This window comes from Protomyctophum bolini, assembly GCF_963924005.1.
Source record: "Protomyctophum bolini genome assembly, chromosome: 12".
In the NCBI taxonomy this organism is placed as follows: Eukaryota; Metazoa; Chordata; class Actinopteri; order Myctophiformes; family Myctophidae; genus Protomyctophum; species Protomyctophum bolini.
The window spans coordinates 1,242,603-1,314,200 of NC_137873.1; the positions used below are offsets into that span (position 1 = coordinate 1,242,603).

At 44.7% G+C, this 71,598-nt stretch overlaps 9 protein-coding genes across 9 annotated transcripts in view; 2 read left to right on the plus strand and 7 right to left on the minus strand.

The window, feature by feature from the left end:
- Positions 1–34,280: 34,280 nt before the first annotated feature.
- Positions 34,281–34,975, plus strand: LOC308325394 (histone H2A-like; the record flags this gene model as incomplete). Its single annotated transcript, XM_080777881.1, has 2 exons — positions 34,281–34,366; positions 34,603–34,975. The coding sequence occupies 2 exons, from the start codon at positions 34,281–34,283 to the stop codon at positions 34,973–34,975; spliced, it is 459 nt and encodes a 152-aa protein (XP_080634007.1).
- Positions 34,976–35,909: 934 nt separating this feature from the next.
- LOC308324930 (histone H2B 1/2-like) lies at positions 35,910–36,296 on the minus strand (the record flags this gene model as incomplete). The annotated part of the gene is made up of 1 exon (XM_080777275.1): positions 35,910–36,296. The coding sequence occupies one exon, from the start codon at positions 36,294–36,296 to the stop codon at positions 35,919–35,921; it is 378 nt and encodes a 125-aa protein (XP_080633401.1). The 3' UTR covers positions 35,910–35,918.
- Positions 36,297–37,728: 1,432 nt separating this feature from the next.
- Positions 37,729–38,040, minus strand: LOC308324935 (histone H4; the record flags this gene model as incomplete). The annotated part of the gene is made up of 1 exon (XM_080777280.1): positions 37,729–38,040. One exon carries the CDS (start codon positions 38,038–38,040, stop codon positions 37,729–37,731), a length of 312 nt encoding a protein of 103 aa, XP_080633406.1.
- An 804-nt stretch (positions 38,041–38,844) lies between these two features.
- Positions 38,845–39,505, minus strand: LOC308324914 (histone H1-like; the record flags this gene model as incomplete). The annotated part of the gene is made up of 1 exon (XM_080777260.1): positions 38,845–39,505. One exon carries the CDS (start codon positions 39,503–39,505, stop codon positions 38,894–38,896), a length of 612 nt encoding a protein of 203 aa, XP_080633386.1. The 3' UTR covers positions 38,845–38,893.
- A 3,231-nt stretch (positions 39,506–42,736) lies between these two features.
- LOC308324918 (histone H3.2) lies at positions 42,737–43,147 on the minus strand (the record flags this gene model as incomplete). Its single annotated transcript, XM_080777264.1, has 1 exon — positions 42,737–43,147. The coding sequence occupies one exon, from the start codon at positions 43,145–43,147 to the stop codon at positions 42,737–42,739; it is 411 nt and encodes a 136-aa protein (XP_080633390.1).
- Positions 43,148–44,648: 1,501 nt separating this feature from the next.
- Positions 44,649–45,032, plus strand: LOC308324919 (histone H2A-like; the record flags this gene model as incomplete). Its single annotated transcript, XM_080777265.1, has 1 exon — positions 44,649–45,032. The coding sequence occupies one exon, from the start codon at positions 44,649–44,651 to the stop codon at positions 45,030–45,032; it is 384 nt and encodes a 127-aa protein (XP_080633391.1).
- A 1,093-nt stretch (positions 45,033–46,125) lies between these two features.
- LOC308324924 (histone H2B 1/2-like) lies at positions 46,126–46,555 on the minus strand (the record flags this gene model as incomplete). The annotated part of the gene is made up of 1 exon (XM_080777269.1): positions 46,126–46,555. One exon carries the CDS (start codon positions 46,553–46,555, stop codon positions 46,178–46,180), a length of 378 nt encoding a protein of 125 aa, XP_080633395.1. The 3' UTR covers positions 46,126–46,177.
- A 4,541-nt stretch (positions 46,556–51,096) lies between these two features.
- cyb561 (cytochrome b561) lies at positions 51,097–60,648 on the minus strand. Its single transcript, XM_080777252.1, has 6 exons — positions 60,625–60,648; positions 59,079–59,286; positions 53,999–54,097; positions 53,172–53,275; positions 52,467–52,624; positions 51,097–51,640 (listed from the first exon to the last, which is right to left on the minus strand). Exons 2-6 carry the CDS (start codon positions 59,278–59,280, stop codon positions 51,433–51,435), a joined length of 771 nt encoding a protein of 256 aa, XP_080633378.1. The 5' UTR covers positions 59,281–59,286; positions 60,625–60,648; the 3' UTR covers positions 51,097–51,432.
- A 3,658-nt stretch (positions 60,649–64,306) lies between these two features.
- The window catches only part of LOC308324936 (integrin alpha-3-like), a 26,570-nt gene continuing 19,278 nt past the window's right edge, over positions 64,307–71,598 (minus strand). The window contains exons 21-27 of the mRNA XM_080777281.1: positions 71,239–71,341; positions 70,147–70,323; positions 69,037–69,210; positions 68,363–68,476; positions 67,893–67,991; positions 66,568–66,693; positions 64,307–64,875 (exon numbers count right to left, since the gene is read on the minus strand). Of these exons, the coding sequence (XP_080633407.1) occupies positions 64,714–64,875; positions 66,568–66,693; positions 67,893–67,991; positions 68,363–68,476; positions 69,037–69,210; positions 70,147–70,323; positions 71,239–71,341 (955 nt within the window). The 3' untranslated portion in view covers positions 64,307–64,713. The remainder of the gene's footprint in view (positions 64,876–66,567; positions 66,694–67,892; positions 67,992–68,362; positions 68,477–69,036; positions 69,211–70,146; positions 70,324–71,238; positions 71,342–71,598) is intronic.

Genomic DNA, 71,598 nt, shown 5'->3' on the forward strand with positions numbered 1-71,598 from the left:
CGCCACTCTCTCACTAGATCACTCTGAGACGCACGTCACACGGACATGATACTTGTATAGAGGGTATGCGTTTGACATCATCATCGTCCCCGAAAGTTATGCGGGAATGCCTACTGAGGGACTATACTGTACTTTCTGGCCTTGGCAGCCCATTCATCCAAACAGAAAAGTCCTGTCTGATCGCATTAAACGAGGTTAACCCATTCTGACCTGAGATCAGATTCATACGAGGTTTCCACTAGGACACACACTGGTCTGATTAACCCATTCTGACCCGAGATCAGATTCTAAAAAATGTCAGTCGTTCTTCGATTTTTCAAAAATAGCAGACCTACAAGCTCGTAGCGCGCCACTCGGTGGCGCGCTATGAGCTTGTAGATCTGCTATTTTTCAATAGCTAAAGCATAACATGATGCTAACACCAAAACGGGTTCCCGGTCAGAATGCATTAAACGAGGTTAAACAACGTTAAACTCACTTTGCCACTCAATTTCTGCATGCTTGTACCCTCTATTGATAATGATAATACTGTATATGTAGGGCTGATTTTACACTTGACTGTGTTTCGTTTTCATAGTAATATATTTCAAGTGTCTTTAAAATAATGTTAAAGGGACACTTCACCCTTTTTGCAACAAAATATATGTTAATGACGTTTAGAAGCTTTAGAACACTTTCCTGGGGGTCTTTATGTGTGTAATATGTGGTTTTAGATATTTTAGATTGTAGCAGTGAGCCTGTTGTCTCTGATGTCATGGACACTGGGCTCACTACCTTCCTGGACTACAATTCCCATAATTCTTTGGTGCACTGCTCCTCCTTGTGGATAGGGAGGAGAGCTGTCTTACTGAGACAACATGTAGTCCAGGAAGGAAGTGAGCCCAGTGTCCATGACATCAGAGACAACAGGCTCACTGCTACAATCTAAAATATCTAATAACACATATTACACACATAAAGACCCCCAGGAAAGTGTTCTAAAGCTTCTAAACGTCATTAACATATATTTTTTGGCAAAAAGGGTGAAGTGTCCCTTTAAGATATGTCCAGTTTGCGGCGCACCCACACCCTATAGGCATAGGGCCTAGTTAGTAATGTGTGAAGAATGAAGCATGAAATATATATGCCCATATAGTGACATCATTCATTCTGCTCAATTCCGCACATTGAGAAGGGCTGTATTTGTTGTTCTCCTATTGGCTGATTCTCTCCCGCTAGGTGGACCAATCAGGGCTTTTCCTACCGTCCAGGGACTACTACCTCAACAAGACAGCCAATGAGAAGGTCAGCCTGACAATTATGTACCGTATGATGTGTAAAACCAGGAAAATACTTTTTAATAGTCAATTAAATACAAAATAATTATGCTGCCCAGTGATAACAGCAGAAGACTGTGTACTGGTCAGCTCCCAGTGACGAGCAGTAGCATACATATTGATTAGAACCTAATCATTAGATCAAATAATCTCACAACAGAATAATATGGATGAATAATATTGATTATACCACAGGTCGTTTCGAGGAAGCAATCTGATTGGTTGAAACAGCCTTCTAGCCGTGGATTAAACCAGCACCATTCACCACCTAATCAAAACAAAGAATTCAGCTGCTCTGTTTTCCCAGAGCGCTAGCAAACTCGGTGGCTGGGCTAGCTAGTTTCTTGGGACATTTGTGGTCATTCGTCTCGTTTCTTATTGTCGTGGCAATAATCACGTTAAACCACACCTTCTCGTGTAATATTGCTTAATTTTATAACATAGGATTGCTGTTGGGTGGAAACCAAGTACTGTATGTCCAAAACCGTTACCTTTATAGACATGGTTGCCACATGACAAGAATTTTGTAAAGCCATGCATTGGAGAGGTTAGCGCCACTCAAAAAAGTTGAGATAAATAGATCTATGCAAGGTCTCTGCCACACATGAAGTGAACAACGTAACGGTTCCAACGCTGTCCGTTGGGGGAGTGTGTAGGTGCTGTCAGCCTACCTGGACTACATGGTGGAGCTGGGCCTGCTGCTGGGCGGGGACCGGAACGCCACCCGGCCGCTGATGGAGCAGATCCTGGAGTTCGAGACGGAGCTGGCGTCCATCCAGGTCCCTCAGGAGGAGCGGAGGGACGAGGAGAAGATCTACCACAAGATGGCCGTCTCTGAGCTGCAGGTATATATACACCGTACCTACCGTCTCATCCCCTCTGCCCGTCTCTGTCTCTGCCTGTCTCTGGGTCTCACCCTGTACCTGTCTCTGGGTCTCACCCTGTACCTGTCTCTGGGTCTACCTGTCTCTGGGTCTCACCCTGTACCTGTCTCTGGGTCTCACCCTGTACCTGTCTCTGGGTCTACCTGTCTCTGGGTCTCACCCTGTACCTGTCTCTGGGTCTCACCCTGTACCTGTCTCTGGGTCTACCTGTCTCTGGGTCTCACCCTGTACCTGTCTCTGGGTCTCACCCTGTACCTGTCTCTGGGTCTACCTGTCTCTGGGTCTCACCCTGTACCTGTCTCTGGGTCTACTTGTCTCTGGGTCTCACCCTGTACCTGTCTCTGGGTCTCACCCTGTACCTGTCTCTGGGTCTACCTGTCTCTGGGTCTCACCCTGTACCTGTCTCTGGGTCTCACCCTGTACCTGTCTCTGGGTCTACCTGTCTCTGGGTCTCACCCTGTACCTGTCTCTGGGTCTCACCCTGTACCTGTCTCTGGGTCTCACCCTGTACCTGTCTCTGGGTCTACCTGTCTCTGGGTCTCACCCTGTACCTGTCTCTGGGTCTCACCCTGTACCTGTCTCTGGGTCTCACCCTGTACCTGTCTCTGGGTCTCACCCTGTACCTGTCTCTGGGTCTCACCCTGTACCTGTCTCTGGGTCTCACCCTGTACCTGTCTCTGGGTCTCACCCTGTACCTGTCTCTGGGTCTCACCCTGTACCTGTCTCTCCGTCTCACCCTGTACCTGTCTCTGGGTCTCACCCTGTACCTGTCTCTGGGTCTCACCCTGTACCTGTCTCTGGGTCTCACCCTGTACCTGTCTCTCCGTCTCACCCTCATGTCTCTCCGTCTCACCCTGTACCTGTCTCTCCGTCTCACCCTGTACCTGTCTCTGGGTCTCACCCTGTACCTGTCTCTGGGTCTCACCCTGTACCTGTCTCTGGGTCTCACCCTGTACCAGTCTCTCCGTCTCACCCTGTACCTGTCTCTGGGTCTCACCCTGTACCTGTCTCTGGGTCTCACCCTGTACCTGTCTCTCCGTCTCACCCTGTACCTGTCTCTGGGTCTCACCCTGTACCTGTCTCTGGGTCTCACCCTGTACCTGTCTCTGGGTCTCACCCTGTACCTGTCTCTGGGTCTCACCCTGTACCTGTCTCTGGGTCTCACCCTGTACCTGTCTCTGGGTCTCACCCTGTACCTGTCTCTGGGTCTCACCCTGTACCTGTCTCTGGGTCTCACCCTGTACCTGTCTCTGGGTCTACCTGTCTCTGGGTCTCACCCTGTACCTGTCTCTGGGTCTCACCCTGTACCTGTCTCTGGGTCTCACCCTGTACCTGTCTCTCCGTCTCACCCTGTACCTGTCTCTGGGTCTCACCCTGTACCTGTCTCTGGGTCTCACCCTGTACCTGTCTCTGGGTCTCACCCTGTACCTGTCTCTGGGTCTCACCCTGTACCTGTCTCTCCGTCTCACCCTGTACCTGTCTCTGGGTCTCACCCTGTACCTGTCTCTGGGTCTCACCCTGTACCTGTCTCTGGGTCTCACCCTGTACCTGTCTCTCCGTCTCACCCTGTACCTGTCTCTGGGTCTCACCCTGTACCTGTCTCTGGGTCACACCCTGTACCTGTCTCTGGGTCTCACCCTGTACCTGTCTCTCCGTCTCACCCTGTACCTGTCTCTGGGTCTCACCCTGTACCTGTCTCTGGGTCTCACCCTGTACCTGTCTCTGGGTCTCACCCTGTACCTGTCTCTGGGTCTCACCCTGTACCTGTCTCTGGGTCTCACCCTGTACCTGTCTCTGGGTCTCACCCTGTACCTGTCTCTGGGTCTCACCCTGTACCTGTCTCTCCGTCTCACCCTGTACCTGTCTCTGGGTCTCACCCTGTACCTGTCTCTCCGTCTCACCCTCTTCGGTCTCTCTGGGGGGGGGTCCCGAATTGTCAAATAATGACACGCGACGCCTCGCAATGTGAGGTGTTGTGAGCATGTTGTACATCAGCTGTTTTCACTGTGGAACCGAGTCAAAGTAAATATAATGCCTCAACTCATATACAATTCCAAGTGCTTATCAGGATGGGGCGTCCCCCCCCCCGTCCCCCCCCCCGTCCCCCCCCCCAGTACACATATGATTATTTTGGGGGGTTGCGGCCTAAAAAGGTTGAGAACCACTGCACTACCTGTCTTTCTCTATCATCTTAACGTGTAAGAGCATTATATTTAATGTAATCATATTAATATAGGCAGCATAATATGACATGTTTGTGCGCATTGCTATAGTATGCAGTAATGAGTTATTTTTTTAACCCATTCTGAACGGGAACCCGTTTTGGTGTTAGCATCATGTTATGCTTTAGCTATTGAAAAATAGCAGATCTACAAGCTCATATCGCGCCACCGAGTGGCGCGATACGAGCTTGTAGGTCTGCTATTTTTGAAAAATTAGAATCTGATCTCAGGTCAGAATGGGTTCATCAGACCAGCGTGTGTCCAGTGGAAACCTCGTATGAATCTGATCTCAGGTCAGAATGGGTTAATATTATGTGTGTATATATCCAGATGTGTTATTATTATTTTAGTGTGTATGACTTATTACAGTCGATATGACACGTGTGCATTTCCAGACGTTGTGTCCGGCAGTGGAGTGGCTGGACTTCCTGTCTGCGTCTCTCTCCGCTGGAGCTCAACGAATCAGAGCCTCTGGTCCTTTACGCCAAGGAGTACCTGGTCCAGCTGTCAGAGCTCGTTAACAAGACTGACCACAGGTTTATACACACACACACACACACACACACACACACACACACTAAGGCTGTACCCTAGCCCTTATTTTAGGACTCGAACTTGGCCAGGAATTTGAGTGAACATTCGGACCAATCATGACAAACAAAAATTTTCGGGCCAAACAAAGAATTAGAAAGTAGATAAAACGGCAGGTTACAAGTACAACACGTTGTGTTCTTTGTAATTATTTGGTCCAAAATATTGTGTGCGTTGTCATGATTTGTCACGACAGGAGTTGGCTTCGTATACGACGCTTAAAGGTCTTTAAATAAATAAGTTTTGAAATGCCTATGGAGAAAATGAAATGGAGAAAAATTTCCTGGGCCACTCGTCGTTCTGAAAGGGGGAGGGACTGCGACGCTCCATTGTGCAAAAGGATGCCTGTTTAACAGATTAAATGTAATGTAAAGCAGGGCGCAGCAGGGAATCGAACCCCATCCCAGTAAACCAGGAGCTCCATGCCTGTGCCAAAGTGCTTTGTCGCATCGCAACGCAAAAACCTACTCTAGTAGGAGCCCTACCCTACCAGCCCTACCCTACCAGCAGCAAAGAATACAAAAACAGATACTTACCCAGTTACCATGAACCATCACGTTCTTCTGCAGATGACAGGCAGTGTCCACAAGTTAGGTGAAATGAGGTGAAATGACAGAACCGGCCGAAATTGTGGCAGTCGACGCAAAAGATGCAACGCAAACGAGTGCAACAGCAGGCAGCCCGACACGACGCAACCGCAGGAAGCCGGAACGCAAACGCAAACGAGAGCAACACCATCAGTAGGCTACCCTGCAGAACCACAGCAGCGACAGCAAAGGACAATAAACAAGATTTGTACTCACTGCGCAGCTCTTCCCAGCAGCAGCTATAGCGTACAGTTCCTACCTCAATGTCTTGTGCAGGGAGGGGGGGGCATCGTTCTGGGACACTTCACATGGGCTCCAGGGTAGGGTGGGGGTCCTCGGAAGCCTAAATTGGTGGGGCTGTGGGGCCCACGGACATGGCTCGTCTCAGGGTCCAGGGCTTGGTGCTGCCTCCTACACCACTGATGCAGTGACTCTTCATATTCTGGAATTACATGAAGAGAAAAGATAAGTGTCATGTAGGCCTACATCACATTAGAAACACATGTGGCTTTATAGCCTTGTCAGCCCCCACAACCCATATTTTATAATATATATAATTATATATTATAATAGAATACATCAATATTAATTATTAAACCAAAAGTTCAAACATAAATCATAAATCAAATGCTTTCAAAATAAACAAACAGTTAACCAGTTGATCCAAGTTAAGACACCAAGCCTATATGACTCACCGAAGAGTAACCAAAGGTTGTCACAGTGAACAGGAACATGCTGCTGTCAAACATTTCGGCCATCTTGCATAGGTGGGAGTGGGGAGTGTAGGAACTGATGTCACCTTTATACTGCCTTGATTGACAGTTGACATGGGTTGCCATTTGCGGGTTGCCATGTTGGCTGGGTTACATTTACATTGCCAAGACAAAAAGCAACAATACAATCAAAACTAAATGTATGAACTATGAACTGTGTGTGTGTGTGTGTGTGTGTGTGTGTGTGTGTGTGTGTGTGTGTGTGTGCGTGTGTGTGTGTGTGTGTGTGTGTGTGTGTGTGTGTGTGTGTGTTTGTTGCTGATTGGCTGATTGGCTGCAGGCCCATCACCAAATTAATGTGCACAGGGGATTTTGGAGAGAGACACCTGGGACAGCACAACAAGGAGATAGACATAACTTCTGACAGGAATGCACGAGAAACTTACTTTTTAACATATATCACATTCTCGCCGAGATATATTTTCGAGTTAATAAAAAAGGGGGAAAAAAAAACGAATGGTTCAAATGCATTAATTAAGATTCGAGTGCCAACCCTAACGAGCGAACATTCAAACCTTGAATGTTTGGGGACAGCCTTAACACACACACACACACACACACACACACACACACACACACACACACACACACACACACACACATGCACACTAGGCCTGTCAAAAAAATTGATTCGAGTTAGAATCGCGATTCTAATGCTGTCCGATTCAGAATCGATTCTCATTTTCCAAAAATTTTCTTTTTTCACAAATGTACCTGTGCATGCAATGCATTATGGCCTGGGTTTCTGCATAGTGCATTTACTACCAGCTAAGCTAAGCCTGCCAATTGTATTTATTTTACACCTGTTTTAATACTAATGTATTGTTCTGGTATTGAGTGAGAAGAGATTTTGTAACTTTTGTACTGGTTCAAATTTGTGCAAGCTAAATACATGAGACATGTTCTTACTCTTGGATTTAACCTTTGTGTGTTTAAATCATTCAGTTGATAAAACCTTTACAATTTTACAAGCTTTTTACTAAATGTACTCTGCTTTCATGCCAGAAGACTGGAGTAGATCATGCTAAAATTCTATTTAATTGTTTTTAATAAAATAAAATAAACTGCTTTAGAATCGAAAAAAATCTTTTTTGAATCGAGAATCGGAAAAATCGAAAAGATCGTTTTTGAATCGAATCGTCACCCCAAGAATCGGAATCGAATCGAATCGTGGGACACCTAAAGATTCGCAGCCCTAATGCACACGCACACACACAAACAAACTACACAAAATACACAACTTTAGTTTGTACAAATAATATATTTGTCTTTTTTGTCTGTCTGTCTGTCTGTCTGTCTGTCTGTCTGTCTGTCTGTCTGTCTGTCTGTCTGTCTGTCTCTGTCTCTGTCTCTGTCTCTGTCTCTGTCTCTGTCTGTCTGTAGCTTGCTGAATAACTACATGATCTGGACGCTGGTCCAGAAAGGTGTGTCCAGTTTGGACCAACGCTTTGAAAACGCACAAGACAAACTACTGGAGAGTCTGTATGGAACCAAAAAGGTGATGCTGCTACTAGTATTATTGTTACTAGTATGTCTGGTCATATATCAGCCAGCAGTTCTACTGTTACTATACTACTGAACACTGCTACTTCTACTACGGATATATACGACCACCAAGCTACTACTTTTATTTCTACTACTGATGCTACAACTACTACTACAGATACTGTTATCACCAGCAATACAATAGACCAGCGGTCCCCAAACTGTTTTGGCTTTGTCTTCTACATCCTGACAGTTTTCTGAAAAAGCTATATTTCTATGTCAGTCGTTCTTCGATTTAAAAAAAATAGCAGACCTACAAGCTATGAGCTAGTAGAGCTTGTAGATCTGCTATTTTTCAATAGCTAAAGCATAACATAATGCTAACACCAAAAGGGCTTCCCGCCCAAAATGGGTTAATCTCATTGAATTTGGCCGAAAAATATATATTTTTTTTAAATATGATTATGGCAAATAATCATGGAATGTCACTCACTGCACTGCACTGCTGTATACTCCCACAGCTGCTCTATATACACCTCCTTACAGCTGTGTTTACCGGATTTTGCCGTTTGCGCTATAAATAAGACCATATAAAACCGCCATTATACCCTTTTCAAGTCACGCACCCCCTTGAGGGCGTTTGCGCACCACAAGGGGGTGCACGGCACGCACCGCAGTTTGGGAGCCGCTGCAGAACGGACCATATTCACACGACGGCCATGTTGGCACTTTGCATTGAAAAAGCAGCTCGGGTGGACCCAAGGACTGTCTAAAGAGGACGAGACGGGGACGCGAAGGCCGTACGGGCGACGCCATGTTTGCTCCATGGAAGGAAAGAAAGTTGAGACCAGGAAGTTATACATGCACAAATTTGGGCGTGTATAGTGTACAACTTCCTGGTCTCAACTGCACATGTTTCTTTCCTTCCATGGAGAAACATGGCGTCGCCCGTAGCGTTCTTCGCGTCTCGTCCTCTATTAGACAGTCCTTGGGTGGACTGGACCCTGCCATTGACTTGACGGCAAGATGGCCGCCATGTGAATACGGTCTATTGCTTATAGTGTCAGTAATGTTTGCTGTTTATGGTTCCAGTCGTGCACTCCTCGCTGGCAGACGTGCATCGGGAACACAGACGACACCATGGGCTTTGCTCTGGGAGCGCTCTTCGTCAAACACACCTTTGACAAACACAGTAAAGAGATAGTAAGTATCAGTCGCTGGTCGTCACTATTAAGGACAACGTTCATATCATGGCGTCGCATTGCATTTCATTACATTAGATAACGACTCCATTAGATTAGACTAAATACGCTTGGCATTAGATTCGATTAGACTACAATTAGATTACATTTAGATTAGATTGTATTTCGAGACATTTAGATACAAATTACATGATTAGACCTTGCAGGTCTGTTTCAATCTCTCCTTTTGTTTGTCTCTCTCTCTCTCTCTCTCCCTGTCTTTACCTCTGTGTCTCTCTCTTTGTCCCTCTGTCCCTGCCTCTCTCTCTCCCTGTCTGTCAGGCTGAAGAGATGATCAATGGGATTCGATCAGCGTTTAAAGAATCGCTGGACAAACTAACTTGGATGGACGGACAGACAAGACAGGCTGCGAAAGACAAGGTGAGGGGGGTTGGGGGGTTGTAATTGTGTGTTATATTGATTATATCAAAGCCAGCTTTTGTTTAATTGAAAAGGTTACACAGTATACTTTAAGTAATTAAACCCTATTTATTAACTACCTAAAACTCAACTGGAACAAATCAGAAATAATCATCATCGGCCCCCCGACTCCCTCTTACAGGGACAAACCTACTTTACATTATTATTATTATTGTCTCCACCAGGCAGAAGGCATGGGGAGAGTATGTTTTGCACTCAGTTCGTCCATGTGTTTGTGTGTGTGTGTGAGTGTGAGTGTGAGTGCACACTAAACGAAGTGGAAACCGAGCTACACTTCCTAACCATCTGTCCATTGTATCAAGACATCAGAGACACATACTTCCCACAGATTACAACCACACACGGAGATTTTGAAAACATGACCAATGACAAAAAACTCCCATATCTGCTGGGCGAAGTACAACAATGTGCTAACACAGCAGCAAGATTTGTGAGTTGCTGTGATAGGATATCAAATGGAACACAACCACCCTAAAGACTAATCATTGTGTATATCCCTGCACTATACCTGCATCAAGTGATCTTGGTACACAGAAGTTGATCTATTGAAGATTCTGACCTTCAAAGTACATAATTTTTGTTCTGATTGTATTGCTGTATCGTTGTATTGTTCTTTCTGCTTTGGCAATGTAAACGTATGTTTTCTCATGCCAATAAAGCCCTTTGAATTGAATTTAATTGAATTTGAGTGTGAGTGTGAGTGTGAGTGTGAGTGTGAGTGTGAGTGTGAGTGTGAGTGTGAGTGTGCGTGTGCGTGTGTGTGTGTGTGTGTGTTTGTGTGTGTGTGGCCTCTTATAGCGCCACCACCAGGCCGCTTTGTGCGAAACTCTTTTTTTGGACAGTACACCTACAGATGTCCAAACAGTATGAAAATGTGTGCACAGTCTCTAGAGCCATTCAATGAAATATGTCTTTCAGATTTGAGATTTTTAGGACTCCATCCTGATTGGCTTCCAAAGTTCACAGGAGTGCTCTGTTTCAATTACAAAATGCCACAAATCATGATCTTGTGATTTCAGTGAAATTGTGCATGCACATTCCCACTAGGCCAAGGAAGAAATGCCACTGGAACATTTTCAACTCAGCCTCATGGTGGCGCTATAACTGGCCGATTAGTGTTTTCACCTGTATGGATCTGTGTAAAACTTTGTATGCACACTCCCTAGAGGCCAAGGGAGAACCTTTGCCTGGAAATGTACAAATAAACAATAAACATCTGCCCTTTATAGCTGCACCAGTAGGTCGGAAAATCACCACAACTCCTCAACAGCTTCAGCAGTGTTGGATTGCAGTGAAACTGTACGCGCACGCGCACGCGCACGCACACACACACACGAAGGGCATTTCTTCATCTCCATGGACACCTTTCCTTTTGTTACTAAACACAAGGATGTATGTGTGTAAAATACGTGGTTATCTCTTGTCTTAATGCATAATTAACCCTCATTCACGTACAAAATATTAATGTGGTCAATCTTACATGTAGGCCTATGTGCTTTTGGCACAGAAGTGATGATTGTGGACTAGAACTAAAACGTGTCTTGTACTTGAATATTATATGCAGGCACTGAAATCCATGCTGTGACACTAAATGTATTATGTCAGCTGGGGTTTCTTAATCTTATTTACATGTGGTCTGTTTTTATGGTTCTTAACATTTCTCTCTGGAAAGCAGTTGTACTGACATGTAACTTGTCGCAAAAAGGGAGCAAACTGCTGCATTTTATCTCACTAGCTCTGAGAGGCAGCAGTGCAGCACACACACTTTCAGTGTTGTTGAAGATGTGTGGTCAGGAACCTCCCTATTTGGGAGGAGTCAGAGTTTACACTGGGAGGAACCGATCACTCCACTAGCAGTGATTGGTGGGAAACTCATACACACTCAGCTCGCGCTGTCATCCGTCTCTATGATTGGTGTGGCGCAAAACTCCTGGACGAGTTTGGCCTGTGGTATGGGGTCCGACGCTACAGGGTCAAGCTGCATAAACCAGGCAGTGACGGGCGACCAGTAGACCTCCCTAACTCCATTTCCCTGGGGCCATACAATGGGAAAATCACCTATGCAGGCCAGATACAGAGATGCTATATCTGCCAGTCCAGATTTCATCAGGTGAAGGAATGTGACATTGTGAAGTGCTGGAAATGTGGTATGACTGGACACAAGGGGAAGGAGTGTACTAGTGCCGGAGTCTGTAGCCTGTGCAGTGAAGTGGGGCACACTTTCTTCACCTGCCCACAGTCATACAGCAACAGAGCAAAGCGGCGGCAGCAGCAAGCTGCGGATACAACCCCGGAGCCCGTAGCAGCAGCAGCAGCAGGAGAGACGCCAACAGACAGCCACGTCAGCCAGCAGACACAGGACATCCCGTCAGCTGACAGCCAGCTGACGTCACCTGACAGCCAACCGACGGCAGCTCCAGCACCACCCGAGGGGAGGCGGAGACCAGAAGAGGAGACTCCGCCCGCGGACAGCAGCCAGCAGATCTCAGTTCCAGCACCAGCAGCACCCGAGGAGGAGAGGAAGAGACCAGCGGACAAAGAACCGGCACCTGAAAGGCAGCAACAGCGCACGAAGGCCACCACCAGCGGGCAGAAAAAGCCAGCGAGCAAGCCCTCAGCAACGCCGAGGAAAAAGCCACCGAGCGCAGCCCCAGCGGAGGAAGCATCGACATCGCAGACGGACGCAGCGGCTGCTGTGCCAACAACATCAGCTCCAGTGCAGCTTCCCCCTGCCGACGCGCAGCCATCAGATCAGGACATGGAGAGTGCTACGCAGGTCAGTCTTCCCAGCTATCAAGTGCCGAATTATGCAGACACAGAGGACAGAATAAGTGACATTTTGCGGGATTTAGAGACTAACGAAGGTCAAACAGCTCTCGAAGATGCGATTGACATTTTGTGCGGATCACAGTCCGAGGAGCGGGGTCCTGTATCCACCTTTTTGGTGTCCACAGAGAACTTCCCTCCCTTACAAGGCAAGAGAGACAGACAGTCTCCTGAATCACATATTAAGAATGGGAAAAAATCCAAAAGCCAGGGATCGAAAAAGCCCTTTAAAACCTGATGATGAAATATGTAGGCCCACTACTCGCCATAATGATGTTTAATATTGCCACAATCAATGTAAGGGGAATACAGCAAGAAAGTACTAGACAGGAGAAACTTAATATAATTAAAAATATTAGAGCTGATATTATTTTTGCACAAGAATTGCGGCTAAAAACACTGGCTGATGTAAATACTGTTAGAGAGTACTGGTCCCACGGGTGGTCGGAATTTTCAATTGGTGGTGACCACATCGATGGAGTCGGTATTTTGTTTAACACAAAAAATATAACTATTCAAAGGAAACGAGAAATAATACCAGGCCGACTTCTGGTCTTAGACTGTATAGTACGGAAACAGAAAATGCGGCTTATTAATGTATATACAACTCCGCAGCGATGCGAAAAGATATGTCTTTTTAATAAGTTGAGAGAAGTTTTGTGTGGAGGGCAGTGTATAATTCTGGCCGGTGATTTTAACACTATAACAGATCTTAAAGATAGAATATCAACAACCGGTAGTAACACAGGCCTATATGATAGAGCGAGTAAAGTTTTGAAGGAAACCTGCGAAAGTCTAGAAATGAGAGATACTTTTAGGGTGCTGCACCCAGATGCAACTGGCTATACACGTTTTGACTCAAGGGTCAAGACGCGTATAGACAGAATTTATGTGTCAAAAGACATTAATGTGAACACATATAAAACTGAGGCTTGGGTTAACTCCGACCACCTGGCAGTGAGAGCTACTATTAGCTTTCACGCCAGACCCAGAGTAAACAACTGGAAACTAAACATCAATTGCTTAAAAAATCTAGAGTTAATACAGAATGTTAAAAATGAGATAAGTAGAGTGAAGGATTTAAGAGTTCTTACTGAATCAAATGTCGAATTATGGGAAGAGATGAAGAGATGCGTAAAAAGGCAACTCATTTTAAAATGTAAATATTTAAATATGGAACGGAATAAAGAGTATAATAAACTAATGCAACTATATGTTGAACTCAAATGTAAAAGTAGCCCACTATCAGAACATGATGAAAAGAAATTAGACGACATTACTAGCACTTTGAAGATTTTTAATAATGATTATTTTAATGCAGCTAAAGTACAAGCAGGCTTCGATATGGACGAACCAGCAAACATACGAAAAGTTATAGAGAAATATAAAGAGAGACAGGAGTTTAACTGTATAAATGCACTGACAAATAAACATGGTCAAATTGTAAATGATGATAATGGAATAATGGAATTGATTGTGGAACATTTTGAGGAAATGTATTGTGGTGATGGTACTTTGTTGGATGCAGAGGCCTTTTTATCAGAGGTGAAAAAAATAGATGGAGTGCACTTTGACACACTCCTGGGTGATTTCACAAGCGAGGAAGTAAAAAAAGCAATTTCTTTGTTAAACCGAGGGAAGTCTCCCGGCCCGGATGGCCTACCCTCCGAATTTTATCAGGTCTTTGCTAACGAACTTGCTGATATTTTGGCCTCTGCATTTAATGACGGGTGTTTTAAGAAGTCAATGCATGACGGGTTTTATCAGGGTACCATCTCGATGATCTTTAAAAAAGGGGATGAAAAAGATATAAATAATTGGAGACAGATCACACTAACTAATATAGAATATAAGATACTCGCCAAAATCATAATGATAAGACTAAATACAGTATTTGTTAACAGGCCGACGGTAGGCCTCAATGAAGTTGCATGGGATCAGGTCAAAAGGGGCGGGCGGCAGGACACCAGAGATAAAGGAAGGCGCGAAAATCAAGCGCTGGTTACAGAGCAGGGGCGGGTGAGTGTTCAGGACAGCTCACAGTTGAGGAAAGGGTCACCGCGCCGGCTAGTGGCACAGCCTTCCGGTTATGAGGAAAGCTTTCCCAGGTTGTTTACTGGGAGACCCCAGACTGATAAAAGCACACAACAACAGTGGGGTCACGGGGCTTACAATAAGTACACCAGGGCGGAGGAGTTATCTCCCACCTTTCATGTGCAGGAGGCACGTTCTTGCCAGGATGGCAGGGCCCGTAAATCTTCTCCTCCAGCTATGGATGGTTACAATGGAGAAGTCGGGGCAAGGGACCGGGATATGAGAACCGAGCAGAGAGGTCCGGTGCTGCCCCAGGGGAGAAGGGTCGACGGTGTCAGAGTTGAAGCAGGATTCAGGGCAGGACGTGTGAGGGGCCGAGGCGGAGCCAGTGTGAGACCTTACCGCAGGGCTGAGGATTTTTAATAGATCCACAAAGCAGGCCCACAAAGAAGGGATTGTTTTTAGTGATGAATAAACTAAAGTAAATGAGATCTTTAGTATATTTCAGTTAAATGATTGTTTGGTATGGAACCATATTTACTTTTAAGTGCGTATAAAGATGCCTTGGTTTTTTGTTTGAATTTGTTTTGGTTTTGCTGTATTTGAGTCTAGAGATAAGAGGGAAGGATGGAAAGATAACAGGTTGTGTGTGTGTGACAGATCTAGTTGTTAACTGTCCCCCTCTCTGCCCCCCCCCCCCCCTTCCCTGACGGTCAGAGGATTAAGGGAAGGGTTGTACCCCAGCCCCTCTCAAGGAAGAGAACAGGATAATTATGTGTTTTTATTTTCATTTATTGTGTCGCTTTTTTAGGATATAGTTCGATTAATGGGATAGAAGTATGATGTTCCGTTAAACAAAGTTTTAGCGTAACATACCCACTAAGAGTCTTACTCATGGAACGGTTTATTATTTTGTTTTTGTATTTTAATGTTTTAAAAGTGTGATTACAAAAGAAAAGGGGAAGATTTTTCACCTCCCTGCCAAAAATAAAGAGAAAAGGATAGAGTAGTGAGTTTTTTAATATAGATTGTGCATGCCTTTGGTAGGATTAAGCTTCCAGATGTGCATGTTAAGAGTAGTGTTTAAATGTGTGTACTAAGGGTATCTGAGTCATAATTTTGAAGGAGGGATTAACATTTTGAAGTGTTTGTAATAACAAAGTCATGAAACAGGCCAGGGCCAAATGGTCAAAGAAGATAAGGATTTGGGAGGAGGGTATTTGAGGAGGAAGGCTAGAGGAGAGAGGAACCTTTTTTCCCCCATTGCTAGCAGTGTCCTCAGGAGAGAACAGTCCTCTGTTTTTGTGCTCCCGGTGAACATTGAATTTTTTCCCTATAGTTTTAGATAAGTTTTTTTTTTCCAGTCATTTATTTTTTACCTATTTGATATTCTCTTTTCAACGGATATTTTTCCTGTATCCTATAGCTTTTCTAACTTTTTTGGTTGTATTTTTGACTATTTTGCCATTTTAACCATTTTTCTTTGCTGTAAACCGTATATCTGCAAATTATCTGGAGAAATAAACACATTTTGGATTAACAAACAACTTCCGCTTGCCGTTCATCTATGCTGGTGAGTAATATTGATGTGTTTGTATGAGTGTATGTTTATATGATGTTATGAGGCGGATTTTAATCCCTGCCTCATTTTATGTACTATCTGCTGTTATCTTATCATAGTTGGTATATTTTGGACAGATGCAAAGTGAACAGGTAATCAGAAGAATTACACCGGAATTGTGCAGCAAGCAGTGTCCACGGGCGAGTCACTGGGAACTCTTGCTGTTTTTCCTGTCAAAGAGGTGCTATCCCGCTCTATATGAGAGCCGGTTTGTACCCTCTCAGGACACCTGAACAGTGGTATTTCCTGGGTCCTATTGCCAAGGGCGGTAGGGGCCTGGGATCTGACTGCATCAGAGCGTATACCTGGATTTATCACTATAACCGACAAGGGGTGTGATCGTCGGAAATCGAATCTACAACAGGGAAAGATTTGTTGCGGTGACACGCTCAACTAGTCGACATGGCGTCCCTGGGTCTTTTGTAGGGTGGCGTGCGTGGAACGCATGTCCCTGCGATCGGACCGTTAGACTATTGGTAAACAAACACAGTGGGTGATTGTGTTTTTTGGAGGAACTGGGCACAGGGTGCGGGATAATCGTGCTGAGTGCTGTGTTTGAAAGGGGGAAGAGAAGGACGCGGACAGAGAGCCTGGTGATCACAGGCAGTCTGTCTGGTCAAGTGTGGGAAGCGGTGGAAACCTTTTTCCGTATGGACAGCTCTGCGCCTAATTGATTGCTGTATCCGGAAGAGAACCAGTCATAGACTTGTGAAAATAAGGCCTTATCAGGTACCAAGGGCGGTCGTGGTGGTTTTAATGAGGAATTACCATTACGACAGAAACAGCTTATGAAGGACAAGAGGCGATAGAAACAAAAAGTAAGAGCTGAGACCTAGTTGCACCAAATGGCTGAAGGAGGTGCAAAGCAGGAGGGTAATTCGACAGTTTTTGAATTTGATTCCCAGGATTGGGAAACACGTTCAGAGACTGAACTGTCCGAGATAGGGGCAGGGAAACCTGTGCTAGGACAGGGAGGGGACGCCGGGATGGACGTCTCTGCTCTACAGGTGGTTAGCGGAGCTAACACGGGGACTGGGAATGAGACGCGATATGTGGATGCTGCCACGCTGGGAGTTAACATAACCGTTCCGTTTGAAACCACTCAGACCTTTTGGGAGAGGCTGGGGGCTAGAAGGGGAGAGGCTGGGCCTTTCTTCTCCAGGCTCCAAGGGTCAGCTACCGTGGTAGAGTTGGATCAAAAAGTGAGGACCCCAGGGCCCAAGGGGGAGATTTCAGGAAGGACAGCTGGCAGGATTAGGGTGATTCCCACTCTGCTGTCAGAATATCGGCCGCACCAACGTGCACTGTTAATCAATCCAGCGAATATTATGCTCACAAACGGCCGGGGAATGGCTGGGGCAATAAGGGAAATGGCAGGGGAAGCATTTCAACGAGAATGCGATCTGAGGGTGGGACCAGAGGGTTCTAACCCCTTGGCCCCTGAGGAATTGTTCCAGACAAAGCCGTATGGTTTAGGTGAACATTATGTCGCAATCATTAATGTGCCTGTGCCCAAGAAGGATAATATGACACCAGAGCAGAGTCATAGGACTCTGAAGAGACTATATGAGAGGGTATTTTCACACTGTAGCCAGCCTCCAGGTCACTTAATAGTGATGAGTTTGTTTGGGTGTGGGACTTACGGTCATACAGTAGAAACATCGGTGAATGCTTTTCTGGAGGCTGCGGAAAGCAGTCTGGGAGAGGCGTGTGTGGATGTGTTGATCCCGGATCCTTTTGATGCAAGATATCTCTCCTTATATTTGGAGTCAATTCGCTTTAAAGAGAACCGGGGAAGGCTCACAGGATATGGGCAGCCTTATAAGGCACGCATGCGAAAGGAACACGGACAAGGGGAGGAGGAGGAGAGGGTACTCTCATCTTCCCCAATTGGTGAAACATTGCAGCCGGCAGACCCTGGGAAGGAAAAGGGGGTCTCCACTCACAGGGAGATAACAGGAAACAACCCCTTTCTTTCAAGCACAGAACCTACTGGGATGGGGGTGATAAAAGAGCCTAAAAGAGTGGCTCTGCAGCCCCCACAAGGGATTGGGGGGGCGGATTCGGCCCCCCACGGGGAGCAGGAAAGAACCCTGAGGGGAATGCAGAATAGCCTTTATGTCCACGAAACCAACCCGTTTAAGAATAGTCACCCCCATACCAAAGAACAGCATCGTACAGAAATAATAGCGACCGATTCAGTGTGTAACTTGGAGAATCTGGAGGTGATACTGATCAAGGGTTCCCCTGCAGTGGACTTAGGGGACAGCAGGGGGCCCCTGATTGTGCTGGCTTCCACTGACCTCATGCTGACTGAGGCGCATGACGCCGAGATAAGACGTTTAGGGGGAGCAGGTTTTAAAAGGGGAAAAGCGGTGTTAATGAATGCGATTGACAATGTTCCCATTGCTAAGGGAAAGGTGTTAACAACTGAACCCTATGGGCTGAATCGGTGGTACACTAAGATCAGACATTTGACCTTGTTGGACCGAGACATAACGGTGAAAAGGGGACAGACACCGAACCTGAAGGGGTTGACGGAGGTTCTGTTCTCCATTTTGAATGACGAATCGGTTTGGGAGGATCAGGAGATGGCGGTGCCCACCTTGACCCTGCGTTTAAGAACACAAAAAGGGTCCTATCATGGTTTGAGAGGAAAGTGGTTGGCTCAGGTTACGGCCAGGGCTATTTTGGCGTTGGACAGGGTGTCTTCACGGCGATTGGTAATATTGTTGGACACAGAGGATGACAGGGTACAAATGATGAGAGACATATGTCAGGGAGGAACGCAAATGGAGGACAAAGAACCCTCTGAGGGGGGAGTTTCTGGGGAGGAAGAAGAATGGAGCGGCTCGGAGGAGGAGTTGAAAGTGAGTTTTGTTAACACGAAGGCGCTGCCTGGCAATATCTCTTATGCACCGGAGGCCCGTGACCCTGACCTCAGGAGGGAGGTGAGGGTGGAGAGGAGGCCTACTCCCGCCCCAGGTTTACAGGAGGAAGGGTTTCCATTAAGAGGAAATCCAGTGAGAGGTCGTAATAAAAGCGCCAAACCAATTCCGTTTAGGCCTTTGGGGGAGGGTCCACCCCTGGAGGAGCCGGTCTACCATACTGTGGAGGGAGACCCCTGGGGGCCAGTGGTGACAGGTTTGAGTGGACCAGGGGATGAGAGTTTGAGGCCTCCCCCTGGTTTTAACGGCCTCAGAGGGTCTCAGATAAATCCTTATTATCCGGTTAAATGGGAAGAGGCTTACAACCTATCACGGGCCCCCAGTGCACTGGATATATTGGGGGCCAGGGAGGTACCGTCTACTTGGAAGGCATCCTACATGACCTCTGGATATGATTACATGAGGGAAGGGGTGTTGAAAAGAGACCAGGCAATGGCTAGGAGGCAGGCTGCGCCCTGGCTTGGAGGCCAGCGGGAAGGACCCCCCAGCCCGATACAGGACCGAACGAGGAGCGTGGTAAATAACTTACCCGGGAGTAGCTATCAAGCTATGCCCGGTCAGGTATACAATCCTCCTCAGGAGACACCGGCTTATGGGGCATATTTAGGGCAGGCTCCCAACGAGTACCGTTACCCGGTAACGTCAACTCCTGGTAACACTCTCCCCTTACCACAATTTGGGCATATCATAGGAGGCCCGAGAGGGATGGATTTGTTGACCCTGAATAAAACTCTGAAGTCCCTCATTCCCCAGCGGCGAGACGGAGAGGGTGTATCACAATACCTGACTCGACTGTTGGAATCGAATATTGACCAGGCCATATTGGAGGACCCCAGAGCGTCAAGCTATTTAAACAATCAATACGGAATGCAGATCCCTCAGGGGTGGTCCATACTGCAGGCTTGTCAGGAGACTGTGTGCACCCCGGGCCAGGATTTGGGGGAACAACTAGCCATGGAGTTGGCATCCCGAGTAACAACGGGGGAAATAACTTTGACAATGGCAGCATATACCTTGATAGGCCGAACACGCAGTGAAAGGCATACATTAATGCTGGAGAAATTGTTCAACAGAGTGCCAGGGGGGATGGAACTGGCAGCTGCTGTGAGCTACTGGACAGCGGGGGAGTTAAGAACTCATCTGAAAATGTATGACGCAAGATCAATATTGGTGAGGGAAAAGAGAGAGCGGGGAGCGGAGCAGAAGAAGCAGGGCCCTACAGGTCCTAGGCCCTCTCAGTCACGGCTTAACACTGACCCTCAGAAAGTGACGCAAGGTCAGCCGAGGAGTGAACCGGCAAAAAACGGCAAGGGCGGCCCACAGAGGGCCGCACAGACCACGGCACAGCAGGGATTTTCCACACCAAGACAGTCCGCTCGCGGACCCCCACGAGTGGACGACGAGACGTGGCAGAAGATGTCCCGCGAGGAACGAACAGCATTGATAGAAGCCAGAAGGCTCTGGAGGGACAATCAGCCGGGGGAGAGTACAACTCAGGTGACCACCACCGAATCAAACAAGTCCGCCGCATAATAACTATCGACTCCAGTCAGCAGCCCCTGGTAGCGCTGTTGGCGGAGAGGACCCAGGAACAGGGGGGAAAGCTGATCTGTACCATCGAGAATGAGGAATATACAGTGGACACAGGAGCAGATATATCTGTGCACAGTGGGGGGGTGCAGATTGGGCCTATGGTGGGGGTGGAGTTGGCAGATGGACAGATAACCAGATTGCCTTTATGCCTGAAGCATGGTATAGAAGGAGTGGGGGTAAGTCCAGGCCAGGAGCCTCTACTCGCAATGAGGGATTTGGGGCAAGTGCCTAGGATAAAACATATTAAATATATGAAGCCAGTTGATGTCCCTGCGGAGATGGAAAAATTAATTAATGATTCCGACTGTACACAGAAGGACAGGCTGAGAGAAATCCTAAGGAGGGGAGAATATGCACAGTTTAAGAATGATTGTGGAACAATGGGTCCAGAATTCACACACACACCATCAGGGGATCAGTTCCCCCTCGGCAGTCTCAGCACCGAATTAACCCAGAAAGCGTGGGGGAATTGAGTCAGACAATTAAGGAACTGACTGAACTCGAAATATTGAAACAGCTTGACCATGCGATCACAAATACCCCAGTGTTTGGTGTTCCGAAGCCCGATGGGACGTGGAGACTGGTACACAATTTGATCGCGTTGAATAAACGGTCGGTCAGTGACACCCGGTCATTGTTGAACATGACAGCCACAGTACGCACCCTGCCAAATCAGAAGTGGAAGTCCTCTTTGGATATGGCGAATGGATATTGGAGTGTAAACATTTGTCCTTTGTCAACCGCCAAGACGGCTTTCACTTGGCAGGGGAGGAGTTATGGGTGGCAGCGGCTTCCGATGGGTTATAAGAATGCGGCGGCAGTTTTTCAGAGTGCATTAATGACTGTTTTAGAGGGTTTGGAGGTCACTGTATACATAGATGATGTGTATTGGAGTAACGAAGACGAGACACAGCACCTGGACCTGTTGGAGGAGGTGTTGAGCCGGCTAGCCAAATCAGGGCTGAAAGTAGGCATAAAGAAATGTGAAGTGGCAAAGCACTCGCTAAAATATCTGGGGTTTAATATCACGGATACAGGGAAGGAGGTGAACGGGTCTTATTTGAAGGAGATAGCAGAAGGGCCTTTACCCAACACCCTGGAAGAGTTGGAAAGATTACTGGGGAAAGCCCAGTGGATTTCTAATCATGTGGCAGGATTATCACAAGTGTTGGCGCCTCTGCACAGATTAAAAGGCCACATGATAAGAAGCAAAATGACGACCTGCCCCGACTGCTCCGAATTGGTGTTAAGGGTAAAAGCAAAAGTTTCACAGGCGGAGCCCCTTGAGAAGAGAGAGGTGGCTCAACCCCTGGAGGTATATACGTCAATAGAGGATGGGGGTCTGACCATCACATGCAAGAATTACAAGAGTAAGCTTCCTTGCCTGTATTTGTCGTATTCTTTCAACCAAACAGAAGGAAAATTCAAACCGGAAGAACAGACATTTTGTGGAGTGTACAGATTCTATCGGGCCCTGAAGGAGCTGTCGACCAACCAGAAAATGTATGTGTACACCCCTTTTCCTGCTCTGCATGCTGCTTCCAAGCAGTCCTTGGAGGGGGCTAAAGCTTTGCATTCTAGATGGGCAAAATGGGATTTAATGTTGATAGACGAAGAGGTGACAATGCAGTGTCCGGGGCAGGCCAGGCCGCATGTCCGGGCCGAGAAAGGGGTCAAGGTTGAGAAACCGACGTGGATTCTATTCACAGATGGCAGCAAGAAGGGAGGGGATGGAGATTATGCTAAATGGGCATATATGGTAAAGAGAGAAAATCAGGTGATAAAAAAAGCGACAGGCTGGGTGACAGGGTCAGCCCAGGCCGCAGAGGTGGCTGGAATGTTGGAAGGATTCCTGTGGTGTAATAAAAAAAAGATAAGAAGAGTTGAAGTAGTAACGGATAGTGACTACTGTTACAGGGCAGGAATTGAAGATTTGGATTATTGGAAGGACAGACAATTCCAAACTGTCAAGGGTCAAGCACTCTCACACGCTGTCCAGTGGGAGATCATTTTGGAACAAATCCGGACCATGAAAGTAACATGGAGGAAAGTAGAGAGTCACTCTAACCTCCAGGATTATTGGCATGTTGGGAACCGGGAGGTGGATGCATTGGCAAGTGACAGAGGCCCGGCACTGAAGGTGCTAGGGGTAAAAAGGGTCAGGCTGATGGCGCAGCAGGCCTGGGTCCAGTCCAATGGTGACGTGAAGGTGCCAGATGGAGAGAGTGAGCAGATCGTAAAATTAACGCATAATGAGCTGGGACATGTGGGAACAGACCGCTTATTATTGTGGTTGAGAAATAACCACGTGTTAATAAAAAACGCAAAGAAACTGTCGCAGAAGGTCAGAAGCGCATGCCCACAATGTGCGCTAACAGGGGGTTTTAAAAAACCTTTTCAGACTCCCGGAAAGATTGCTGTAAAAGAAAGAGGAGAACATTTCTCTGCGGATATTGCGGGACCTTTCTCCAGAGCAACTAGGAGGGGGAGTCGCTATATCCTGGTGTTGGTAGATAATGGGCCAGGAGCCATAAGAGTGAGCGCACTCAGGACCCCCACTGGGGCTAAGATAGCTGAAGAAATGTCACGGTTGTTCAAAGAGGAAGAAGGTGCTTTGAGTATTCGCATGGATAATGCTTCCTATTTTTTGTCAGGACCGGTGCAGGAGGTATTGGAGGAAGTGGGGGTGCAGGCAGTGTATTCGGTGCCCTATCAGTCCCATACAAACGGGGTAGCGGAGCGGGCAGTGAGGACAGCCAAGGAGTATATTCAGAAGTTTATTGATGAGCATGGGAACACATGGGATGAGCCCCATCAAATGTTAAAAATGCATTATTCAATAAATATGGGTCGAAAAATGAGGAAGTTTAAGGGAACTAAACATGTTTTGCCTTCTATTTTTTCTCCAGGTGACGAAGTTTGGGTGTCACGGAAACCTGAGCTGGGAAATCCAGGAGCCAAAATTAACGGGAAGGACCACGTGGAAGAGATTGTAGACAACAATTTGATCAGATTGAAGAATTACGGGTTGGTACATCCTTTTCAGATCAGAAAAATCCAGTAGGGGTGTCATGTCATCGACTCATAACAGCGTGCTCCCTTTTGCTATGAGATTAGCGGAGGTACGAGCCCTAATAATAATCGCCCCGGGGAAGGATGGAACAAACATATGGGCCAGTAGGGACAAGGAATTGCTCAGTTATGCCCAGCAAGGGTACGAGGTGGACAGACCGGAGAGGGAGTTGCTGTGGAGATCATATTCGCCTGGAAGGTGTAACCTGTGTGACATACCAACTGCCTGGGTACGATGGAAAGGACTGTTCAAGAATAAGCCTAAAATCGTGCCAGATAAGGGCAGACCATCGTTTGTTCTTCGCGCCTCAGGTGAGATAGGGCCCAGGGAGGGTCCGAGGGACTGTAGGGTTTTATTATGCAGACAGTGTAGTCTGCTTTGTGGGGCACGGATATTGATTGCGGGATATCCACCCATGAATGAGACCTTAGCACAGGAGTGCAGATGTACTTGGAATGGTGTGACATTAAAAAAGTGCCACCTTCATCGCGTGGTGGAGCTACACGCGGGCATTCATATTCAACGGGGGCAGGGGAATTTATTGGGTTGCGACACCCCTGTCCGTAGTCCTCACAAGAGTGAAGCAGGGATACAATTCCATGGAAGTAGTGAGGATGTAAATCTGTTGTTATTATCTGAGTTGGAAATAATGATCAACCAGAATTTCCCTCCTATGATCCCATCTCGTGTGGAGAGACACAGTGTCACTCGGGGACCTGAGTTGCTGTCAATAGGGGATTCCAGGTCAAGAGCTGAAGTCCTAACTAGTGAAAAGATCAAAGGTTTGGACATTGACATGACAGTGCAAGGAATCCTGAAAACTATGCTGGGAGCCAGGAAAGTGATCAGGAAGGATGTGGATAAAGTTTTGTTCGAGACGGGACACGACTCATCATGTCAGTGGGACTGGTTCACGGAGTGTTCTACACACAAATTCCACACTACCAGGGAAATGTTGACATGGAAAATAAGAGTGAAGGAGACCAAGGCAGTGGCCAGAAGCGGTGTGTTTGCCGCAGAGGGGGTGACTCGACGGCCCACACTGCGATCTGATTATCAATGGACAGAGACACAGATCATATTGGACGTGTCTCGAAGGGGGAATATCAAGGCCATGCACGTATGGTTTTGTCCCTGTGATGAACCAGACGATGAAAAAGTCCAGGGAGGCAAATTGAGGAAATGGTTAGCCCGTGAGAGGAAGAGGATTTCCTGGGTCACGGGTCACTAACATTTATGTTTATTCTACAGGAGGGAGGGGAGTGAAGACGCAGGATGGAGGTCGACGACGCAGCTATGGAGCCAGCTGAGATAAGGAGGGCTACTAGACCTATGAAGAGGAGGATTATAAACGTCATTGGAGTTGCCACTTTAAAAATGGGAGTGATAGCGATACTCGTGACAATAATCGCGGGGACCACGCGTCAAGTGATCTTCCCTAACTCTCGTGTGGAATGGGAATGGCAGCAGGTCCGAACGCTCAAGAAGCCTGCAAGTGAGATAATCCAACTAAGAGTGTCTTGGCCTCTTCCATGTGTGACATTTGATGAAGCTGATATTACACTAACAGAAAGGTGGATTCGCATCAAGGGAATTGAGAAGAAATGGGGAAAGGCCATCAAGGCGGTGACTGACGGATACTGCCTGTTGCCGACCAAGGGGCGTCGGGAGGAGGAGATGTGTTGGCTGCGGGATCCCACTAGAAGGTGTGACCCAAACTCCACTTGGGAACGGATAGAAATGTCACAACGAGAGGCCCTTGCAGGAAGTTTCGTTCACTTAATCGACGACAGTACCTTACACCGGAAGAAGGGGGAGCTTGTGCAGATCATACTTATGCTGAGTGAAACCCCCAGGCCGGTCTGGTGTAGGGAAGCACTGGTGAGGAAAAGAGTGAAGCCCAGTCCTCATTGGAGTGCATGGACATCGGCCGCAAACTGCTCTTTCCAGCGGATGGAGGGCCACAGGGGAGTGCACAAAGTTGACAGAGAGAAATTGGCACCGGAGGGGGTTAATAAAAGTGCGAGCGGAATAATAACCACTACAGTTCGATGGCCATACTCTCATAAGGCTCACGTGAGGCAGTTGTGGTTACAACTTCAGCAGCAGTCCTTTAAGCCACCAGATAAAAAGCGGGGGCGGAAGGGGAGAAGTGTGGTCTACGAGGCAACAGGGCGGGATGCGTCAGTGGGGGCAAATAGACACAGAGTTGACCCCAAGGACCCGGCTGATACACTGAGAGAAAGCGCAGGATGTGGAAGAGAAGTGCAAGGGGGTTTCTTCAAGTGGGTCATAGCTCATGGCAAGGCCAACTCTGGGCTTTTATCTTATCCACCTGGGCTGTCATGGCTACGAGAGAGCCCCACCTCCGAGGGCCGTTTGTATTACATGTGGGTACCGACTATGGTGCCTGGAATACGAGGAGCCATAATGGGAAAGATAGGATCAACCATTCTGGACCATTTGTTAAATTGCGTGGCTGATGCATTGACCCCCACGGATATCATCACGCGCATGCAGGATGAATACGGTAACTGGGGATACAATATCTCTCAGATGAGAGAGGGGACATTAGCTCCTATGTGTGGCTCAGATCCGGAGAGCGGAAACCGAACTTGTCGTCTGCCCTATAGGGAGAGACTCAGACGGTTCCGAATGGCCGTTTGGGATGGATCGGGGGAGGAAAACAGTTGGAACAAGTTGGCAGGACTAGGTTTCACAGATGACGAGTTGAATCTGATTAATCAGAACCAGTGTTGGCAGTCATCACACGAGACCGAAGAGGATAAAATCCGAATGTTTATCCATCAACAATTTGCTGCAATGTTTACAGGTTTTCACCTACACATGTCACGACGGATAGGCGGAGAGCCATGGCCTGGGGGTTTGAAAATCCTGGTGGCCAAGATGCAGGCGGAACCAAATTTAGAACACTTGCCCCTAGACGACCCGGCAGGGGCCACATTAACTCTACCACCTCCAGTTATTTTGGCATCAGGGGGGGAGGATCAATGGACCTTGAGGTTGGGAATAGACTCGGTCATAGGGGCAAGGGGAGCTTATCTGGGTCTATATCCTAATACGCATTTTGGCTACTATAGCAGGGACTATTGTACAACCGAGGACCGCAGTTATTGCTATGATATGGATTATTTTCCGGAACTGGCTCGCAGGGAGTCAGCAGGAATGCTAGCAGATGTGGCGCAGACCCGCACGGTGGTGCCTCTGAGGAATAATTTAACCTGGATCGGCTGGGGGAGGAAATATGATAGAGAAAAGGCATCCAGATGTAATAATCCTCCCTCTGAAGAATATTATACCGATAGGAACCCCCCGCCCCAGGAAAACGCATTGACAAGAATGTTTTGGTACGATAGCCCTATCATCAGTGTGGCCTCAGATGTGGAGCGGTGGAGCGTGATATTGGGACGAAGGGGCCTGGAATACAAGGGCAGCAGGAGTGGAAGCAGATTCCGTGCTATTCCGGAAATAGTACATTATTGCAGCTATGGACCGGGTTGTTCAAAATTGCAGAATGTATGGAAGGAAGTTTTGAGCGAGGGATTTCCCTATTTCACACCACCAAATGAATATTTGCTGGGACGGTGGTCTTTCACTAATTATAGATTTTGCAATAATGATGAGAAGCCAACGGCACCATGGGTGAAGAGCCAGGAAACAGGGCACGATTTTGATTTATTTGCCCCATGGACATCACCAGGACCCGGTTTATTGGAGGCGGGTTTGACCACAGCCCATTATTCACTAAAGGGGCTGTGGCCTGAGAGCCATATGATTAACATGACTGAGGGTAATTGCTCCCAGCGGACAACATTGCCTGCTCATGCAGGATGGAATTGGTGGAAGGCCGCTACTATTTCCACGACTATGATGATTGGCACAGGAGCGATTGAGATGGGAGATGGAATAAGTGAATTGGCAAGAGATACAGTGGGATGGATTGCAAGTACTATACAGGGGATGCGAGAAACCCTAGTACAGGTCGTTGCCTGGGTACTACCCATAGTATTGGTCATCCTGGCTATGATCATGTTGGCCGTCTTGAAGCGTATGGGGGTCCTGGCGGTGATAAAACATGCATTTAAAGAAGTGATTATGGGGGGACGAATGAAGAGGGCGCTCAACAAGAGAGCACCAATCAGGGGAAAATTATAAACAAATATATATGCGTATGCATGTATGTATGTATACATATATATATAGGCAAGCGTTTTATTTGGGCGCCAGTAGCTTTTCTGACAGATATAAATGCTGATGAATATATAAATGTGTGTGCATAAGTATAACCAGTGTGTGGACTCTAATCAAATATACTAAATATTCTCTATGTACCCAGGGAGGACAAGCTGAGGGAGAGATGGCACCAGGTGATAAGGGAAGACGGAGTGGAGATAAGAAAGTGGGAAATCCGCAGGCTGAGCAGCATGAAGATTTGTTTCGGGCTTCTGTGGATAAGGAGCAGGCACTGGAGGCGTGGGTAGAAACTGCGACCACTCTGACACAGGAGGAAAAAGATAAGGGTGACTCGGTGAGTACGTCCCCACAAGAAGAGGCGCCCATAGGACGTGAGGAGGTATCGCACGGAATTACCACAGTTACGCCTTGGGCTGGGAGCATAGACATAAAACCAGTTATCACTGTGCTCCCACGGTTAAGGGCAGAAAATATGGAAGCAAGCAGGCCTCATCGAATGCACTTATACTATGTTAATGGTGTGAAAATAGAGGATGATGCGTTATTGGATGTGGCCACCTGGTACGATATTGCAATGGTAAAACCAGGATTCACACCAAAGCATGATGCGTATTTCCCGTTCACCAGTGAGACACTCCAAGTGTTACAGGAGGACTCCGTTTTGACAGCCTATTCTGATATAAAAGTTTTATGGAAGCCGGAGGACCGACAGGATGTCCGAACCTCCATATTCAGAAAGGGCGTGTTAAAATGGGCACGAGTGGACCTTGTAACACGTGAAGAGGGTTCTCAACCCCATACTATTGCTTTGTTAGTCTCAAGGCAGTGGGCCGATGAGGGCAAGGTGGGGAAGGAGGGCAAGAAACGAAAAAGGAAGGGTCAGGTACAGGGCGATTGGGTGATTCAGGAGTGGATCATAAGGAGAGGTTTTTGCTGTACATAAAAGAAACGGAGCAGGAAATGAAGGGGAGGGGCTGGGACTGATAGCCTATATATCGGTTCTGCAAGCTTTCATAATGATTCCCCACTATAAAGTGTAAATAATGATCAGCAGGAGGAAAACTAACAATCAAATTTCTCATTTCTACATAGGAGAATAAACACCGCAAAAGGGAGCGCAGCAGTCACGTGGCCGAAAAGGAAAGGAAGCAGTCCAGACCTCGTACAGAGGGCGCAGGGAGGCGAGCTGTAAACAAATCTCCTGGTGACAGGGAGATGGAGGGCCTGGTGCAGTCAGATGACAGGGAAAGAGCGGCAAGAGGCAAGCAGATCGAACCGGAAGAGGGGGCTCGGGATGCCGGAAACGGTGTGCGTACAACGGGGGTCTCTCAGGTCCAGTCATCATTCCGACAGGGGGAAACTAGATCCTCTCCAATGTTAACAGACAAGAAGGGGATGAAGACCATCCTGAAAAAAAAAAAGGGGAAAGACACAAGGTACATGGCCCCGCCCCTAACTCCACCAGGCCTGAGGGACATGGAGGAGGACGGGGGAGAGAAGGCGGAAATAATTATTGACAGTCAGAGCTCATTCGGAGAGGAGGAGGACCTGAAGTCAGATGACGAAACTCTAAAGTACGAACCGCGGAGGAAGAACACAGCGCTATATGATCCGGAGTATCCGTCAATGCTCCCGATCGGAGACAAGCCGCGGTTGACAATGACGTTCCCGATACTGAGGAAGAGCAGTCCTCGGAGGAGGAAACGGAAGCTGTCAACAAGGGAAAAGGGCATGCACCGCTCTATGCGCCTTGTAGCCATGGGGGCGGGCCTACTGTGTTTAGGTCTGAAGAAAGATTCAAGAAGGATACTGACACAGATTTATGGTCGAACTTCGAGGTAGGACGGCGAGTAGTGCTTCCCTCACGCGAGGAGGAGGTACGACTGCAGTTCTTCGGGGTCAATGGGGGCAAGATCGCCCTGAAGCATTTGGCCGACCCCAGGAACTGGCAGGATATCGCTATGATGAGACCAGGAATTTGCCCTATCCCCACCAGGGGGGGGGTGTTCCAGAGCTGGTCGGCGATGGGGAGAATAGCGGCGATAAATGCCTCTTCTTTGCTGGGTGGTTCAGTAGTGATGCCCATTGTACCACTGCTTCCTGGGCAATACCAGGCGATAGTTACCCTATATGAAGTGAAGACTGGTACCTGCCGATACTGGGCAGAGGTGAAGGCAATCAACAAAGTAGGAGGGATACAGGTAGTGATGCAGGAAGTCATTCTAGGAACTCCAAAGGGGCAAATAAGGGAAGTCGGTAGAGGAGTGATGCACCCAAGGGCCCTACCTGGTAGAGAGAATGAGGTGGTTAGAAAATCGCCCATGAAAATGTCCGGAGGGGCAGCAGAAGAGCCTGTCACCAGCAGTATGAGGGGAGCGACCCCAGAAACTTCAACAGGGGGTGTTAACAGGCCGACGGTAGGCCTCAATGAAGTTGCATGGGATCAGGTCAAAAGGGGCGGGCGGCAGGACACCAGAGATAAAGGAAGGCGCGAAAATCAAGCGCTGGTTACAGAGCAGGGGCGGGTGAGTGTTCAGGACAGCTCACAGTTGAGGAAAGGGTCACCGCGCCGGCTAGTGGCACAGCCTTCCGGTTATGAGGAAAGCTTTCCCAGGTTGTTTACTGGGAGACCCCAGACTGATAAAAGCACACAACAACAGTGGGGTCACGGGGCTTACAATAAGTACACCAGGGCGGAGGAGTTATCTCCCACCTTTCATGTGCAGGAGGCACGTTCTTGCCAGGATGGCAGGGCCCGTAAATCTTCTCCTCCAGCTATGGATGGTTACAATGGAGAAGTCGGGGCAAGGGACCGGGATATGAGAACCGAGCAGAGAGGTCCGGTGCTGCCCCAGGGGAGAAGGGTCGACGGTGTCAGAGTTGAAGCAGGATTCAGGGCAGGACGTGTGAGGGGCCGAGGCGGAGCCAGTGTGAGACCTTACCGCAGGGCTGAGGATTTTTAATAGATCCACAAAGCAGGCCCACAAAGAAGGGATTGTTTTTAGTGATGAATAAACTAAAGTAAATGAGATCTTTAGTATATTTCAGTTAAATGATTGTTTGGTATGGAACCATATTTACTTTTAAGTGCGTATAAAGATGCCTTGGTTTTTTGTTTGAATTTGTTTTGGTTTTGCTGTATTTGAGTCTAGAGATAAGAGGGAAGGATGGAAAGATAACAGGTTGTGTGTGTGTGACAGATCTAGTTGTTAACTGTCCCCCTCTCTGCCCCCCCCCCCCCTTCCCTGACGGTCAGAGGATTAAGGGAAGGGTTGTACCCCAGCCCCTCTCAAGGAAGAGAACAGGATAATTATGTGTTTTTATTTTCATTTATTGTGTCGCTTTTTTAGGATATAGTTCGATTAATGGGATAGAAGTATGATGTTCCGTTAAACAAAGTTTTAGCGTAACATACCCACTAAGAGTCTTACTCATGGAACGGTTTATTATTTTGTTTTTGTATTTTAATGTTTTAAAAGTGTGATTACAAAAGAAAAGGGGAAGATTTTTCACCTCCCTGCCAAAAATAAAGAGAAAAGGATAGAGTAGTGAGTTTTTTAATATAGATTGTGCATGCCTTTGGTAGGATTAAGCTTCCAGATGTGCATGTTAAGAGTAGTGTTTAAATGTGTGTACTAAGGGTATCTGAGTCATAATTTTGAAGGAGGGATTAACATTTTGAAGTGTTTGTAATAACAAAGTCATGAAACAGGCCAGGGCCAAATGGTCAAAGAAGATAAGGATTTGGGAGGAGGGTATTTGAGGAGGAAGGCTAGAGGAGAGAGGAACCTTTTTTCCCCCATTGCTAGCAGTGTCCTCAGGAGAGAACAGTCCTCTGTTTTTGTGCTCCCGGTGAACATTGAATTTTTTCCCTATAGTTTTAGATAAGTTTTTTTTTTCCAGTCATTTCTTTTTTACCTATTTGATATTCTCTTTTCAACGGATATTTTTCCTGTATCCTATAGCTTTTCTAACTTTTTTGGTTGTATTTTTGACTATTTTGCCATTTTAACCATTTTTCTTTGCTGTAAACCGTATATCTGCAAATTATCTGGAGAAATAAACACATTTTCGATTAACAAACAACTTCCGCTTGCCGTTCATCTATGCTGGTGAGTAATATTGATGTGTTTGTATGAGTGTATGTTTATATGATGTTATGAGGCGGATTTTAATCCCTGCCTCATTTTATGTACTATCTGCTGTTATCTTATCATAGTTGGTATATTTTGGACAGATGCAAAGTGAACAGGTAATCAGAAGAATTACACCGGAATTGTGCAGCAAGCAGTGTCCACGGGCGAGTCACTGGGAACTCTTGCTGTTTTTCCTGTCAAAGAGGTGCTATCCCGCTCTATATGAGAGCCGGTTTGTACCCTCTCAGGACACCTGAACAGTGGTATTTCCTGGGTCCTATTGCCAAGGGCGGTAGGGGCCTGGGATCTGACTGCATCAGAGCGTATACCTGGATTTATCACTATAACCGACAAGGGGTGTGATCGTCGGAAATCGAATCTACAACAGGGAAAGATTTGTTGCGGTGACACGCTCAACTAGTCGACAGTATTAAACGAAATAATTGAAAAAGAACAGACATGCGCCATTAAAGGACGTATGATGTGGGACAATTTAAATAGGATCAGAGAGATGATAAACTCACGTCATGAGCCTGGCTTTTTTATTGTTGGCTTTGACCAAAAGAGAGCTTTTGATTTGGTAAATAGAGAATATTTATGGGGTGTTTTAGATAAATATGGGTTTCCACAGGTATTTATAAAAATGGTTAAAATGTTGTATGCAAAATCTCAGGTGGCGGTAAAAGTAAATGGAAGGACGTCTAATTACATTGACATAAAGAAAGGGGTGAAACAGGGCTGTCCGCTGAGCGCAGCGCTCTACGTTCTGGCCATCAGCCCATTACTAAATAAAATAAAAAATGATAACCGAATACAAGGAGTTCGGATTAATAGAACGGTAGCCAAGGTGTCCGCATACGCGGACGATGTAACTGCCTTTATAAAATCGCAGAGAGAACTGGATTATGTCAGAGAACACTTCCACCTCTATGAGCAGGTCGCGGGGGCCAAGCTAAATGAGACCAAAACGGAATGTATTTGGATAGGAGAGGAGGATCGGAGGCCGGCCCTGCTCATGGAGGTGAAAGAGGAAATGAAAATACTTGGCATTTTCTTTGCTAATAGGGACTGTGCAAAAAAAAATTGGGACAGAAAAGAAATGGAAATACATGCCGAAGTTGAAAAATGGAAAGTTAGGGACATAACTTATAAATCGAGAATAGAGATTGTAAAAACATTTATTTTGTCAAAGTTATTGTTCCTGGCCACCATTTTTCCGCCACCTGAGAAATGCATAACAAGAATTAATAGGATGTGTGTACGCTTGATTTGGGGAAACAACCGGGAGGTTGCCAAAAGGATTTTTATGTTTAAAAGTGTCAAAGAGGGAGGCCTTGGCGCAATGGACGTCGGCAGCAAAATAATGATTGCATTCTGTAAAAATGTGGCTAGGGGCATTCTGTGTGGAGCAGCTTGGGTAGGAGACCACAAAACATGGAGAAAACAGAGGGGCAGGGGCAGACTGTCACTGCCATACTATAAACTGCCATATGGGGACTTTACCACAAAACATAGCAATTTAAATATTAACTGGGGAACCCAATCAAATAAAATAATATATAATCTAATAAGTAATAAGATATATGGAGGTATGGTACTTTTTAAACACTGCTCCTTTGAAGAAAGTAAAAACCTAGTAAATAATTTTAACAGTGGCCTCGTCACTGGGAAGATGCAGGACGTTATGTGGTTAACTGCACACGGTAGACTTCCGACTAGAGCAGTGGTTAAATGGAGCTGCTTTGTAACCACAACGGAATGCCCCATGCCAGACTGTGCAGAACTAGAAACAATATGGCACTTACTCGTAGACTGCAAAAGATCAAAAGCAATCTGGAGCAAGATGTACGATTTAGGTGTGAAGGTGCCATGCCACAGAGACATTTTGTACGGTATCTTTAACTGCAGAAAAGAAGATTATAATATATTTTGGGTTTGTATTTGTGTGACAATTTTTAGGATCTGGACAACTCGGAGTAAAATGTCAATAGACCATGTAGTAATTGATGCAAACACTGTGTTTAAACATATTAAAACGGAACTTAAAAGGAAAAAAACAATGGATCGTAAGAGTTTGCACACGCACCTAAACTGGTCCACCTTGGCACTGTAGCCTGTCTGGAACAGTCCAGACAATATAATCTTTGTAACGTGTATATATATATCTTTTCTGCCTTATCCTGATGCGAGGACTCCCTCTTGGACATTTTATATATTTATTAATGTTTGTACTGGGTGTGTTGCTCTGGGGGTCTTGTTGCGCGCCGGCGGATAGTCACACATGGCACCAAAGCATGGTGCTGTCTGCTGGCGGGCGGCGAGGCCCTCAGAGCGGCACATACAGGCGCAGGCGCTTGGGCTTTAGGGGGCGACGCGGAGGGTACACATCGCATCAACGGATGGTACTGTGGCGCTCGCGCTCCCTGGCGCCTAAGTGGCTGTGAACTAAATGTTTTTGATGTATGTATTGATGATGTTTTATGAATTATGATGTATGTAATTTGATGTGATGATTTTATACATTGACAAGCAGCATATATGTTTGTATGGATTTTCAAGTTTCGATATATGTATGACTTGTAACTGTGTGGAAATTTAATAAAATACTTTAAAAAGCGGAAAAACCAGAGGAAAGGTGAGGCAGAAGGCCAAGACCCGCTCATCCCGTGCCGGGCTCCAGTTCCCCGTGGGTCGTGTCCACAGGCTGCTGCGTAAAGGCAACTATGCCCAGAGAGTCGGTGCTGGCGCCCCGGTCTATCTAGCAGCTGTCCTCGAGTATCTGACCGCTGAGATCCTGGAGTTGGCTGGAAATGCTGCCCGCGACAACAAGAAGAGTCGTATCATCCCCCGTCACCTCCAGCTGGCCGTCCGCAACGACGAGGAGCTCAACAAACTGCTGGGTGGAGTGACCATCGCTCAGGGCGGTGTGCTGCCCAACATCCAGGCTGTTCTGCTGCCCAAGAAGACTGAGAAAGCCGCTAAGAAATAAACTTTCATTTCGACTGACCAAACCCCACAAAGGCTCTTTTAAGAGCCACCCACTGTTTCTATATGAGAGTCATTTCCAATATTCTGAATGCGCACTTTTATCCAGTCTGTCCACATGTCTGCAATCATAACAGCGGGTTATTGCTAAATTTCTTCAGTTTGAATGGAAAATTAGTTAAATGAAACCCACACTGCTTCGTGGTAGTTAATGCATTATTTTCCCATTTCCCTTCCCGCTCTATTCTACATGAGGTACTAAATGTTTAATGCTCCAAATGCTGTTTATGTAATGCTTGCATGATATCTAGTAATTTTCTATCGGCATGTAATCACAATACTTTAATTTATAAGATTATATATGTTGCTGCCCAACATCCAGGCTGTTCTGCTGCCCAAGAAGACCGCCAAGAAATAAACCTGCTTCATTTCGACTGAACAAAGAGCCACCCACTGTTTCCATTTGAGAGTAATTTCCAATTTAACGTCCTAGTCACTTCCCCTAGTATTATATGTAAATAAGTAATAGTGAAATTACACTGCTGCGAGCTGTCCATTTAAACAATATTATGAAGAAATTTGAATTATACAAATTGTTCTAGATCATGCTAGCAGCCGTTATGACACCGGTCCACAGAAACATTTAAATTAAGTCTATATATTATGAAATGATAAGATTCTTTAATGTTCATAATGTTGAACACCATTTACAGCAATCATTTAATAAATGCACAGTACTTAATTAAGAAGTTACATGCCTATAGTCTTCGCATAGTTATTCAGATCAGCGTCAGATGACTGACCTGGAATAGCAGACAGTCTGTAAAGGCCATTTGCTTATAGTATGTGGATAAACCTTAGAGTAATAACTCTATGGGATAAACCCTTTCTTGGACAAGATGGGTGGTCCTTAAAAGGACCGTTGTGTTTAGTGCAGACAGAACAGTTTACTTGGAGCTGGTGTACTTGGTCACAGCCTTGGTGCCTTCAGACACGGCGTGCTTGGCCAGCTCACCGGGGAGCAGCAGGCGGACGGCGGTCTGAATCTCCCTGGATGAGATGGTGCGGCGCTTGTTGTAGTTAGCCAGTTTGGAGGCTTCACCAGCGATGCGCTCGAAGATGTCGTTGACGAAGGAGTTCATGATGCCCATGGCCTTGGAAGAGACACCGGTGTCGGGGTGAACCTGCTTCAGGACCTTGTATATGTAGATGGCGTAGCTCTCTTTCCTTCCCTTTCTGCGCTTCTTGCCACCCTTCGTGGCGGTCTTGGAGACGGCGCCCTTCTTGGAGCCCTTCTTGGGCGCTGGTTTCGCTACTTCAGGCATGTTTCTTTCTCAGTGGAACGAAGATAAGAAGTGATCTGTGAACGGAGTTGCACCAGTATTTATAGCACGCCTATGCAAATTAAGTGTGCGACTCCCATATATTATTGGCTGATCTGATCCTGCCACAAAGAGGGTGGTGTCTTGTCTTTGTTCCTGCCTATGCTTCCTGCATACTGTTTTCCCGCTCGTGCAACATGGTGAGGGGTTAATATACATTTAGAGTAAATTAAGAATGTACAGATATTTTGGGTATTAGCCTAGGCTATTATGTTTTTCCACATTGATAACGGTCTATCTATTCTAGATGTTCATTAAGAAGTGGTTATTTCACAAACGAACACAAATCGAATCTAAAATGGAAGGGAAAGGGACAGCGGTCCTTTACAGGGCCGTTTGTTCAACCAATTGTTTATTGTTTATAAGGATCCCCATTAGCTTTTGCCTTGACAAAAGCTAGTCTTCCTGGGGTCCGACACAGACAAACATTTAACAAAGGCAATACTTACAATTGTTTACAAACACTAACTCAAAATATAACATAACATAAAATAAGAAGAACATAGCAAAAAATCACTTTCAACACATTTTACATTTGAATTATTATTTTCCCAGGGTTACTGCAGTGTGATTTACATAAGATGTTCTTTTAACTTGATTTTAAAGATGAATGTTGTATTTGTATTGGTTATACACTTTGGTAGTGCATTGACCAAACAGGTCAGTGTCGTGCACAGATACTAATAGAGGGTATGCACGTGACATCATCATCAAACCCGAAAGTTATGCAGGAAGGCCTACTGAGTGACAAACAACTACTTTCTGGCCTTGACAGCCTTGACAAACAAAAGTCCTTTCTGGTTGCATTAAACATCGTCAAACAATCGTTAAACAATGTTAAACTCACTTTGCCACTCGATTTGCCATTGACTTTATGCATGTCCATACCCTCTATAGCAGGTTCCCAAATTGTGCCATGTCAAGGACCCCCAAATTGACACTAATGAGCCCACGGACCCCATTTGAAAGATATATGCATAAGAGAAGATGACAGCTCTAGCATAGCCGCAATTTGCAACTCTAGATTGTATATAGGTGTTGCAATTTGGAAGCACTCGTTTTTATTAACGGGTCGCGCTGCTGCCTCCTGCATTATGTGCATTCGAAACAGGTTGAACGCAGGGCCATTCAGTGACATAGGACGAGTGCTTCATCTCAATATCAGGTATGCCAAATCTATAATATAATGCACAACTGTCACAATTCAATATAGAAACACAATATAAAGCACACGTCAGTGAAATAATAATATATATATATAATAAAAATATATAATAATTTAGTTTAGAAGTGTCTGAAAAACTCTTTAAAGAAAATGTGGGTGGCTCTTAAAAGAGCCTTTGGGTTGTTGGTAGATTAGATCAAGTCAGCATTATTAACCTCCGAAGCCGTACAGGGTGCGTCCCTGTCTCTTCAGAGCATAGACAACATCCATGGCGGTCACGGTCTTTCTCTTGGCGTGCTCGGTGTAGGTGACGGCGTCACGGATGACGTTCTCCAGGAACACCTTGAGGACACCGCGGGTCTCCTCGTAGATCAGACCGGAGATACGCTTCACTCCGCCACGGCGAGCCAGACGGCGGATAGCGGGCTTTGTGATTCCCTGGATGTTATCACGAAGTACCTTGCGATGGCGCTTGGCGCCTCCTTTTCCCAGACCTTTTCCTCCCTTACCTCTTCCAGACATCGTTGCTTTAGCAGTAGTTCAAGAAGTGAATGATTTGAGAGCTCAGAGCCTTGCCTTTTTATGTGTGTTCTGAGGACGTAAGGGAGGACAGGCACAGAGAGAGCAAACGTGGGCGTTGCCAATGTGCACTGCCCCCCCCCCCCGCCAACACACACACTCCTCCCCTTCACATCACCCATTTGTTTTTACAGTAACATTGCTATTCAACTCTATAATCATATAATTACAGTTATTTTTGGTCAATATTTTTGCCACTCCAATATTGCTTTCCTGTTTTATTGGTTTTATTCCTTGGCATTATTATTATTGTTTTTCCCTCTCCCTAATAAAGTTGATTTTACATGTTGCTTCTTCTCGCCCCTCATCTGTAAAGTGTATTTGGGTACTCAACTCAGAAAAGCACTATATAAGTTTGAGATATTATTATAATATCACGGTATTATCATGCAAGAGACTGATACAATAATGTATTATGTAAACATTTGTAAAAACCCTTGGAAAGCATATAAATAACATTCCATGTTGACTTCATGACTTATCTTCCCATGCTGCAGTATCGATAATGTAGGCCTTTATGATTTGGAACTATTTTGGCAGGCTCTCAGTCAAATCTGGTCACGTCATTGTCCACTATTCAATGTTGATTTGTACCAAACTGATTCATGGTATAGCACAATTAGGTATGAGAAATATGCCGGATTAGAATTTATAGATTTCTATTTTTCTAATACACAGGCATAAACTGCCTGGTGCTCACATGATCACAATTATAGTGAGGATAGGATACTCTTATAAAACAATGTGGTTGGCTCTTAAAAGAGCCTTTTGTGGGTATAAATATGGAGCTGACAGTTTACTTCTTTTTGGGCGCTGCCTTCTTTGCTGCCTTGGGTTTGGCAACCTTCTTGGCTGGAGCCTTCTTGGCTGCTGCGGGCTTCTTGGCCACTTTTTTGGGGCTCTTGGCGGCCTTCTTCGGGCTTTTAGCTACTACTTTCTTGGGAGCAGGTTTCTTGGCTTTCTTTGCGGCTACGGGCTTCTTTGCTACCGCCTTCTTGGGTGATTTCTTAGCCGCAGCGGGTTTCTTGGCTGCAGCGGGCTTCTTTGCTTTGACTGCTTTCTTAGCTACAGGCTTCTTTACCTTCACCGCTTCTGCCTTGTTAATCTTGAAGGAGCCAGACGCGCCGGTGCCTTTGAGCTGGACCAGGGTGCCTTTAGTGACCAGGCTCTTGACTGCGGTCTTTACGCGGACCTTGTTCTTCTCCACATCGTAACCGCCGGCAGCCAGAGCCTTCTTGACCGCAGCGAGAGACACACCGCTCCGCTCCTTGGAGGCGGACACGGCCTCGACGACCAGCTCAGCGACGCTGGGGCCGGTCTTCTTGGGTCGGGGAGCTGCTGCTGCCTTCTTCTTGGCTGCCTTGGCCGGAGCTGGTGCTGGTGCTGGTGCTGGAGCGACTTCTGCCATTATTTTCTCGGATAGTAGATCGCTGTTCCTTCTCGAAAGTAAACTCTCAGAGTGATGCTGAACGCTCTGAAGGGGCTGGACTTAAACACCACATGAGAACCATCTAGACTCAACATAAAGAGCAGCTCTTCTGTAGTATCTTAATGTGACACTTTTGTGTTTTCTCCTCAATTAAAACATCATATAACTATCTACTGGGTATATTATTTAATGCAACAAAGAGCTGATCAGTTAACACACATGCTCCTTTTTGACATTAATACATCTGATATAAAAACAGCACTCTAGTTTTTAAGTTATATGATAAAAAACACCACCCTTCCACAGTCCGACACAAGTGTTTCCTATCATTTGTATTATAAAACAATTTAAACTATGATAAATTGACAATGATACTCAAACTCGTCTTAGCAGACATTCATGGCGACGCAATAACATAAACTATACTTTTGTTTTGTCTTCCGTTTTTCTATAAACAGAAGGTTTTCTGAGACAAGTAAACACACTCCAGTTGACAACAGCATGGTGGAGTTGATACCACATTCCAATGACAGAGGTTGTAACACTTGGTCAAATGTGTTTTCATCTTCAATCTACTGCAGGTACATTATATATTTGGTTATGGTTATGGCACACATAGGCTACACTTTCACATATTCCATGCATTACCACTAACAATAATGTGATGATGTGAGCAGACGAATGTGACTTTGGAACATGATGTTGTATATTGGCATGAATTATTTTACTTAAACTGGTGTGTACAGTAGACTATACTTTTGTATTATACAAAATATTTGTTGTAATGTCACATTTTATGGACAACATGTAGACTATAATGTATTTTATGGACACTACTTTATATGTATTCTTTTCAGAGCCACCCACACTTTCTTTCAATATTTATTCAGCTAAGTTTCATGATCAATGATTAACTACTTATAAGTAACCCGTTCTCAACATCGAGTACATTATAGTAGTAATGGATGAATTCATGACAGAGGTGAGAGTGCATCTTTAGGTGAGGCTTTGAGACGACAAGCTTGTTTATGGAGCCTCACACAGCTGGACTCTAGTTAACATTATGAAATGAATGCAGTGATGTGCAGATCAAACTGTTTTCATTCTCCATTATTGCATGTGTCAGTTCAACATAAAAGGAGTAAATCTGAAAGGTTGTGATTCTCTGGTTCAGAATGTATTTATTTTCCCCTAGCTATGCTGATTAATAGCACGAACATCACTTTAACCACTTTTTCAAATTAGAGAATAGCAAGCTCACAAGATCACACAGACAAACATGAATGAACGAATGGCCAGTTTTATGGCATTGTCCCAATACAAACATGAAATGCCATTGACAACGAATGGGCAGTTTTGAGTGTTTGTGTTAACACGAACATTGAAGACGACGACATAAATTGTGATTGGCCAGCCAGAATGAGATGATGTATGAGTGCCCCTCACTTCACATGGGTGTTATTTTTAAATGAACTCACACACTATGGCCAAATCAAGGGTCTGTATAATTTAGCTTAATCAGGTCCCTGGGTTCAGCAGAAGGTACTCATACAGGCCTGGAGATCACTCAGCTCATCATTATCTTAGTGATAAGACATTCAGTCAAACACCTTTCATTGTTATGAAGTAACTGACACCAAACTCTCATTTAAATGTCACATTGATCACATTATAAGAAAAGTTAATTTCAGCATTGGTGTACTCTATCGATCTAGAAACTGCTTTCAGGTGGTGTGGGCCCCACTATTAGACTATTTTCCTCGGATCCTTCTAAAGGCCCAATGCCCCATTGATTGGACAGACCCCATTGATTGGACAGATCTAGGATAGGAAAAAGAAGAAGGAAACTGTATGTCTACATGTGAATGGGCTCGAGACATGTGCATTATTTGTTTATCTTTTTTCTTGTTTTTCATTTTGTTTTGCTTCCTATGGTATGGATGATGGCGTAGATGCACTGGAGGAACCCCCCCTGTCCTAATGTTGTTGTTTTTTGTTGGTGTTTATAATTATGTTTTGTCTGCCTGTCAGTTTGGCAAAGTATGTCCTTTTAGATTTGTTTTTTAGGTTTGTAAAGTAAGTAAGTGTACGTGAAAAAAATTAAAAACCAATAAAAAAATTAAAACAGAAACTGCTTCTCTGTCAGAAAAAGACTAGTTCTACAACTTATCTTACCCATATTTGATCATGCAATCCAATTTGAATAGTCTCAATATAGTTTACAACAACCTCTGCAGATTTATCCTAGGTTGTCCTTTTACAATTGTACTATGTATGATAAGCTTGAGTTGTCCTCTCTCACTATAAGAAGACAGCGTCATTGGACCCAGTTTAAATTTTAAATGTATACACTTCAACTAGCCACAATATCTCAAACAGTTTCTAGTACCATCCACTACCAATTTGCAGTTGGTTCCAACAGTCTCCAATGCATTAGGCAAGCATTCATATTTAAAGCCCCCTCTGATTGGAACAATTTACCAACACATATTCGAACCATTTCATCCTTTAATATGTTCAAAAACGCAGTGTCTTCTTATATTACGACCTCTTACATGCCCATGACCATCTCACTCCATTTTATCTATTATCTATATATTCATTACTTAATGACTTAATATTATTTACTTACTTCTCTTGTGTTGTCCCCCATGGGACATAAGGTTCCAATAGGATTGTTCATTGTAGTTTCTTACTTTACTATACGCTCAGGCAAAATGAATTTACAATCAATTAGATTAACTAAATGTTTCTCTTTATGAAGTTATCCAATGCTGAAAACCAAATTAAATGTATCTTAATGCTGACCTATAGTGACGGAACAACTTTCTTTTTGCTACTATGCTTGTCTAGTGCAATACCCTGTTTTGTGCCGTTTTTTTCCCCTTTTGTTAATTACCTTGTATTGACTGACATGACTGTGTGGAGTCTGTGGACCCTCTAGAAAACGAGATATTGTATCTCAAAACAATAATTTAAATCATCACTTGTAATAAAGGCTAGGAATGAAAATGGCTTTCCAAGCACAGACGAGTAGAATAATAAATTAATGCATTAACTAATTATATTGAGAATATTGTCACCTATGCTAATGTATTGCCTAAATTACATTTCTGCCTCAAGACTGTAAGGGGAATTCTCTTTAAATAATACATTGGGTGGCTCTTAAAAGAGCCGTTTTGGTGTGACAGTGACAAATGAGTATATAGTTTAAGCACGTTCTCCGCGGATACGACGGGCCAGCTGGATGTCTTTGGGCATGATGGTTACCCTCTTGGCGTGGATGGCGCACAAGTTGGTGTCTTCGAACAGACCGACCAGATAAGCCTCGGCAGACTCCTGTAGAGCCATGACGGCAGAGCTCTGGAAGCGCAGGTCAGTCTTGAAGTCCTGGGCGATCTCCCTCACCAGGCGCTGGAAGGGCAGCTTGCGGATCAGCAGCTCGGTGGATTTCTGGTAACGACGGATCTCCCTCAGAGCCACTGTACCGGGACGGTAACGGTGAGGCTTCTTCACTCCACCGGTGGCCGGCGCGCTCTTACGAGCTGCCTTGGTGGCGAGCTGCTTCCTGGGCGCTTTGCCGCCGGTGGACTTACGAGCTGTCTGCTTAGTTCTTGCCATAGCTTCTTCTATCAAAGCTCTGAGTAGTAGAATATTTTTCACAGAGCAAACTGCTGCCTTTTATTAGCGCCTCGGAGACGCCGTCGTCCTCTGATTAGTCAGTGGTCAGGAACCTCCTTGTTTGGGGAGGTACCATGCATCACTGGCACCGATTGGAGGGGAACCCTTACAAACGTTGCTGCTTTAATAGCTAATTATATGGAATAGTAGTTTCCACTGCATACGGAAAAAATAAAATGCATTGCTCTATCTTGTATGACACGGCGCAAATAAACATTTCTACTTGTGACAAAATAAAAATAATGGGGACATATCTTGTCTTAATACATAATATAACCGCTCATAACAAACGCTCCAACTGATATCTCAAGGTTGTTTATTTCCCCAAGACAACGTGAAAAACTGCAACACAAAACATAACAATATCCTTTTTAAAACAATGAAACATGAATGTCCTTGTTGTCAGTCAATCATGATGTCCGTATTATGTAAACAAACACAATGAGACGTACACAAACAATGAAACGATCGACAGAATTACAACACTGTTTACAAACAAAGAAAACAACAACAACATGTAACATACCGCGTGCGCCTTCTGCAGATTATTTTAGGAGAGCTACTTTATATTCTCTTATATTCTTTATTTAAGGACACTCTTTTTAGACGTGGGAAGAGCTCTTTGCACAACTGAAACTCAGCTTGTTCATTGTTGTGACTGAGTTCAGCTCACAGATCAATGCTGCCCTTCTAGGTCATAATGAACGGCAGTAAAAGACCAGGCAGCATACAAATACAATATGTACCCAAATAAACATACATATAATGTTCACATATTATCCATTTTCAGAAAGGTAAGCAATAAAATAGAATATAATATATATATTATATACAGCTACACATAATTAACACCTACAACATTATACATATTAATGTGGTCAAACTTTGAACACTTGTGTGCTTTTGACACAGAAGTGATGATGATGAGTGGACTACAACTAAAATGTGCCTTGCACTTGAATGCAGCAGTTTGCTGCAACAATACAACTTGTTTAAAGAGAGAAAAAATGTCAAGAACCAAGCAGACCACACCCCACCAAAATTAGTAAGATGCCCCAGCTGACTGCGTGCCGCCCTAAACTGACTATCTTATAATTACCGGTATACGTCAATTGTATGTACATACTTCATGTACATTTAGCCTACACTACATTTAGTGTCATATTGCATGGATCCCACTTGCTCTGAGAGACGTTTGGTCTCCGTTTTTGGGAAGAGTCAGAGTTAAGACTGGGAGGAACCGATCACACCACTAGCAGTGATTGGTGGGAAGCTCATACACACTCAGCCCGCGCTCTCATCCGTCTCTATGATTGGTGGGGCGCACAGCCGCACACACATAATGTACTAAGTTGAATATATAAAATGTCTCGCACGCCTCTACTCGAGCATATTTCTTCGAGTGCTTATTATTCTAGAATTTAACCTAACCTACTACAAAATGAGTGGTCGAGGAAAAACTGGAGGAAAGGTCAGGCAGAAGGCTAAAACCCGCTCATCCCGTGCCGGGCTCCAGTTCCCCGTGGGTCGTGTCCACAGACTGCTGCGTAAAGGCAACTATGCCCAGAGAGTCGGTGCCGGCGCCCCGGTCTATCTGGCGGCTGTCCTCGAGTATCTGACCGCTGAGATCCTGGAGTTGGCTGGAAACGCTGCCCGCGACAACAAGAAGAGTCGTATCATCCCCCGGCACCTCCAGCTGGCCGTCCGCAATGACGAGGAGCTCAACAAACTGCTGGGTGGAGTGACCATCGCTCAGGGCGGTGTGCTGCCCAACATCCAGGCTGTTCTGCTGCCCAAGAAGACCGAGAAAGCTGCCAAGAAATAAATCTACTTAACTGAACAAACCCCCTCAAAGGCTCTTTTAAGAGCCACCCACTGTTTCTGCATAAGAGTAATTTCCAATAGCGCACTTTTATATCTTAACTTTCTATTTATCCAGTCTGTCCGCAAACGGCACAGCAGGTTGCTTAATTTCTAAAGTTGGAATGGAAATTTAGTGAATTGAAACACTTTTTCCCGCTCTATTCTACATGAGGTCCTAAATATGTACTTTATGCTCCATATCTAGTATTTTCTATCGGCATGTAAGCACAATACTTAAAGGACCAATAGGTCCTAACTAATAATCATGATAAAATGGCACGATTTTGTTCTACTCAGTCTGTGTCTCATAGGAGGGCTGTGGGCAGTTTAGAAACTGTCTTCCAGTGACATGATTAGGCAGATTTTTTTTACAAAAATGTTTAGATTTTCTTTATCGTGATGATGATCCATTTTCGCATTGCAACTTTTCAGGACTAGAAAGCCCGCAGTGTCTATTAGCTTGTATTCCCCATCGATGATGTCACTGGAAGACGGTTTCTGAACTGCCCACATCCCTCCTATGAGACACGGACCGAGTAGAAAAGAATTGCGCCATTTTTTCATGATTATTACTGAGGACCTATTATATGAAGATAGGTTGAAAAGTGGTGAAGTGGTCCTTTAAGATTGTCACACTTGGACTAACTGGTAGTAGTTCTAGCCGACATGCATTGTACCGTTGTGTTAATAGCAAACTATGCAGTTTACAGGCTGTGAAAAGGCCATTTGACATTTCACAAGTCACAACTTGAAACAAATATCCTTTTAGGTTTAACGTGAGTATCTATCATTGGATTTTCATTTATTATTAATGTAAACATAATTGTTATAGTGGCGCTAATGTATTGGATGAATCTACATGGTGACAAGCTTCTGCAAGGTTGTTCATTTAGACTCTCAATAATACTTTGTGAATTAAACAATGCTCATTATGCATTACCCCATTTACTGTAATATGTCTCCGAGCAACGGTACTCACATTAATGTCAGATGACTGACCTGGACCAACTGGTTTAGCCGACAGTGTGTGTAATTTGGATTTACTTTTTCTTGGAAAAGATGGGTGGTCCTTAAAAGGACCGTTGTGTTTAGAGCAGACAGAACAGTTTACTTGGAGCTGGTGTACTTGGTCACAGCCTTAGTGCCTTCAGACACGGCGTGCTTGGCCAGCTCACCGGGGAGCAGCAGGCGGACGGCGGTCTGGATCTCCCTGGATGAGATGGTGCGGCGCTTGTTGTAGTGAGCCAGTTTGGAGGCTTCACCGGCGATGCGCTCAAAGATGTCGTTGACGAAGGAGTTCATGATGCCCATGGCCTTGGAAGAGACACCGGTGTCGGGGTGGACCTGCTTCAGGACCTTGTATATGTAGATGGCGTAGCTCTCCTTCCTTCCCTTTCTGCGCTTCTTGCCGCCCTTAGCTGTGGTCTTGGCGACGGCTTTCTTGGAGCCTTTCTTGGGCGCTGGTTTCGCTACTTCAGCAGGCATGGTTCTTCCTTACAGAGTGGGTTTAAGAAGTAAATTATTTTAGGCGTTGCACCAGTATTTATAGCATGCATATGCAAATGAAGTATGCTACTACCACCACATGATTGGCTTCAGCTGTCACTGTTTACGTGCCCGAGCCACAGAGGGAGGAGACTCACTGTCTTTGTTTCTGCATAATGTTCTCCCGCCCGATCTATTGCTCAGCTAAAATACAGACTAGGGTAGTAGGGAAGGGATAAATGCTAATAAACATTCAGAGGACATCTATATTTCAATAGTTCTATTCCATGCTTAAATATAAATCCAGTTATGACACACGTTCTAATCTGATTCAATGCATAATTGATATAGTAGTCACTCTTCAAACTCTGAGATGAATCCGATTATATTTTGTATATGGCCCATGTCCCTGAACTAGTTTGTACCACACAAAGCTTGATGTAGCCAACTACTTAAAAACATCTTCTTTACAAACATTGCAAACATTGCAACAACGCTGGTTAAACTCCCCCCCCCACAAGGTGGCAGCAAAGCCTACATTTGACTAATATTGTGCATTGAGCTGGAATTGAGAACAACTATGTTTTCAGTGTACTCTGTGGCAGGGATACTCAAATAGATTTACCTGTGGGCCACATTACAAAAATGGCAAGGGGCCAGGGGCCAGTAGATAAAATTACGACATTAATTATACTTGATAACTTCTCTCTTTCAATTGCTTTATTTTCGCAAAATGTATCAAAGTAGGCCTACAATGTGCATGCACACAATATGTAAATAAATAAATGTGTTACATTTTCTTGCATAAACACAAAGAGCTGTTTCCATAACTGCACAAATTATTGCACATAACATGAGTAGCTGTTATAATAACATAATAACATAACATGAGTAGCTCTTTGCCTGCCTGCCTGCCTGCCTGCCTGCCTGCCTGCCTGCCTGCCTGCCTGCCTGCCTGCCTGTCTGTCTGTCTGTCTGTCCATGAGTAGTTATTTGTCTGTCTGTCAATGAGTAGCTGTCTTACTGTCTGCCTGTCTATGAGTAGCTGTCTGCCTGCCTGTCTATGAGTAGCTGTCTGTCTGCCTGCCTGCCTGTCCAATTGTCCATGAGTAGCTGTCTGTCTGCCTATCTGAGTAGCTGTCTGCCTGCCTGCCTAATTGTCCATGAGTAGCTGTCTGTCTGTCTGTCTATGAGTAGCTGTCTGCCTTCCTGCCTGTCCAATTGTCCATGAGTAGCTGTCTGTCTGTCTATGAGTAGCTGTCTGCCTTCCTGCCTGTCCAATTGTCCATGAGTAGCTGTCTGCCTGCCTGTCCAATTCTCCATGAGTAGCTGTCTGTCTGCCTGTCTATGAGTAGCTGTCTGACTGCCTGTCTGTCCAATTCTCCATGAGTAGCTGTCTGTCTGTCTGCCTGTCTATGAGTAGCTGTCTGCCTGCCTGCCAGCCAGCAAGTTGGTTAACAGAAAATAAATTGTTATGGCTGAGTAAAATAAAATACAATAAACACAATTTGCCTGAAAATAGATTACCCTGACCTTTTTCATGAAAAAAAATGAGTAGTGATATGGCTGACTGAGTAAAATAAAACAATCTACCTGAAAATAGATAGCTATAACTGAAGAGCAATTTCCGCAATTAACATTTCCGCAATTTCCATTTCGGCAATTTCCTCAATTTCCATTTCCGCAATTTCCGCAATTTCCATTTCCACCATTTCCGCAATTTCCGCAATTACCATTTCCGCAATTTCCGCAATTTCCATTTCCGCATTTCCGCAATTTCAGCAATTTCCATTTCCACCATTTCCGCAATTTCCGCAATTACAATTTCCGCAATTTCCATTTCCGCAATTTCCGCAATTTCCATTTCCAACTATTAATGGCAGCTGGGTTTCATCATTCAAATAAAATAGAATTCTGTCCGTTTAGCTATAAAATTATGTCAGGGAATAGGGATACACAGTATATGTCTTTCATTTGCATTGCATCTCCCCCCCCCCCCCCCAAGCTTTTATTTCCGTTCGAGTAATAGTACAACTCTAATAGTATTACTTATAATAATGTAATTAAAGATAACTTCATTCAGATTTATTTATTTTTATTTCATTTTCCAGATTTTTTTTTCTTCTTTTTTTTAGATTTTCATTGGTGGGCCAGTCATAATGGTCCCGCGGGCCTGATGTGGCCCGCGGGCCTGAGGTTGAGTATCACTGCTCTGTGGTGATCTGAGAAGTTGTAATATTATTAATAATAATAAAAGACAATATTAAAAAGTACACATTAAAGCAGAAGCAGTGAGTGCATTCTCCGGCAGCGATAATGAGACAAGGTGCTGCCCGGGGGAGGGGCGGCAGCTGCCGGAGAAGGTGGGTGGATTATGACAGCTCAGTTTGGTCGCCGCTATACTCCACACCGCAACTGCCGGTAACAGCCCCACGGCTGATGGGGCGGCATCTGCAGGCTGGGGGGATAATGACACTCGACTGCCGCTGGCTTCCGCGGCAGTGCGTTGGTCCGACATGCGTTGCGTCACGCTTGCGGTTATGGTTTTGGGTAGAGTGTTGGACTGATGCCGCCTGCCGCGGGTATTCCACAGCTGATGCCGCTGACACTCGCTCTCACTCCATTAAAGAGTATATTAAACCAAGACACATAAAAGCCTTTATGAAAGACAAAGCTAGTTTATTTGTATAGCAGCACATTTCAACAACAATGCAATTCAATGTTACACAAAACATCAAGCACAATTATACAATGACATTAGGATTTGTTGAGAGACAGACAGCTGAGAGACAGTGATTTGAGTTTTAATTGCTCCTCGGAGAATAGGTCTAACTCACTGCTAGAGGGGCGGGGAAGAGGGTGCAAGCATTCAACTGAGGACGCTCGCACGGGCAGGATTGGCTTGGCACATTCTGTTTCCCCCTCGGCATGTTGCCCTACAGTGTGTATTTTGCGTATGCCCAGTGTGTGTGCCTGATGTGTGTGTGCATAGTTTGGAAGCGACCGGGGCGAAGGGTGCCGGAGATTAGCTGCATGCAGTGCAACACATACTCTCGCCCCATGCCTTCGGCCTGGTGGAGACAATGAAAATACTTCCGTCCATGTGTCGTACTGTCTTCTCCCTTATGATTACCGGTAGATTTATACAATATACAATGTATTCATTTATCAGACACTCTTTATCCAGAGTGACAAGGTAAACACATGCATAGAATTCAGAGACAGTGTAGCGTCTCAGTAAACTATAGGATCATAGAACTATAGGATCATAGAATTCAGAGAGACAGTGGTGTCTCAGTAAACTATAGGATCATAGCATGCAGAGAGACAGTGTAGTGTATAGTGTAGTGACCACCGGAGAGACGGGTGACAGCTGGAATGTAGACGGCACCCAGGTGAGCAGTATGGGTTAGCGCCCCAGCCTGTGTCCTCTGTGAGGAGGATCAAGCCCAAGAAACCTTGGTGAGGCCTTAGGAGGGCCATTATAAAATGTATAATCCACAACTCCTGAATGAAGATCCTGGTGCTGGGAGTCTGGTGCAACGCACAGGTCCTTGGCCTGGTGAGAGCAGGAGTGGACCTGGTGAGACGTAGGAGGGGCCCGGACAGGAGTCAACCCAAAGAAACTAGTAGTCCTTCCACACGCCATAATCTGGTTCTCCCAGTCCCGGTAGAGTAGTTCCGGAGAAACGGATTGTGTGGCCTTGCTCATTCCCTGATGGACTGATCGAGGGTAGCTACTGGGACGTAAATCGGGATTTGATCAACCCCGGCTGGGTCGCCTGAGTGAGGGGTATGATGTCGGTAGACCCGAAACCCCGTTGACCTCATCAAGGTCAAGATGCAAGGTCAATGCAAGATGCAAGGTCAAGATGCATCACTGAGGATACGTCCCAGGTGCATCCATGCAATGTATTTTTAGTTATAGTGCACATTCAATGCTATTATTATTACATATTACCCTATTGGCCTGAATATAAGATTTTTTTTTACCCAAATGGTAGAAAAATTGGGTCATATTATAATCGGGAACTAGACTATTTTACCTTCAATGTTCTTTTTCCACACATGAGACTTGAAAAATGGGGGTCGTCATATAATCAGAGTATTCAGGACAATACGGTATATATCTAAATATTATTGTATATTATTTTATCTCTGCTGTCTGGAAGAAACCACCTAACTCCATAATGTTCATTTTTAGTTTTAATACTTTTTTACTTTTCATGTTTAACCAACACACATACGTACATTCAATAGCACTGATTTATGAAAAGGAAAAAAAGATAGCTAAACGGGTGGAGTTAGCTGGTTTGGCAGACAGTTTGAGGATCCAATGGAGTTGGGAGCCAAAGCACTTTTTTAATACTAATACTTTCTTGTAGATCTACAAGCTCACAATGTGTCACATGGTGACACGTTGTGAGCTTGTAGATCACCTACTAATATGGCCACTTTTACACAAGAACGTGTTCATAGAAAACGGCAAAAACAAAAATCGCTTGCTGGGCTCCCTTCAGACGAGAGGAGTGTTTTCGGGGGGTAAAATCGCAACAAAGTGAAAACACTTCTTCAATCTTTGAAAACACAGCATGATGTAAACAAAAAGCCTTGAGATAGGAGGTCGAAGGGAATTGTGGTTCTTGTACATGGGGGACTGGTGTATCTGGCAAGTCCGTCACCGCCACCTAGCGACCTGGCTTGCACATTACACGCAAATGCACAACTCATCCCACATAAAGGCTAGTTTAGACACAAGAACTAGGCCATCTTAGACCAAATAACTACAACTCCCAGCTAAAGGCACATGTTGAAACAACAGCAGGGTCCAGGTCAGGAGGTCACGGTGAGGGTCGGGGGACCCCCCTCGGTCAGGTTCAAGGTGAGGTCAGGGACCCCCTCGGGGACGCCGCCCCCTCGGTCAGGGTCTTGAAGTGAACGGACAGAGCTTCTTCCTCGGGGTTGGGGGGGCGGCGGTACTCCTCTCTGGTTGCTATGTAACCGAGCACCGCCCCAAACAGCAGCAGAAGGACCCCCAGACAGTTAGCCAGGACCCCCTCTGAGAGGAAATGGGAGTATGTAGATCTGTTGAACACACACACACACACACACACACACACACACACACACAGTCACTCTCCATCCAGCTCTCGATGTGACCAGTTTGCATCTCACAGCTCTCTCCAGCCACCGCAACAAAATGAGTATATATAGGATCTCCACATTTTCTGCTTTTTGAAAAGTGCCTCCGCTCCATAACACAGTGTCCCTATATATGTGTGTCCCTGTGTCCGAGCACGGAAAGCTGCAACACCGCAACTCTGTCATTTCTCGACCGTTTTGGACGCGAGAAAGCTCACCCCCATGCGGTAACTCGATCCGTCATTTATCAAAGATTTTTCCCAAACATAATCAGTACTGCACTGCACTGCACTGCACTGCACTGCACTGCACTGCACTGCACTGCACCTTACTTGGTCCAATGGATTACTTGGTCCAAAAGATTACATGGTCCAATGCATGGATTACAGAATCTTCCTTTAATTCACCATGGGTGGAATTTACACCTGAGTGATGAGCTGAAGAGTTCACTAGTCAAAGAAATATGGCTTGGCTTCAAAATTGGGCGGGCGGGTCAAGTTTGTCAGCGCAATTATTGCGCTGAAAAAAGGAAAGAAAAAAATACAACATTCTGGTACCTCATTCATTATCTCATTGAAAGCACACGTCTCTGCTTCTGGTGACTGATATTGTTCGTCTAATGAATGCTAGACTCATTGAAAACGCACGTCTCTGCTTCTGGTGACTTACTGTAGTAGCTATGTATATTTTTTCAAACTCACTGTAGAGTAAAGCGTAGTTTCTCAGTAATTCCCAGTAATTCCCAGCAGAAAGGAGTATAAATACTTACTGTAGAGTAAAGATTAGTTTCTCTGTAATCCCCAGCAGACAGGACATGGTCATCAGGGCGAACATCAACACACCAAAGAACGCGTGCAGAGGAAGGTACCACGCACGTAACCGCGCTGACGCAACAGGAAACAGGAAGAACCCGAGACCCATCAGCCACTGTGAGGAGACGTGGCAGTGAAAGTTTAATATGTGTGACTCATTCACACATTCTTTTGACATTTAAAAATATATATTTATTGATTACGTTTCATAAAGCAGTTCTGCACGCGTCTGTATCACTCCGGTTGCCGTGCGACAGAAGTAAACAGGAAAACAAGCTTGATTTGAGGCATAACGAAATTGCTTATGATCGGCGGTTACAAAATGTATGTTTTGGGTGAAATAAATAACATTTGGGGGACACGTTACAGTTCCTCAGTGCAATCTAGTGGCTACATCTGTGTGCCCTGCAGTGGTGACCTCTCTCTCTCTCTGCCTTAGACTTTGCCTAAAAAAAAAACATGTTGGACAGCAACTGTACGAAGATAAATAAACAACAGCCTGCTGCAAATTGCTGTCTAGTCCAAATAATTTATTGCATATTAAATGGCCGGGCCACTATTTGGAAATAGTAATGTGTGCGCGGCTGCGTGCGTATGTGTGTGTGTGTGTGTGTGTGTGTGTGTGTGTGTGTGTGTGTGTGCGTGTGCGCATAGTTACACACCTGTAAACAGAAGCCAATGAAGGTTGCTAATCCACACCAGCTGTGCAGAGAATACATGTCAGGAATTTTATTTGAGCTGTGGAAGCCAAACACTGCAACAATACCTACACACGCACACACACACACGTGCACGCACATGTGCGTGTGCGCACACACACACGCACACACACACACAACACACACACACACACGTGGAATATTGATTAATTAAATATGAAGGACCCCAATGGAAATAAGCCATAGTGCTTTAATTAAATTAAACTATAAGTATACGAAGGGATAAGAGTCTAGGACGTGTGGAGCGTTGTCCAGGGTTTTTTAGAGAACGGAAAAGTGTCTGGGACGCGTGGAGCGTTGTCCAGGGTGTTTTAGAGAAGGGAGAAGAGTCTAGGACGTGTGGAGTGTTGTCCATGGTGTTTTAACGAAGGTAGAAGAGTCTAGTAGGACGTGTGGAGCGTTGTCCAAGGTGTTTTAGAGAAGGGAATATAGTCTGGGACATGTGGAGCGCTGTCCAAGGTGTTTTAGAGAAGGGAATATAGTCTGGGACATGTGGAGCGCTGTCCAGGGTGTTTTAGGGAAGGGAGAAGAGTCTAGAACAAAACACCACTCCTCACGTCCTAGTAGGACGTGAGGAGTGGTGTTTTGTTCCACCACGATTTGTCTAAAACATGATGGGTAAAATCTTTGACCTACATAAAGACACCAAGGTTCTAAACTCTAAACCAGGAGAACATTTTGACCATAACCTTAATACAGTAGGCATATACCTGTTCTGTTAATAATATGGTTAACAAATCCCATCAATCAATCAATCTGTACACACTTACCTATGAGGAATATGATCATGGCCATGACATGGATGACAGCATGTAGCATCTTCACTGTTCTCTTTGATTCATTGCGAAATACCCTGTACACCAACACACCTACATGTGCACGCACGCACACACACACACACACACACACACACACACACACACACACACACACACACACACACACACACACACACACACGCACACAGAATATTGATTAATTGAATATGAAAACATTTATAATCGTAATGACTTTCGGACCTCATGGTGGCACTATACCAGGAAAATGTGAAAAGTGCCTGGTGGCAATGTGCATGCAAAGTTTCACGGCAATCTGACGCTGCGTTAAATTATTTGAGCCTGAGGCATTTTGTTCAAAACAAGCCACTCCTGCAAACTATGAAGAACTGGACAGATCCCTGATGATCACGTGACCATAGACATACTGTGTACTGATTTGCGTGAGTAATATCGAGAAATGGGCCATGTGAAAACATTTGGGGCAGAGGTTCTGCTCTGGAATCCAGGGAGTGTATGTGCACAGTTTTGCGTCCATCAAGACAACCCTACAACCGTAGCTATAATTGCACCTGCACAAGTGCTGCACAATTAATCGAGATCTAGATTCAGACACCTATGTGATCTGAGCCCGAATGGTACAGCACTATAGTTGGCTGTCCAATTCACCTTTGTTACTCTTATGTTTTTGCTACAAGAGAGAGGTCAATCACTTTGATGTTGTCTGTTTAAAGCCACAGTAGTTGGCTCCAGGTGACACATGTTGATCGTAGTAATGTTCAGCAACTAAAGACGATAAATATTTACATGGAAAACATTTGAATCGTGTGAGAATCGTGATCTCAATTCTTGCGGAGGAAAACTATAACTGCAGCATAAGTGAATGCAGTTATAAAAGGAAATGTTTTAACATATCTTTCATGGTTTGATGTAATTAGCAGAGATCTGCGTCAACATGGATGTCAATTAAGACCCTCCATCATTACAAAGACTGCACTGTGATCCATGTGTTCGAATGCTTTGATGGATCTACAAAGCATACTTCTGTCTTCTGTGCACGCACACAGATGTGCATGGACACACACACACGCACGCACGCACGCACGCACGCACGCACGCACGCACACACACACACACACACACACACACACACACACACACACACACACACACACACACACACACACACACACACACACACACACACACACACACACACACACACACACACACACACACACACACACACACACACACACACACACTTACTGTTACTGTTAAAGCCTAATTGATTGTCTGTGGTCCTGAAGCCTGTCCAATAGAATTAGTTCTTCTATATGGCTACCACCCCTTGTGCAACCAGATCTTATTTTAATGATGTTTGGGGGACAAGATATCCTAACTATCCTTTAGTTTGTATGTGGGTAATATGTGTTGTTAGATATTTCAGTATTGTATTTGTGCAACAGTGACAAATAATTATCCTGCTGATTTGCTACACACACGTGTTCTTGTGTTGTTATTTCATAGGTTACTTGTTTTTATGGTCTAATGTTTACTTATCTACAAGCTCACAATATGATGTTGAAGACTCATCTCTGCCATTCAGTTGGTATAGAATTATGCATTCACTAGTATGCGTCATCAAAGTGATTAGCCTTCATTTACAAACATGATGAGCCTTTATTCACATGCACGGCGGGAACCCCTGTTGGTGTTTCAAGCATTATGTTACACTTTAGCTATTGAAGAAATAGCAGATCTACAAGCTCATATCGCGGAACCGAGTGCAGTGCTATGAACTTGTAGGTCTGCTATTTTTGAAAAATCGTGAAAATGTGCCTCAAATCTTTGAATATATATTCTTTCAGAGTTTAAGTTTTTAACTCAAATCTTTGCTTCTGGAGGGTCCCTGGAACAACATATTTTCAGATGGTGTTCGGCAGCATATTGCATATATTTTTTGGGGTCCTTGACATGAAATATTGAGAACCACTGATATAGAAACATGAGGTTCATCTTCATAATCATGGTTCTAAATTAGCTCTCTATAGGTCTTCATTAGAGCTATGTTACTCTTCTCTTCCTGCGATCGCATGAAATGCAGACCAGCCTCTCGTCTGTAGCGAAAATATAAAGAACATTTTTGCTACTCACCAATACAATAGCGGCTTGTGTTATTAGAAAGCCTACTTTCCTTAGTGGACACATTCTGAGCCACACATATAAAATGCACTTTTTGGCCAGAAAGGGATTTTCTTTTCACCGGAAGAAAAATACTGTTAGTGTCTCCACTGCGCCCTCTACCGATACTGCCAACAATAGCGGCTTGTGTTATTAGAAAGCCTACTTTCCTTAGTGGACACATTCTGAGCCACACATATAAAATGCACTTTTTGGCCAGAAAGGGATTTTCTTTTCACCGGAAGAAAAATACTGTTAGTGTCTCCACTGCGCCCTCTACCGATACTGCCAATTAAGAGAAAACCTCATAGACAAGATGTTTCCTTCCGCTGAAAAAAATTAAACACAATATAAAGTACACATAGAAATGAAACATGAGATGCAATTGTGTGAATAAATGGATGGATGGAGGCTAATCATTGCCCATCTCCATCTGGAGGCTAATCCAACATCTCATCATCATCATCATCATCATCATCATCATCATCTCATTATTTTAACCCATTTAGGCCTCATGTTGAAATTTCCTTATAGTTAAAACTGGTCATCTGTGTGTGTATCCCTGGAGTGGGTGCGGTCTAACTCAGAGACTGTGAGGGTCTCAGAGGTCAGAGCAACGGTCACCTATGCTGGACAGTCACCTGCTAACTGCTGCAGGTGCCAGACGGGTCCTCATGGATGTACACCAACATAAGCAACAACAACACTGGACTGGACTAAAACTCCAAGGGATGCTTGCATGTCTTCCCTATGCTGATCACTCCGTCTCGCACGCATTCATTAGGAACACTGCACTCAATGAGGACATTATCACATTCACAGTTAAAGACAGACTACTAGTCCTTCCAACCAGACTCAATCTTTCCATCTGGTTCCCCAGCCCTGAGGTTCCCTATTGTTTGCATCACACCACAGAACAGATCACTGAACCACTGTCAAAGGATAGCACGCCATGATAGAATAGTGGAACTCATAACCAAAGGACATATCAACATATCATGCATCCTCAGTGAGAATGTACAAACATTCCTGTGTCATTCCATCCATGTTCCAACTCTGTGTCATATATGGCAGAGACATGTTACTTATACCCATATAGTACTGAGTGACATGCATGTTGTACCTTGGAAACACATGCCATGATTTTGTAAATGTAACTCTAATGCACCTATGACATTTGTGTCCTTGTATGCATCTCCTTTGTGTGGACCATAAATGGTTAAAGTGTGTGTGTGTGTGTGTGTGTGTGTGTGTGTGTGTGTGTGTGTGTGTGTGTGTGTGTGTGTGTGTGTGTCAATACTCTCAAAAAGGACACCTGGCATGCCCTCTGGGTGTTTACTTTAGCACACGCACACACAAACACACACACACACACACACACACACACACACACACACACACACACACACACGCTGCGCACACACACACACACACACACACACACACACACACACACACACACACACACACAGTGACCTTTGTATATTGATGTAATCCAGTTACTTTGTCTGTTGCTGTTGCTTCAGGCAATGCACTTTATCTGTATCAATCTAAACTCCATTAGCACACACATGCACGCACACGCGCGCACACATGCGCGCGCGCACACACACACACACACACACACACACACACACACACACACACACACACACACACACACACACACACACACACACACACACACACACACACACACACACACAGCCAAATCAAACAGACACACCCGAGTCTTACTTGATTAGACTTCAGTGGAAAGACAGAAAAACACATAACAGAGAGAGAGAGAGAGAGAGAGAGAGAGAGAGAGAGAGAGAGAGAGAGAGAGAGAGAGAGAGAGAGAGAGAGCTGGAGAAGGATGCCAAATGGAATACAACCACCTTTAGGAATACAAATCATTGTGTACCCCTGCGCTGTTTACACCAAATGACCTCGGTACATAGAAATACTGTTTATATAATCAGAGCAAGTTGCAACTAACTTTAATTAAATTATACTTGGATACATTGCTGCTACTTGGCGTAAATGTTTTTAGACTAAGTAAATGCAAAACACTGAAATACTGCTGTTAACCCATTTAGGCCTGAGGCAGATTCTAAAAACGCCTCTATATCCTGACCTAAGTTTTCTGAAAAACTTCAAATATTTATATAGCAGGTTCCCGGCCTGAGGGGGTAAAACACCAAAAGGGGTTCCCAAAAACAAAGTCTATAACAAGCTACAATCTCTGACAGCAAATGCACAACCCTTTTTTTGTTTTAACAAGATAGCATTACTCAGTTTACACCTTTAAGTGTTAATGTAACACAGCTCTGTTTACACCTATATTATATTTCTATTTACATCCAAAATGTATTTGTACCTGCATTGCTTTATCTTCATCGTTTTGTTCCAGTTTTGCTTTCACTTTTGCTTTGGCAATGTAAATGTATGCTTTCTCATGCCAATAAAGCTCCTTCAGGACTTCCTGCAGACCATTATTTTGTGTTTTAAATATATCAAGTACTATTTATTGGACATAGTATTAAGCCCAAACCACACCAAAGGGTCGGGGTCCAGTGGTGTCATGCTCGTAGAACGCAGTAACACGCCATGGTACCAAAACAATAAGGGTCCTTCTCGGCCCCACCCCTTTCCCATTGTTTATATTGTGTTTCGTTTCCAAGATGGCCGCAGCGGGCGGAGGTGAGCGGGCTGGGTCGACATATGCCCTTACTGGGCTGCATTCAAAACACTTGCCTTGTGTCTGACACCTGACTTATGTCTGACTTTGATGGATGTGTTCTGCCACGCCAACCCCCATCAAACAAAATGTTTGGTGTGTGTGTGTGTGTGTGTGTGTGTGTGTGTGTGTGTGTGTGTGCGTGCATGTGTGTGCGTGCGCTCTCACCATCTCCGTAAAGGAACAGACCAAGTACCATGCACAGAGGGTGAATGTTGAACTGGTGGGCGGAGCCGTCCCAGGAGAAGCCTCCACGGTATTGGCCCATCCACACGCCTGTCAACACCACCATGGACACGCCCAGAGCCTGGGATATGCCCACCAGCCAACCGAACGCTCCCAGACCTTCTGATTGGCTGACTGACTCCATGACGGTCTGGGAGAGAAACATAGACAGAGAGAGAGAGAGAGAGAGAGAGAGAGAGAGAGAGAGAGAGAGTTATGAGGCTATTTAATCACTGGCACTGAGTGACTCCATGACTGTCTGGGAAAAGTAATACAAAAAAAACATATTTAACATATTCGTACCCACCAGCTATGGGATGTTATCAGCCAAGTATACGAACATGTCCGTACCCCGTAAACTCCAAAGTGGTTGAGCCCCAGAGCAGAGCCATCTAATAGAAGAGTTGCGATATTGAGGAGGCAGAAACCGAGCGCAGCCTGAATTGAGACAAGCTGGAGTTGGAAATACATTGTTTTCAGCGAGGGCGGCGCAAATAACATCTATTTTAAGCACGTGTGCAACATGACAACTGTTTTAAAGTATTGTACAGTAGCAACTAAAGTCGCTGTAATGTTTATGTTATACGATTACTACAAAACAATCTAAATACTGGGCTGGGCTGTTGCCGGAGTCCATTGCATTTCTGCCTACTTCCGGTCCAGGACTTGTCCTAGTTGGTTGTCCCCATTATCAATAAAAGTCTATGTAGGAGAGCTGCCATTGCACTGGCCTCATGAAGTGAACGCAGTTTGCGTAACTCTGTCTATATCTAAGGCTCTGCCCCAGAGCAGCTTTTAACATTTTAACTTTCTTTTTAAGTGAAACCCTTTAAATAAATACTTTTTGATATATGGGAAAAATGCATGGGTCATTGAAAGGGGCGGGACTGCGACGCTCTATAAGAACATTTTGAGCTTTTATTTGGGTAAAGTGATGCAAATATAAGGGTCCCCAGACCCCCGGGGTCCTGCCAGACCACAATTGAAACAAATGCCATTTGTCATGTTAATTAATGTCTGCAGGGGTTGTGTGCATGCATGTGTGCGTGCGCCTCTCTCTCTCTCTCTCTCTCTCTCTCTCTCTCTCTCTCTTCCTCTCTCTCTCTCTCTCATGGGGTGCGTTCGGAAATACCACACCGGAGCGCACTGGCCTATTAGTTTGCATTGCACAGTGGGCTCAGTGCGCTATTTCCGAACGCGCCCAATGTCACCTCATAATCATTGTATAATTGGTGACAGGTATACCTTATAAACACTATAGAGAGTTATCTATATAGCCTACTGGTACTGGCGCACGGAACGGGAGCAGGTTGGCGCGCTGCATGCGTGGCAAACACTAGGCGCTATAAATTAACATAACTTAACTGATAACAGTACAACTGTGTGACGTTCTGACGTACAACGTGTTGATGCGGAACAAATGGACAGTAGTATAACATACAGTCTTATAGGCTACGATACCGTTAAAAATATAAACAAACACACAGACCTGCTGCTGCTCTGATGTGTGCGACACTCCACTCTGATAGATCCGCCTTCTGAGAGAGAGAGAGAGAGAGAGAGAGAGAGAGAGAGAGAGAGAGAGAGAGAGAACGCGATCGATTTGGATGGAGAAAGTCAAGATACTGCTGCTGTTGCCTGCTGACGATACAATCACGTCACAATGACGTCTTGTTGTGATTAACCGTCCTGTCTGTCTGTCTGTCTGTCTGTCTGTCTGTCTGTCTGTCTGTCTGAATGACTGAACTTTAAATTAAAACATTGTTCTAAATAAATAAATAAATAAATAAATAAATAAATAAATAAATAAATAAATAAATAAATAAATAAATAAATAAATAAATAAATAAATAAATAAATAAATAAATAAACTGTTCAGCACTGTCTTCAAAGTTCTGGCTGACTTTGTTTATCTGTTTTTATTCAACAGCCTTTGATTGCCCTCATGTGGACAAACATTTAAGTCGACAATTAGTTCACTAAATATTAAAAAAATCACACCCGTGTGAAGTGAGGGGCGCTCTTATCATATCGTACATCATCATACATCATCTCAATCAGAATTTGCGCCCTCACCTTCGCGTCTTCAACGTTTGTGTTACTGGCTTCATTTTACGTCCATATCAGACCCGGCGAACGCTTTGTCCATATTATTTTTACAGTCTATGGTTCACACACACACACACACACACACACATGCACACACTCACACACAAAAAAAAGATATCGCCCCTCAAAAATGAGATGACGTCACGCCACTAGTCTATCTATACAAATATGCAAGCTCACAGTGAGATCATTGAGATGCATGGTAAGCTTGTAGATCTGCTATTTCCGGCACCCCGTTAAAGCATGAAGAGCATAAGATATTAAATGGTTTTATTTTGAAAGACGGAGCTGAAGCGCTCGCGTTGCAGTCAGTGTGAAGCATAGAAACAATCACACCCTTGAGTGAGTGGCGCACTGGCGCTCTTGTCATCGTACAAATTCACATCATATTTGGCTGACATTTGACCCAATTTCTCCTTTCATTGTCAATGGCAAATATGAGACAAAAGCTGTATTTAGGAGGGGAAAAAATCATACCTGTGTGAAAAGCGAGGGACACTAATCAATTATTGACCTTGTACCAACCTTGAAACATACCGTAGTTGCATCAAGAATGGTGGTCCCTTATTGGCCAAGGGTTTCCACCGACATACCGACAGCCGATTTGCTCAGACACATATGACATAAATTCTCCATTCATTGTCAATGGCATTTAATGTTTGTGTTAAGACAGAATCTATACACTACAGCTGCTTATAGGAAAAAATAGATGCCTCATTGGTCCCTGCAGTTCGTTGAAGCAACCGGTCGCCAGCGCGAGGCGGAAGTCACGCGGAAGTGTGAAAATCACACCTGTGTGAAGTGAAACATATGGATGCAGGATCCATAGATTTATAGAACATGGGGATGGGCCTGTAAAAGTCCATTCCAGGAGCTCTGGTAATTAAATGTTGCTACAGGTCTGACATTCTCTGTTATCACCACAAGATGGAAGCAAACCTATATTTTGGGTTGTATTGTACATTCGACCTCACGCAGACACAATCACAGACATGTAAGTATTGCTATTATAGGTTGCAGATTACTATGAAAACCTGCAAAACATGTCAGTCAGTCTGTCCGTCCGTCCGTCACGCCTCGTAACACGCTCCATATAGGGTTGTCTCTATATATGAAGATCACGAATTTTGACCTCATCAAACCCTGGATAACCATACATGGAGAAGACTGGATCATCACCTAGGTCTGCAAATATGGAGCCGGCCAGCAACTCTACATCTGACCTCAAACCCTTAGATCTCCACATATGGAGCTGACCTGGTCTGACATTCCATATGTTAATCCTTCCCCACTTTAAAGACTTTAATGTTTGTACGACGTTTCGACGAAACAACGTTCAAACGTTATTCAAACGTTGTTGGACGTCGTTCGAACGATGTTTGAACGACTCAAAACACTGACTTTAAAATGTGATGTCTACATTAATACGGCTGCTGTGAAGTAGTCCGATGAACACTAATTATATATAAATGCATAAAGAGTAAACAACCTAGGCAACGGAATCAACACTAAACAGCATGAGGTTATCTTAAAGTCACTTTATTGTTTATAAAACATGACATTTATATATTTATAAATACATTCAATATATGTATAGTATAAAATGTGACATTTATACTGTACTATTTATAAAATGTGACATTTACAACATCAAAAGACAAAAATATCAAAATATATGTAAATACAAACAGTGGCTGATGTTCAGGTCGATATAGCCTATAATGTTACTTTAATCATCATCACACTGACACGGAGAGAACAGCAGAGTTGCAGACAACATGACGTTTAAATGTTTCTGTTTAAATGTTTATTGTATACTGTATCTGTGTGTAAAACCCACATTTCAAATTACAGTTGTTGAGATATCATTAAGATGTTATATTTATTAATGCATTGATGTACTACATAACTACACCATATGATACGTGGTTGTGTGTGTTTATACCGTACAGACAGACAGACAGACAGACAGACAGACAGACAGACAGACAGACAGACAGACAATTGGCACTATATGGTAACTGAGGAATGTCCACTGGAAGCATGTTAGCATTTTGTAGCAATGCTAATGGTAATTAATGGGGTCAGGTCACAGGTTTGCGTAAATGGTCACTGCCATAGGCGGCGGGTGTGTAAGGCTAGGGAATTCCCAAAAATGATGCTGGGTAATTTTTTGAATATATATAATATATGTGCGCAGCATTATATAGAAGGCTATTGTGATATTGTGTGTTGTGTTTGTTTTGGGAAACAGCAAAACGCAAAATGTATTTTTCAAGGCAAAGTAATTCAGAAGAAGAAGCTGTGACTCCTGTGAGTCGGCTGTCAGAACTCAGCAGCACCACCAGTGCCCGCACGGTTCACAGTTCACACCACTGCAGCAACACTGACAGTCTGACACGTTCAGCGGAGTGGCTGCTGTCTCTGTGCCGTCTGTGAAAGAGCCATGAGCCGGGACTCCCGGGAGGGGCAGCAACACCGCCGGGTAATCTACACAGACTAGTGAGACTACACACTGACTCGAGAAAAGGCCATATCATCCAAAATAGGCTGATCAGTCGTTGTCTGTGTATAGGCTAATTCATTGGTAAAAGTATGCTAAATAACTCATTTTTAGACCATTTGGGAAATAAATAAATAAATAAATCCGCGGCGACAGTCTCCCCCCAACGCAATTCTGTAGCCTACCCAAAGGTAAAATGCACCCGCCGCCTATGGTCACTGCATGCAGTCAGATACTAGCATGTTAACATTTGGTAACATTATGTTTGTTGTTTCTTTTTTGTATGTGTGATTATACTCAGGATCGACATCCTTGCACAATAGAGCATGCTCTCAATGTTCTTCCCTCAAATTTTTTTTCGATAAATACATACAAATTTAGCAATGCTAATGGAAATTAATGTGGTCTGATACTAGCATGTTAGCATTATGTAGCAATGCTAATGGAAATGAATGCGGGTAGCAGATCATACAGTATCATGATGAATAATAATAAGGTTTATCGTCCCATAGCTCGATCTGTTGTCGGGCAGAAACCATTTCCAGGAAATTATAAATAACGCAAAACACAATAGGCCTAAAAACACTGCCTCAGTCATCAAAGGGTTAAAGCCCAAACCACACCAATGGGTTGCCATCCAACTAGTAGACGCATGGAGACGCATGTAGTTGCGAGCAACCATTGCATTGAATCAGTTGGGTCAACATGCGCCACCATGCGCCGACATATCACGCCGTCGGGGCGAACGCTAAAAAGGTTTTGTTGTGTCTCGACCCATTGGTGTGGTGTGGGCATTAAACGACACCATACTGCCTCATCAAAGTTCCTATGGTGACTTTATACATTGTCCGATGGTTTAATGTGTTTTTCCACCATTAGTGTGAAGATGGTTGTTTTGACTAGAATGACAATGGCAGGTGTCAGACAGAGTATTGGAATGTGGCCGGTAAGTATATGTGTAATCAATCAGCTCTCAGACCAGGTGGTGATCCATTTGCTTTTCGTCCTGTTTCTGTTTGCGGAGGAAGTGATGTCATCCTGGATGAGGAAGCCGTCCGCGGTGCAATGACTCTTCTTCCTGTCCACCGTGCCCTGGTGATAGGCCACGCTCCTCTGGAAGAACCCACACTGACACACACACACACACACACACGATATTGACTAAACATTGTGTCAATCTAGTGAGGTGATTCAGAGAAAACAAATGTGCTGTCATGCTTTCTTAATGTCACACTGGAGAACATGCAGTTGCCGCCTATTCATACTACAGGTTTATAAGTTGACTACCGAAACAGTGGTTAGTCAGATGTGCTTGGGTGATGTCACTCCCCAAGATGATTTCAAATGTAAAAAGGGTGGCCAACCAAGATCTATTGCAGAGTTTGGCTAAAGCTTTGGGCGAGTGAGACCCCACCTGCCGGAGCCCCCCCTGTGGTGCATCGCTTGCGGAGCCTCCAGTACGCCCGTGTGGGTGAGTCGCTTATCACCACGGCTCGGTGACGTCATGTTGTAGTTTTAGTAAAAACAGAGATGTGTTTGGGTGAGTCTCTTATCACCACGGCTCAGTGACGTCATGTTGTAGTTTTAGTAAAAACAGAGAGATGTGTTTGGGTGAGTCCCTTATCACTGTGGCTCAGTTGACAACTGATGTTTGTATAAATTGTATAAAAAAAGAAAAAAAAAAAAAAGAAAAAGAATGCAATTCATTTTTGGTAGTCACCTTATCACCTAAAACTGGAGTATGAATAATCCTTTAATGTCACACTAGTGAACAGTTTTGTCATACTAGTGAACATACTGTAGCAGTGAACATGGTGAACATACATAGCAGTGAACATAGCAGTGAACATATATAGTAGAGCAGGCTGTTACGTTGGAAGAAAAAGATAAGGCAGTCGGTTAGTGTTAAATGGACAGTCAATCCAATGAGCTGGGAGCAGCTAGTGAGAGAGAGGCCAGCCAGCCAGCCAGCCAGCCAACTGCCCAGCCAGCCAGCCAGCCAGCCAATTGCCCAGCCAGCCAGCCAACCAGCCAATTGCCCAGCCAGCCAGCCAGCCAACAGCCCAGCCAGCCAGCCAGCAAGCCAGTCAGCCAGCAAGCCAACTGCCCAGCCAGCCAGCCAACCGCCCAGCCAGCCAGCCAGCCAGACAGACAGACAACCGCCCAGCCAACCAGTCAGCCAGCCAGCCAGTCAGTCATTAAAGCAGTGCTTCAGGCAGAAGGGTGAAATCAGACGCAAACTGCTTCTGACATACATAATGGGGATGGGTAGGGGCATAGATATTAAAACAAAATAGTTGCCTCATAGGCCACTGCTGTTCGTTGGAGCCATGTGTGTCGAAGGAGGGGCGGAACAATTAATCAGATGGTATTTTTTTCAGAAAGGCAGTTACCAGACTGCTATTTACGTCAGAAATACATTTATCACACTGTATTTATGTCAGAAATGCATTAATCAGATGGCAATTCTGTCAGAAAGACACTCAGAGTGAGAGCCGCCGTTAATGGCGGCTGATTTATTTCACGCCTGTGCGTCATTCAGTCCTTACAGCAGACGTCCAGTTCAGCCCAGCCTCAGTGCTCATTGGTCAGCTGCCAGCTGGTTCAGCCGTTCAGCCAATGGGAGGGCTGGCTCTTCAGTCTGGCTGTGTGTTCATTGGCCTCGAACATCTCCCTGGTGTGGACTATCTTGAAGAACCCACACTGAACAACCAGGAAAAAAGACCTTGTGGATCAAGACAAGCGTGTGTGTGCGTGTGTGTGCGTGTGCGTGTGTGTGTGTGTGTGTGTGTGTGTGTGTGTGTGTGTGTGTGTGTGTACCTTCCACAGCAGCCACCAGAGGGCAGCCAGCAGCAGAACTCCACACAGGACAGACAGCAGGTAGATCCACAGGGGGGCGCTATTCTCCACCACACCTCCACCCTCTGGCTCCAACAGTACACTGAACTGTGGAACAATATAACAATAGAACTGTAACAATAGAACAATACACTGAACTGTAGAACAATAGAACTGTAACAATAGAACAATACACTGAACTGTAGAACAATAGAACTGTATCAATAGAACAATACACTGAGCTATAGAACAATAGAACTGTAACAATAGAACAATACACTGAACTGTAGAACAATAGAACTGTAACAATAGAACAATACACTGAACTGTAGAACAATATAACTGTAACAATAGAACAATACACTGAACTGTAGAACAATATAACTGTAACAATAGAACAATACACTGAACTGTAGAACAATAGAACTGTATCAATAGAACAATACACTGAGCTATAGAACAATAGAACAATAGAACAGTACACTGAACTGTAGAACAATAGAACTGTAACAATATAACAATACACTGAACTGTAGAACTGTAACAATATAACAATACACTGAACTGTAGAACAATAGAACTGTAACAATAGAACAATACACTTAACTGTAGAACAATAGAACTGTATCAATAGAACAATACACTGAGCTATAGAACAATAGAACAATAGAACTGTAAAAATAGAATACACTGAACTATAGAACAATAGAACTGTAAAAATAGAACAATACACTGAACTGTAGAACAATATAACTGTATCAATAGAACAATAGAACAATAGAACTGTAACAATAGGACAGTACACTGAACTGTAACAATAGGACAGTACACTGAACTGTAACAATAGAACACTACACTGAACTGTAGAACAATAGAACAATATAAATGTAACAATAGAAAAATACACTGAACTGTAGAACAATATAACAATAGAACTGTAACAATACACTGAACTGTAGAACAATAGAACTGTAACAATATAGAACAATACACTGAGCTATAGAACAATAGAACACTACACTGAACTGTCACAATAGAACAACACGAGTTGGAGTGCAGTAACCCAGGTCTCTATACTGCCTCCCCCTGGCCAGCTGGGGCGCCTGATGGAGGGGAAAGGAACTGGTTGGAATAACTTGTCCCTTCCACAAGCTACGTCCAAAGTACAGATATGCTCATGGACTCCGCTCTATGCTATGATCGAGGTCTGCTGGGAAAACTGGACGACATGGCATGAGGGAGGCAGGGAGAGAGGCAGGCAGGCAGGGAGGGAGGAAGGGAGGGAGGAAGGGAGGGAGGCAGGTTACCTGTGTAGTAATGGTTTCCATGGTGATGGCAGGTTTGCGTGTGACCAGTTTAAGAGACGCCTGTCCTCCTATTGTCACCTTCCATGACTCAGCATAATCCTGCAAACACAGACATGGAGGCATGTCAGAGCTGGTGTTAGATATGGTCATATAAGGTTTTCAAAAACCTGTGCAAATGGGTTGGGCTCACCCCCTATAGTGCTCTGTTTGCAGTGACTCAAATATTAGATAGGCATAACATAAATAAATGCCTCATGGGTGCTGCAGTTCAGTTCTATGCTTCGCCAAGGAATCTCGGGGTATGGTATAGGTATAGGTATGGTTGAAAACTAAAATAATTGAGGAGTTTTTTTATTCTGTTAATATTGGGTATGCTAAATACCATACTAACAATTTAGGAAGAAATAAATAAAGAAAGAAAGAAAGAAAGAAAGAAAGAAGTGTGCAGGCAGACAGACAGACAGACAGACCTCTATTAGGGTAGAGTTCCAGAGTCGAGCGCTGACAGACAGGCTGGCTGAGTTCTTCATGTTGACGAGAGGACAGATAAACTTCACACACCTCACTGTCCCCTGAGCACAGTCCTACATACACACACACACACACACACACACACACAGTATAGTTATCACCTTTAGGTACCTTTATATAGGTACGTTTATAAATGTATAGATAGCAGCGAAAAAGTTTACCAATGTGCGCACGCACACATGATAGATTAACTTCACACATTTCACTGTCCCTTGAATACAGTCCTACACACAAAAGTCCACAGGTTTAGCTTCAATTTCCCTTCAGGGATTAATAAAGTATATCTCATCTCATCTCATCTCATCTCATGTACTTTCTTATTTGCATTGTAATCCCCATAGGGGGATTTTAGATCACCTCAAATGAATTATGAAGAATCAACTGACTGCGAGAAAACGCTAATGTTACTGCTGCCGAATAATCCCGAATTAGTTACATTTTCGCTAGAAACGGACTGTATCAAATATGACTGACAGAGACAATATCGCTGAGACAGTTTGTTTATTTTTTGGACCACAATTCTTATATGAGATTTTAAGATGACCCCATGTTATTCTCCATAGAGAAAAACGTGTGTGTGTGTGTGTGTGTGTGTGTGTGTGTGTGTGTGTACCAGTGTGTGTGTGCTCTTGGGTGCCCCCCGCAGGCTAACAGAAGACTTGGTTTTCCTCTTCTCTCTCCTCTCTTCCTCCATACTCCTTCTGACCCTGTTCTGTTGTTTGACCTCTGATGACCTCTGGTTGACCTCTGATGACCTCCGGACGCTCGGCCCCTCTTCTTCCGACACCTGGGGAGAAAAATATGCGCATTGATAAACTTGTACATTTATAAACGTAGATATAGGCTACGTTTATAAACTATAGGTACCTAAAGGTGCTAACTATACGTATATGTTCGTAGACAACCCTATACTCCATATGAAAGTGGCGACTGTCAATGTACCTTTTAGCTTTGCTCCGGTTATTATGGAGAGCCTCCGTCCCCACCAGCTATGGGATTTTTTTATTCCAGATCCATTGAGCCGCCATTATAACAGGATTCCCGCGCATCCCGACGATCGTAAATCATTCGTGAGTTTGTATCGCATCGCTGAGCACATGTAACTGTTAATGATAGCTAAGGGGTAACGATGACTGTGCTCACAACATCAGCCCCCACCTCCCTGAATAACCCGGAAATAACCCGGAAATGAAACGAAGATAGTCGAGTTAGAGCGGACGGGTGGCATTCAGTAGGTGTGCTTATGCTGCCAGTAATAGAATGAAACATGTAATTGGCCACCGAACCCCATCTGAAAATATGCCGTTCCCCCGAAACAACGTTCCTTGTGAAAGAATATATAATTCAAAGATCTGTGCTACATTTTAGCAGATCTACAAACTCTAAGAGCTTGTAGAACTGCTATTTTTCAACAGCTAAAGATTTAAAGTAATGGTTAAAGTGGATAAACGCTAATTACACAGATATAGCAGGGCTAGGCGGGTGCCAGCATTGGCACAGGGGAGGGTGATCACTGGCATTTGTGTGAGAGAGATGATTTTTTTTTAAATCCGGTGGTGAGGTGACCACCGGAGCTGCAATAACGTGAAGCGGTGGTGAGTAAAAACAGAGAGAAGGGCTGGAGAGAGCGGTGGTTTGCTCTTCGCCGCGCCTTCAGTGATGTCATGTTGTAGTTTGGTGGTCACCTAACCACCGACAATCCAGACTATGAATAACGCTTTACCAGCAGCTTCAGAGGGTTGATGATGTCACCCGGTGGGATGCAGCGCGGCTCCGACGTCCCGTCCAATCGTATCTCTGTCAGGTACAGCAGCCACTTCCCATTGGATGACTCCCACGGCCAATCAAATTCCACCTCCAGCTGGCCAAGGTCACCCAGCGGCTTCCCCGATAGGTCCACCTGACAGGAAACACAAGACGCACCCATTTCCTGTTCATACAGGAAACATAAGCCACACTCACGTCCTGTTTATATGGGAAACACAAGCCACACCCACTAACTGTTTATCAGGACCTACTTCCCGTTTATACCGATACAAGACACAGCCACTTCCTCTTTATCAGTATCGCACCGGAAGTGACATGTCATGTATACAAAGCAGTGAATGGAGCAACCTGGACCAGCTAATAACAAACATTATTTATGAACCATTGAGACCTTTGTCATATAATTGGTTCAGGCACATGAAAGAAGACTTATCACAGTTTGCTTTCTAATCAGTTGCTTTCCGATGTGCACAGAGTGCACAGTACAACATTTTATTTGAGGATTTAAACAGCAGCAGCTGGTATCGTTTCTGTTCCGAGGTCTCGCGAAATTTAGCTGCCAGACAGGAAACGGTGGGCAGTCTCGCGATACTTGGCAGGCTCAGAAACATACTTTTTGCTCTTTAGATACCTGTATACAATTACACAGTAGGCTAGTGTACACATCGAAAAGCAGCACAGCAGACAATAATGTGTTACATGCCTTCTGTTATTTGCCAGAAGTGATTACTTTACAAAATATCTCATTCATTCAGAAATAATGAGCTGGTCACTGAGCTCTCATTGACTCCAGTGCAATCTGCCGAACTTCCGGGTGCAGTTTGGTTCCAATGGGGCGACGAATCTGCCGTCTGGAATTGCCTGATATAGCGAAAATGACGTTGGTGACCTTACCTCCATTTAATATACCTTGGTATCACCAGGGAACAGGTCATCGAGGCTATAAGGGCAAGTGCTATATGGCTTAGATTGAGTCTGAACTGGTCGGTTTTCAGACTTTATGTTACAGAGTTACACATTTAAAGTCACAGTCACACATTTAAAGGACCTTAAAGGTGAAGTCCAGCGGCGTTCCTACATCGCTGGTCGTCTTCATGGAAGACTCCCCGGTCACATGACCTCCGAAGTGGGCGTGGCCTGGCTGCTTGATTCTTAACAGCACAAAATAAAAGTAGGCCTAATTCATCAATCGAGCAGTTGAGACGAATAACAGTCCGTTTTTTTTCACTGGTACCACAGCATTTTAATGATCACGTGCACGCATGCGCGTGCCCGCGTGTGCATGTTCACATTGTGACATGCACACAGAACAGCTGCTATAGCCTAAGCCTGTTGTTAAATAGTGTGTGAGAGTTTTAGACACAAACACAAAAGTAGACAATAGTCAGACAAACAACTTTACTGCACA

Bases quoted from the DNA above. Each gene is read 5' to 3' on its own strand.
- cyb561 (XM_080777252.1), bottom strand. From the start codon at position 59,280: ATGGAGTCAGTCAGCCAATCAGAAGGTCTGGGAGCGTTCGGTTGGCTG. The intron at 53,276-53,998 runs GTAAGTGTGTAC...GTGCGTGTGTAG, and splicing joins CATGATCATATTCCTCATAG to GTATTGTTGCAGTGTTTGGC. The intron at 52,625-53,171 runs GTGTGTAACTAT...GTCTCCTCACAG, and splicing joins TCATTGGCTTCTGTTTACAG to TGGCTGATGGGTCTCGGGTT.